Source organism: Canis lupus, chromosome 22 (assembly GCF_003254725.2).
Source record: "Canis lupus dingo isolate Sandy chromosome 22, ASM325472v2, whole genome shotgun sequence".
Classification (NCBI taxonomy): Eukaryota; Metazoa; Chordata; class Mammalia; order Carnivora; family Canidae; genus Canis; species Canis lupus.
The window spans coordinates 787,379-848,326 of record NC_064264.1 but is presented as its reverse complement, the minus strand read 5'-3'; the positions used below and the strand labels follow the sequence as shown (position 1 = coordinate 848,326).

At 56.1% G+C, this 60,948-nt stretch overlaps 1 protein-coding gene and 1 long non-coding RNA gene across 2 annotated transcripts; both read right to left on the bottom strand.

The window, feature by feature from the left end:
• Positions 1-16,076: 16,076 nt before the first annotated feature.
• Positions 16,077-20,350, bottom strand: LOC112678937 (uncharacterized). The gene is made up of 2 exons (XR_003148011.3): positions 19,750-20,350; positions 16,077-16,349 (listed from the first exon to the last, which is right to left on the bottom strand). It is a non-coding gene; the product is annotated as an uncharacterized LOC112678937 (long non-coding RNA).
• Positions 20,351-23,313: 2,963 nt separating this feature from the next.
• On the bottom strand, positions 23,314-25,224 carry LOC125753305 (cuticle collagen rol-6-like). The gene is made up of 3 exons (XM_049099203.1): positions 24,857-25,224; positions 23,729-23,880; positions 23,314-23,624 (listed from the first exon to the last, which is right to left on the bottom strand). Exons 2-3 carry the CDS (start codon positions 23,853-23,855, stop codon positions 23,314-23,316), a joined length of 438 nt encoding a protein of 145 aa, XP_048955160.1. The 5' UTR covers positions 23,856-23,880; positions 24,857-25,224.
• Positions 25,225-60,948: the final 35,724 nt, after the last annotated feature.

Here is a 60,948-nt window from a genome sequence, read left to right as displayed (position 1 = left end):
GGCTCCCTGCATGGAGCCTGCTTCTCCTTCTGCCTCTGTCTCTGCCTCTCTCTCTCTCTCTGTCTCTCATGAATAAATAAAAATTTTTTTAAAAGAATATAAAAAATCTAGTATGTGTATTATTACTTTTTTTTAAGTGAAGACATAAGACATGGGGGAAAATGGGAAGTAGATGCTGGAAACTCATTTAGTGGGGATTCTGATGCACGGTGAGTATGTGTAGGGGGCAGCGGAGGGGTTTGTGCAAAAGTGCCCCGGGATCAGAGCTAGCTGGCTCACTTGACACACAAGAGGAATGGGGTTGAAGCCACTCAGTGGTCCTCCTGCATTCCGACAGGACCCCACACCTCTTCTTGCGGAAACAACTTTGTTTCTGACTCTCTAATTCCAGCAGGTAGGTGGAACGTGGTTCTGGAAAGTACTCTGTAACTTCTTACACATCTTTCACACGCGCAGAAGTTTCCATTGACCGTGAAGGACTTTCAGTATGCCGGAGCTCTGTAGCTTAATATTCCTGTGCTCCTCTTCGGGGACCTAACGCTAGAGAGTCAGCTGTGGAATTCAGGGGTACGCCAGGAGGGAGCCTCCGTGTGTTGGGAAGCACCTGTTTGGAATCCGGGCCATCGGGGTAAGAACCCAGAGCCTGACACCTAGGGCTTCACACAGTTGTGGAGTTAGAACCTGGCCTTTTCTGTCCCCTCCTTGCATCATCCCAAGCACTGTCCTCGGAGGCCAGGGTGTATTTTGATCCAAAGCAACTACCAACGACACTGGAGTTTTACTGCCAAGTGTGCAAATCGGTTGGCCTCTTAGGACCTCATTTCCGGGCTGGAGAGCCAGCTAACAGGCGGGCTGTCCCTTGCTCTTCTCCCCCAGGACGATGCTCTGGGGAGACCCGTGTGTGGGCGCCCTGCTCCCACGGGTACGAGGCTGCCCCAGCTCCAGAACGGCTTGCCGAGCAGTCGTGTGTCTTCCATCGGCACTTGCCAACTGTGTCCTTGATCCCCTACCTCCTTCTCTCCTCTTCTCTCTCTCTCCCCCTACCACCTTCACACACACACACACACACACACGTGTGTGCGCTCACTTACTGCCTCAAATATAACCCACTCCTTGGTGACCAAAGTCCCTGAACACTGGTGACACCTCAGTTGTCACTAGAAGCCCCACTCTCTTATCTGCACCCCAACCTCGTACTCCATTGGCCTCAACTTTGAAGAACTACTAACACTTTAAATTCAGGACACCTGAAATTATAAAAATCTATTACTTATTAAATCTGTACACAGTGATTCATGATCTACTCTCCAAAAACAGTTGAAAAGACAACAGGAGGCCAAAAGGACGTACCCGCACCTTTGCACAAGCGGCTCTGGGTACGGGTTTCCCAGGCCCTGAACCGGCTCCTGTCGGAGTTGTCTGGTCTCCAGCACCCCGCAGCTGGCAGCCCCACACTCACTTTCCCTACAGTCTATACCGTGTTGTTGGATTGCTGTGTATAGTGTCGGGTATCATGTCATCCTGTCTGACAAATGCTTCTCAGGAAAACACACAGATCAGTGGCCATCCGGTCCCAGCGCGCAGGCCTCAGGCCCTGTCCCACCTGCCTGGTGGCCGCCCTAAACCATCCATCAAGGCACCGGTAAAACGAGATACTCCTTCCTTGCCAGATCGTCCAGGACTTTGAGAGAACAGTCCTGCTGCCAGCCGGAGAGGCTGTGGGAAGCGAGCCTGGTGGGGAGGAAAGAAAAGACGACTTCTGGAGGCCAAGTTGGAAAACGAGGTGCAAAGTCTTGAAATATCGTATTCCCTTGGCTGCAGCGACAGCCACTGGCAGGAACCGGGGAAGCAGTCGGGAAGGTGCAGAGCTTCCCTGCAGCGTGTGACCCCCAGCTTGCAGGAAGGCCAGAAGGGGAGCCGAGGGAGGTCGCCCCGCCTTGCCTGTGCCTCGGGCCTGTGGGGTCGGTTGTGGCCCCAGCGGCCAGCACTGCACCTGCGCAGCTCGGGGGAGCCCTGGTGCAAGGAGGCGCTCCAACCCCGGAGGGGCCTTGAGGACGCCTCCCAGCTTCCGTGTGCCCCACGAGCTGCAGCCCTTGACACGTACTAAGTGGTTTAGTGCCTATTTTTCAAATGAAAGTGAAAACAACTTCAGTTAGATTCTCAAAAGAACTAAGATTTTTTTAAAAGATTTTATTTATTTATTTATTTATTCATTAGACACAGAGAGAGAGAGAGGCAGAGACACAGGCAGAGGGAGAAGCAGGCTCCATGCAGGGAGCCCGAGGCGGGACTCGATCCCGGGTCTCCAGGGTCACGCCCTGGCCCCGAGGCAGGTGCTCCACCGCGGAGACCCCCGGGGCGCCTGGAAACGCTATAATGTCTTAATTACCTCCCCGTGACCTCAGTAAAGAACATGCATTCTTCCCAAAAAAGCAGAATAAAAAGTGACCCAGGAGCTGTAACAGGATTCTACCTCCGCCGACCTGCCGCGAGGGGGCCTGGGGAGCAGCCGTGGGCCCCCACCCCGGGGCGGGGAGGGCCCACCTCGCAGGGGCCAGGCTTCCACTCAGGCCTCTTTATTCTTCTTTTTCGAGGCCTTCTTAGTGCAGCCGTGGGCCGGCGCCCCACGAGGGAAAGCGAAGCCCCAGCGGTCGCAGGGCTCACAGCCCTAAACTGGGCGCCGTCCCTGGGGCTGCGATGGGCCTCAGTGCGGGGCGAGGTCTCCGCCAGAGCTTGCCCCCCGCCCCCCCCCAGTCTACACCCGCCCCCGGGGCGCCGCGCCCAAGGCTACCCGCTCCTCCTGGCCTAGAGGCGGAGGCTGCCTGCTGTTCATCTTCTGGGGACGAGCGCGCCCATGTCGCTGTCCGGGGGAGCCCAGGGCACCCAGGTGCCGCCTTTAACCCCCGCTGGGAGGCCTGCAGCCCGCGGCGGGGCATCAGGTGAGCCGGCAGGGCGCGGGGCTCCCTGAACTTCGGGGCTCCGGGGGGGGGGCGGCGAGCGGAGGGGCTTCCCTGGAAGCGGATGCAAGCGCGGGTTCCCGCCCCAAGAGACCAGCCGCCAGCACGGAGCTCGGGACCGCGGGGTGGAGCCGCAGGTGCGCCCGGCTGGGACCCTCGGGATCTGCGCAGGCGCGGCCCGGGCCAGGCTCCGAGCTCCGCGGACGCAGGAGGACGCCTCCCAGGCCTCGGGGTCCGGAGGGTCCCTTTGGGTTATGGTCTCGCTGTTCTGGGCCGACGGGGGGGGCCACGGGGGGGCCACGGGGGGCCACGGGACCGACAGGTGCAGCTCCGCGGGGAGTCATGGTGAGAACGTGCCCTCCAAGGAGGCACCGCAGGGCCCGGCAGGACAGCAAGAGCGCTGGGCGGGGGCGGGGCGGGCAGGTCCAGGCAGGGCCCCAGGAGCCCCCCGCCCCGGGTGCCCCGGAGAGACCCCGCCCCCGGGTGCCCCAGGAGAGACACCGCCCCCGGGTGCCCCAGGAGAGACCCCGCCCCCCTGGTGTCCCAAGAGAGACCCCGCCCCCCGGGTGCCCCAGGAGAGACACCGCCCCCGGGTGTCCCAGGAGAGACCCCGCCCCCCTGGTGTCCCAGGAGAGACCCCGCCCCCCTGCTGTCCCAGGAGAGACCCCGCCCCCCTGGTGTCCCACGAGAGACCCCGCCCCCCTGGTGTCCCAGGAGAGACCCCGCCCCCAGGGTGCCCCAGGAGAGACCCCGCCCCCCTGCTGTCCCAGGAGAGACCCGCCCCCGGGTGCCCCAGGAGAGACCCCGCCCCCCTGCTGTCCCAGGAGAGACCCGCCCCCGGGTGCCCCAGGAGAGACCCCGCCCCCCTGGTGTCCCAGGAGAGACCCCGCCCCCGGGTGCCCCAGGAGAGACCGCCCCCCTGGTGTCCCAGGAGAGACCCCGCCCCCAGGGTGCCCCAGGAGAGACCCCGCCCCCCGGGTGTCCCAGGAGAGACCCGCCCCCGGGTGCCCCAGGAGAGACCCCGCCCCCCGGGTGTCCCAGGAGAGACCCGCCCCCGGGTGCCCCAGGAGAGACCCCGCCCCCCGGGTGTCCCAGGAGAGACCCCACCCCCCTGGTGTCCCAGGAGAGACCGCCCCCCTGGTGTCCCAGGAGAGACCCCGCCCCCGGGTGCCCCAGGAGAGACCCCGCCCCCCGGGTGTCCCAGGAGAGACCCCGACCCCCGGGTGTCCCAGGAGAGACCCCGCCCCCCGGGTGTCCCAGGAGAGACCCCGACCCCCGGGTGTCCCAGGAGAGACCCCACCCCCCTGGTGTCCCAGGAGAGACCCGCCCCCCTGTTGTCCCAGGAGAGACCCCGCCCCCGGGTGCCCCAGAGAGAGACCCCACCCCCCGGGTGTCCCAGGAGAGAGACCCCCGACCCCGGGTGCCACAGAGAGAGACCCCGCCCCCGGGTGTCCCAGGAGAGAGACCCCGCCCCCGGGTGCCCCAGGAGAGACCCCGACCCCCGGGTGTCCCAGGAGAGACCCCGACCCCCGGGTGTCCCAGGAGAGACCCCGACCCCCGGGTGTCCCAGGAGAGACCGCCCCCCTGGTGTCCCAGGAGAGACCCCGCCCCCGGGTGCCCCAGGAGAGACCCCGCCCCCCGGGTGTCCCAGGAGAGACCCCGCCCCCCGGGTGTCCCAGGAGAGACCCCGACCCCCGGGTGTCCCAGGAGAGACCCCGCCCCCCGGGTGTCCCAGGAGAGACCCCGACCCCCGGGTGTCCCAGGAGAGACCCCACCCCCCTGGTGTCCCAGGAGAGACCCGCCCCCCTGTTGTCCCAGGAGAGACCCCGCCCCCGGGTGCCCCAGAGAGAGACCCCACCCCCCGGGTGTCCCAGGAGAGAGACCCCCGACCCCGGGTGCCACAGAGAGAGACCCCGCCCCCGGGTGTCCCAGGAGAGAGACCCCGCCCCCCTGGTGTCCCAGGAGAGACCCCGACCCCCGGGTGTCCCAGGAGAGACCCCGACCCCCGGGTGTCCCAGGGGAGAGACCCCGACCCCGGGTGCCCCAGGAGAGAGACCCCGCCCCCGGGTGCGAGAGGGAGCCAGCTTTCAGAGCCCCTGGAGTCAGCTCTCTGTTGTCAAGGGGCCCAGAGGCCGTCACCACTAAATGGGCAGGAATCATTTTACTGCTCACCTATCTTCCCAGTGAATGCTTTTCAACGCCAAGTGTTTACCTTTCCAAAGAATAAAGACTCCTAAAAAGGGTGGTGGAGTTTATGGCTGCAGGAAACTGGCTCCCAGGTGGCTCTGCTGACAGGTTTATAAGGCCAAGGGAGTTCGTAAGGTAAAAAGAATTTCTGAGCAAATATATTTTTAGGAAATGGATGTTTCGCTTTTTTTCCCTTTTAACCAATATGCGGGTCATTTGCGTTGATCTCATTAATGGACTATGAAAACTGGTTGAAATGAGGTGTTGTTTTTTAAGTGTGAACAAAAGTACCAATGTGTATTTTGTTTTGTTTTGTCTTGTTTTAAAAGATGAGCTCAGTAAAAGACACCTTTGGGTCTTCGAATATATGTATTTTGTCTGTTTTTAAAATGGCTGATCTGCCAAAGTTATTTTATTCATGTTTTAGCAAATGAATACTGTGTTGTTTATAGTGTCCAGAGCACTCGCCCGAACAGGCACCTTGACACGGCCAGGATTTGGTCGTTGGAGGATTAATAGCAGAGTAGATGCCGTTGTCTCGGTTGCATTCATGATTATATGGATATGATGTTTATTAAAACGTCTGGTTTTTAAACAATTGCCATGGAAGTCGGAAGGAAGGCAGGGGAGCAGCAGAAGGGCTTGGGGACTGGAAATGGTACCACAGCCCACGCACTTCTGGCAGGACGGGCCTGCACAGCCAGGAGAATTGTGTGGAGAACACGGGCTCCGAGAGCAAGTCTTCACCCTCTTGCAAGTATCCTCAAGCCTCAGTGGCACCACCAGTGATTAATATGTTGGCGTCAGACCCTGGGTTGTCCCACTGTCTTAAGGCTTTAGAAATCCTTTCTCTTCCCTGGAGCAATGAGGTCTGGATAGATGCTCTGCCCCGATGATAAGCTAAGAAAAAATCCTGAATACTTTAAACCCATCTTGAGGCTTCAAAATACCTACACGCTCTGGAAAGTGAATCCCGAATTGTTTTTTCTTTAAAGGGTCTTCACAATGAGCTGCTTCAATCCTTGAGAGCAATCACATTGAATTTGAAATATGAATGTCCATGTACTTTCCCGGGTAAGTGTAAAGCTGGGGGGTCTGTCTCTCCCCGTGTCTTCCTGGAAGTTGTGGAAGGTAAAAGTAAAGTCAGAAATGAACATAAGAGGGTTACCTGGGGGCTCAGGGTTGTGCATCTGCCTCGAGCTCAGGGCGTGACCCTGGGGCTTCTCCCTCTGCCTGTGTCTCTGCCTCTCTTTCTCTCTCTCTCTCTCTCTCTCTCTCATAAATAAATAAAACCTTAAAAAAAATAAAATAAAAAATAAAAACCAAAGTCATTTAAAGACACTGATGCAAAAATACAAAGCAAAATCCTACCAGACTCAAGTGACTCATTAAAAGAACAGTATAGTAACAAAGCGGGATTTATTCCAGGCAAAGATGGTTCAATTTTAGGATGTCTACTTCTATGAATTCACCAAATAAATGATCAAAGAGAAAACCGTGTGTTTTTCCCTGTAGATGCTTTGAAGATGTGTAATAAAATTCAGCCTCCATTACTGACCTAAAAAAAATTCAGTGACAAGGAATAGATGTGTACTTGCTAACATAAACCAAGTTGAGGGTCAGCGTTATGTGTATGGGGCACCTGGGGGGTTCAGTGGGTTAAGCACCTGCCTTTGGCTCAGGTCATGATCCTGAGGTCCTGGGATCGAGTCCTACATGGGCTCCCTACTTATAGGGCGTCTGCTTCTCCCTCTGCCTCTGCTTTCTGTCCTCAACCCCCCCCCACTCATGTTCTCTCTCTCTCTCTCTCTCACTCGTTTTCTCTCTCAAATAAATAAAATCTTTTTTAAAAAGTCAACATTATATTTAAAGGAGACTAAAGTCAAGAATAAGCTGAAAATGTTATACGCGGTAAAAGAGAAATTTGGCACGTAAGAAGTGAAAAGAAAAATCATCATTATCTGCAAATGACTTATTTGTGTGCTTGGATGACCCAAGAAGATCGATCATCTGAAAAAAGTCTATGAAAATAAGAATTTAGTAAGGTGGCTTCATACAAAATCAATTTTGTATGAAAATCAATAGAATTTTCAAAAGCTTTCATACATTTAAAAAACTGCTTAGGAGATATAACGAAAGACCTTTTTACACTCAGAATAACAACAACAAAAAAGCTAAAATAACCAAGAATGATGTTTTAGATCTTTATGAAATAAAGACTTTGATCCTAAAAGACACAAAAGCAGCTTTAAACAAATGCAGGCATACCATGTGCTCAGATAAAAGGAACGACTATCCTAAAGACGGCAAGTCTCCCTAAATTAAATCTCCCTGTGTGTAATTCCAATTAGTATTACTGCCAGATTATTTTACAACTCAACAAGTTGACTCTAAAGCTCATATGAGAAAATAAATTAGAATATTCAGAAGAAGTCTTTGAAACAAGACTAACAAGGTGTACACTAGCCATCTCACATATTATAGTTTTATGTTACAAAAATTAAGAGTGTGATATTACATGAATAGACAAAGAATCAAAATAAAAATACTGCAAATAGACCTAAAAGTGTACTAAGACTTCATATATGATAGAAGTAACAAATCAGTAGCAAAAATACAGGCCTATTTAATATGTAGTTTTAGGGCAAGTAGCAATTTAGAAAAAAATTAAGTTAGGTCCATGCATGGGGATGAATTCTAAATGGATCAAAGATTAAATTAAAGATAAAAGAAATGGAAGAAATAAGGGAGACTTAAACATAAAATTCTTAAAAAAAAATTCTTCCTGGCAAAAATCAATATGAACAAAGTTGAAAGACAGGATAACTGGGAAAAACTATCTGTACCTCATATCACAAAGTACCAATTTTCTACAAACTGAGCTATAAAAGGACAAACCACTGGAAAAATGGGCAAGGAATTGGCACTTTAAATGACTGGAAATGCACCAAATTGCAAATGTATCAGTCCTTTGACGCACTGATTCCAGTTCTGGGGATTTATAAACCTGCACCTGTGCGAAACAATGTATAGGTGAGATCATTCGTGTCATCGCTGATTGACACAAGATTGGAAACACCCGAACGTTGGTCTCCAAGGGGCTAATTAACTGAATGATGTGCATCTGCATGATGTGTTCAGGTTGTCAGTGGCTATGTAGCAAACGACCTCAAACTACAGTGATTAGGACAAAAATGTGTTATCATCTCTCCGTGTTCCGTGGGCTGAGTGGACTCAGCTGGGCGTTGGGTGGGGTTGCGGTCAGGTGTCCCGTCTGGGCGCCACGGCCCGGTGAGCCAGCTGGGCCCGGCCCACACCTCTGCGCCGTCTCCCCAGAAGCCTAGCTCGGTGTCCACACAGTGTGGTGGCCTCAGGGCAGCCAGATGCGCCCGAAGCCTCTTCCCCCACCCCCGGGGGACGGTCCCAAATGCGGAAGGTGGAGGCAGCAAGCCTCTTGCACCTAAGCTGCGTCCACAGCATCACTTGCGCTGTATTCCATTAACGGCGCTGTTATCGAATGAATCGTTAAGTCTGGCACGTGTTCAAGGCCAGGGAAGGAGAATCGACCCCTCAACGGGAAGACGAACAGAAGATGGGGCTTTAATGTGCCACATATTGAAAACATGCAGTTGTAAAAAAAAAAAAAACGAGGATGTTCTCTGTATGCGGACGTGAAAAACGTCAGGTTCTATTGTTAAGTGAAAAACCTTAGAACAACGTAAGTAGCTCCGTTTACACCAAGTAGGCAGGCGTGGGGAATAAAAACACCCAGGTTTGTTTGCTTCTATTTTCATAAAGAAAATAAGAAATCAGTTAGAAATGCTTATCTCTGATGAGAACAGTGGGTGTGGTTAGGTTCAGAGGTAGAAGAAAGACTTCTTGGCTTTTATGTTATTTTGACTTTTGAAATGAACTGAAAAAAAAAAAAAACACTTGGAATTCTTAAATGTAGAGATGCTCAACCTTGCTCGTTTCCTTAGGGACCTGGTGCTATTGGGGGACCCAGGCCATGGGCTCTATTTTGACAATCCCATTGGTCTCCAAGAAATCTTCATTTCACCCTCACAGTGATACAAATCTACCCAGAAAAATAGCCCATTTGGTCCCCCGTTTGGTTATAGCCAATGGCCCCCACGAGCAGTGGTGCCTACGAACCGCCACATGTGCACCGGCCTGGGGATGTGGAAGAGGGACCTTGTTCTTCACCCTCAAACCCAAAGCGCCGTTTCGAACGCAACGTTCAATATGGTGAACCTGTCAGAAGAGAAGAGCAGCCCGCGGAGCGCTGGTCACCGGAGCCAACTGCTGAACATTCGGGAGCTTTCGGAGCCATCGTTCAGCCCCCGGAGCTTGAAATCCACCCTGTGGCTGCTTCCGGGGCGTCATAAATAAGCTAGCATCAGCGTGCAAATGGGTGTGGGAATGAAAAACAGGGAATTGTGGAAGGGAAGGGAGGAGTGTGCACGTGTCCCAGGGCCCGGCCGGCGGCAGGTGGACGTTATGCTTCCTTCATCAGGGAGCCTGGGGGTCTCCACTTCTGTTTCTGTAAGAAGCTGTATAGACGTGGACCATGGAAGGATTTTTATTAGTTAACATTCTTTTAAAGATTGATTTATTCATGATTATTCATGATAGACACAGAGGCAGAGACACAGGCCGAGGGAGAAGCAGGCTCCCTGCAGGGAACTCGACGCGGGACTCGATCCCGGGACCCGGAGTCACTGTCCTGGGCCGAAGGCGGATGCTCACCGCTGAGCCCCCAGGGCGCCCTTAAATAGTTGACATTTCCTGCACAGTCACATGTGCTCCGCATATCTCACTAGTCACCCTAACGACGTCTTGACGCGAGCGCTCTGATGGTTTCCGTCCACAGAGCTGACACGCGGAGCACAAAAGGGGAAAATGAGCGGCATCAGCCCGGGAGCCACGAGCCAGCTTCCAAATCCGGTGGCTTGGCCCCAGTGCCCACTCGTTTCAGCATCACGCCGTCAATCCTTCCCGGTACTACTCGGAAAACTTGGGAACTCGTGGTGAAGAAAACTAAAGTCACCCGTAATTCTAGCTCCCAAAGATGATCGCTGTTAACCTAAGTCAGTGGCTTTCAACCGGTCCCTCAGCTCAGTCCCTCTGAGGACTACGGTAACTGTAAGCGGGGCTCCCCCGAAAAGATCTTCTCCAGGGTGTGAAGGGTGCAATCTGAAAAATCGCACATTTGGCTTTTTTATATGGTCCCCTCGCTGTCTCGTTTTATTTCTTCTTCTCAGAAATGGCAGGTTTTCAACGTGCACATTGTCCACGATCAGGTGTAAAGAAATGGGATGCGATTTTACTAGAGGGGTTGACGGGGCTTTCCTGCGCTCACGGTCGGGTCCCCACTATACCCTCCTCGGACAGCGTCGGCTCTACTTTTCTCAAGATGCCGAGTATCGCGGTGATGTGCGCACGTGGTCACATACAGAGCCACGACATATATGTCACCCGAGAGCCAGGTTCATATTCCAACAGGCAGGTGCACGTGTGCACACGCACGCACACACACAGTTTTGGAAGAGTTGCGGCAAAATCAAAGTGGATTTTGAATTTCAGATTCGACATTGAAAAAGTCGCAGAAATCAAAAACAAAAAGTCGCAATCACAAGATGATCATGATATTTTCAAATAAATGTGCCAAAGAGAAGAAAAAAAAGCAAAACAAACCTCCTCTTCAATCAGAGGTGGTTTTTTAAAAAACTTCCAAATGGGTGGCAAATGGTTGCATCTGAACATTTTTAGAGATTTCTCTGTGACCTGATTTATTTTTTTTCCAACTGTTTGGTTAAAAAAGAATACTTTTTGATATGTAAAGAACTTATAATGAAGACGTTGAGCCCAGTTCTTTGCGAACGACACATGCTAATAGCGGATCGTGGATACCAACCGGTTGAATGACATTAGCTATGACCTATATTTCGAGGCTAGTTGACCTCTGTTTTAGCTCTTTTTTTGATTTTCAGTACTTTTAATTCCTGATTTTTAATTGGTCTTCCCATTTTCTTTCCTCTCTGTGGTCCTTAGTGCTTGTGACACAGGGCGGCGTTGCTGGGCCCCGGGGGATGCGGCTCCTGCTGCTTGGCTGCGCTCCTAAAGCAACCCGTTCTTAAGTGATTTGCAACTTCAGTGTCTTATGCTTGTCACTAGTGTTTTCTTTTCTTTTTTGTTTTTAAAGATTCCATTTGTCTATTCATGAGAGACACAGAGAGAGAGAGAGAGGCAGAGACACAGGCAGAGGGAGAAGCAGGCTCCATGCAGGGAGCCCGACGCGGGACTCGATCCTGGGACTCCAGGATCACGCCCTGGGCCAAAGGCAGCGCTAACCGCTGAGCCACCCAGGCTGCCCTCACTAGTGTTTTCAACCCTTTTTTACTGAGGTCTTTACGTAAGAGAATAATGATTATTTTTCATTTCTGCAGTGCAAGCTCATTATTCTAATATTTTCAAACCCATGTATCCAATAGACGTGGAAAAAGTAAAGCTAATGTTTCCAGACGCAGAACTTTCTTTCTAAATATGGGACCACAGCCGTTAGTCGAACCTCCTCCGTGTTTCCACCCTCGGAGAAGGTCAAACAAGTCAGAGGGTGCAGCGTGTGTCACTCTCATGTTTATTAGTCATCAGCAAATTAGTGAATGTTCTGCGTCCTGAAACCTCTGGTTTTGTTCCATTAATGTCTTCTCCCTGCAGTGGGGCCTCGCGGACTTCCACGGTGGCAGGTGGCGAGGGGGGCAAGTGGTAGCAGGTCCTGTGGAGAGCTGCTTTATGTATTCTGGGACATGCCTAGTTTACAATATGTTTTCAGAAAAATAACATGCCTTCTTGCCTTTTCTCTCCATTTTACCTGTCATCAGCTTTCGTGTTCGTCCAAGGCAGCCACGTAGTGGAGAAATTCAGGGACTTCTCACGTGCAGAGCCTGCTCTCCGGTGTTTCTTCCCCGACAGAAGAAAGCAACAACCAGGATCCGAGGGGGGCTTCACTTCTTGCTGATATTAGTGAATTTTAACACAACTTCAGACACACGGAGGGATGAATGACTGTATGTTTCAGGCTCTGATTTAACCATTTGCATAAACTGCTGGATATCTCATGGAAAAAATTGAGTGTTTTTTTTTAATTAAGATTTTATTTATTTATTCATGAGACACCCAGAGAGAGAGGCAGAGACACAGGCAGAGGGAGAAGCAGGCTCCATGCAGGGAGCCCGATGCGGGACTCGATCCCAGGACCCCAGGGTCACGCCCACTGAGCCACCCAGACATCCCGGGAAAAATTAAGGTTTAACTTTTATTCAGGTCTCTCCCATTCAGTTCACTGCAACCACGTGTCTGACATTAGTAGCTGTGTTGGGGGCGCAGGAGCGAGCACCCACCTTCCCCCCTACTCTCTGCTGGAACATTAGCGAGGCTGCGGCCTGGCGACCAGAGCCACGGCCAGAGTTGGGGGTGCAGGTGGGGGCCCTACAGCTGAATCCCAGTTCTTTTTTTTTTTTTTTAATTTTTATTTATTTATGATAGTCACACAGAGAGAGAGAGAGAGAGAGGCAGAGACACAGGCAGAGGGAGAAGCAGGCTCCATGCACCGGGAGCCCGACGTGGGATTCGATCCCGAGTCTCCAGGATCGCGCCCTGGGCCAAAGGCAGGTGCCGAACTGCTGCGCCACCCAGGGATCCCTGAATCCCAGTTCTTACACTTGGCTCTGCGTCCCTTTCCCCATGCCTAACATCAGATGACAGCAGTACCCACCTCGTGCCCCAGGACGAGAGCCCTTGGCTGGGGCTTGGCACATAACCGTGGGCGACCAGCCGTAGCCGCGACAGCATTGCCCCCAGGCTTTCCGGCACGAGCACCGATGTATCTAACAGGGAAGGTGGGCTGGAAGCTGTTCCACCACGGAGGCGTCAGGAGCGACCAGCTCCAACAGGAGCGCCGGGGGAGAGGGATGCAGAGCATGCGACGACCGGAGCTGTGCGTGCGGCAGGTGAACGCAGGTGCATGGAGCAGAGCCTGCCTTCGTCGTGCTGCCTCCGCGAGGATGAGCCCAGCCGCTCGCCGACACCCCAGATCTATGAACTCTCATCACACAGTTAATTATTCCTAGATTTCTCTGCACCCTTGAAACCTATTCTATTTATTTAACTGTCCCCCGGGAGCGCAGTCGCCTTTGTCTCCGTGGCACAGCCAGTCATGTAAAACTACTGCATCTGTCGGACTTCTCCGTGTGGCGCATAATTGCTTGATTTCCATTTGAAAGTGCGGCCCTGACATGACGACTACACAGACCCACCAGTGACAACAATGATGGCCCGACACCCCCAAGGGGCCGGGGTGCATAATGCTGCGCTAAATATGTGCACCAAATGCACACTTGCCTTCAGACACACCAGCTCTGGGTTTACAGCTGCAGATGAAGGATTCCTCGGGAACAAAAAATTTAAACAAAAAATTTAAAAAAAAAAAGAATAAAGAAAAAGAAACCAACAGATTAGCATCAGCATGAGTCTGGTGGAGCCAGATGGCTCTCTGTGGCAATCGAGCTCTCCCGCTTTCTTCCAGTGACCCCGAGCAGCAGGCCGAGCCCGCTACGAGGGGACAGCAATGATCTCATTCCCCAGCCAGGCACATGACTTGCCTTCTTTCTCCCACACGCACGCCAGCTGAAGGGAAGTTGGGAAAAAAGGGTGAAAAAGAGGGGACGGCGAGTCTGGTCATGGAAAAGAATCAGCAGTGGTACCTAGAGGAGGGGTGAGGCCCCAGCGGCTGCCAGGCCCCAGCACAGGCTCGGATGGCCCTGGAGGAAGCCGTGGGACGAGGAAGGGGAAGGGGGGGGACCCCGGCCACGGTCAGGCCCTCCACCCGTGTCCGCGTCCCTGACTCCTGCTGTATGCGCTGGGGGCCGCGGAGGGCGGGCAGAGCTGGCGGGGAAGCCACACGACCAAGCGGGGCTCCGCTGGGGTAAGGACGGTGCGGCTGTTTTCCAGCTCTTGCTGAGGAGCGTGGCCCCAGTGACTGTCACAGTCCTTGGCAGCCAGTGTGGTGCTGGAGCCGGGCCCTCATCTGCTTGCACGCGAGCTGGCTGTGCTGGGGCTGGGGTCTGGGGTGCAGGGGCTGAGGGGCCCGGCCTCCTGGGGTTCCCAGGGGAACAAACCTAAAGATTGTGGGTGTGGGACATCCCCGCCCTCGCAGGTGCTCCCAGGTCCTCAGGCCTGGAGGGCGCTGGGCCTGGACTCGCGGTGCCTCCCCCGCTGGGGAAAGCGCGAGCAGTTCACAACCCAAAGTGCACTCCTGGAGGGACAGGCAGGTGTCCGGCGATGGCCGTGCGGCCCTGGCGGGGCTGTAGGGGGTGCGGGCATCCCTGGCACTGGGGCTCGGAGGCTGCAGCACGGACGTGTGTCCCCGGAAGGATGCTGTCAAGGGCACCAGGGCCCACCCAGCACATCGGCAGCCTGGCTCCGTGTCCCCAGGCCCCGGAAGGGGGTCTCCCCCAGCGTGTCCCCGGAGTGGATGGAAGGCTCCAGATGCAGGGCACACATTCATTTGCAGCCAGAAATCATTATTTCAGTCATAACAAACCCGGGACAAACTCCCCTGCACTTCCACCCGGGGCCGGGCACCTGCTTCACAACTTCGGGCAGTCGGGGCACCAAGGGACCCCAGGGCCGCATCCTGTTGGGCGGGGAGCAAAGCAAGCTGCCGGCCGGTGCCCAGGCACCAGGTCCCGCTGTCCTCCTTCCAAGACGACAGCAGGCCGCCCGGCCACACCGGTTTGCTCCATGGTCCCCACAATCCTACACCCCACGCATGCTGGGGGCCCTGGGCTGCGCTCCTCCCCCCGAGCTAAAGGACTGTGGAAGACAGCCAGAGGGCAAGCCGCGAGAACTGGAAGCTGGATGGCGGCCCCGGGGCCCACGTGTGCAGGAAAACCCCTTAATAGGAGTATTAAGAAAAAGAAAAGAGATTCCTAGCATTTGAAGAGGGTTTGCACCGCGTGGGTGACGCACGTAGATGCTTCGTGTGTCTGTCACTACATTCCCCGGAGGCGGGCCCTGAATTAGCCCGATTTATGGGAGGGGCACAGAGGCAAGAGATGTCCAGCGGCTTCCCCAAGCTCACCCCCGCTCCAGGCTACCCTGTGGCACCCCACGCTGCCACCCAGAGCGGGACGTGTCCTGGGGGTGCCAGGGGCCCAGGGATGTGCCCCTGGGGGTGCGGGGGGGTCCTGGACAGGTCCCTGGGGGTGAGGGACGGGCCTGGGTCAGTCCCCGGGATGCGGGGGACCTGGATGGGTCCCTGGGGGTGAGGGGCAGGCCTGGGTCGGTCCCCGGGATGTGGGGCGGGCCTCGAGGTGCCCACCCACCCTGAGGGCGTCACCGGGGAAAGTGCATGTAGTCCATGTAGCCCGCAGGAGGCCGTGCCGGCTGTGCCCGGGGGGTCGTTGTCCGGGGTGCCGGGGCACAGCCTTGCAGACACCCTGAGAGCAAGCAGGCCTCGGTCAGGAGCCCCCGTGCCCCACCCCTGCCCCCGCGGTGTCACCTGGCCTCGTGGCTGGACCTGGGGCCACAGGATCCCCAGGGCTGGGAATGACAATGATTTCCTTGCACAGCCCCTGGTTACGTGGTGATTCATAACCGCGGGGTGTGGGGCGCTCCCCCGCCTCCCCCCACCTAGCCGACCCCTAACGTGACCCACAGCGTGGGGTGGGGTGCAAGTGGGCCCCGGAGCCTCGCCCACCCGGGAACCACAGCATGGGAGCTTGAACACCCTTTACCCCTGTCGGGGGGAAACAGAGGCCCCACGGCCCACTGACCACTCTTGGGAACAAACCGATCTCGGCCTCGAGGCGGGGAGGGGGGCTGGCGTTGAACCGAGAAGTAAAAGCACATTTTCCAGACTTGTCAGGATTGTGTTTGTTTCTAGACCTTTATTCTCAAAGGGACAACAGGGAAGAGACCCAGCCTAGGAAGTCTGCAGCTGAGACAGGACCTTGTGCCCGGAACACCGAGTTCGGGGACAGCGAAGCCCAGGGCTGGTGCCCCCGTGTCACAGGACTGCACAGAAACCCGACAGCCTGGCCCCCGGCCCATCAGGTGTCACCGTGCGCTGGTCGCCTGCCTCCGCAGAGTCCCCGCCCGCCACCGCCACCGAGCTGCCGTCAGGGCTGCGCTCACCAGAAGCTGGAAGGAGACAAGGAGGCGGGCAGGTGAGCCAAGCTTCACCGCGGCCTCTGTGGTCAGGCCTCGTCACCCGAGCCCGGCCCCAGGACCGAAGGCTCAGCACGGGCGCTCTGGGCCTCCTGTCCCACCTCCCGGCAGGAGCATGTTCCTCGCCGAGGCTGAACTGCCCGCCCAGACCTCGGCCTCATCACTCTTGTATTTCCTGTCCCCCCTGGTGTCACCCTTTGGGTCACCTGCCAGGTCAGGTCTCTACCTGGACGTGACCCACAGCACAGCTCGAGTCTCCCGACTGTGCTGGCCCTGGGACTATCTACGGGTCGGCACATGGGTACCACGCAGGCCCAGGGTCAACCTAGGACGGCCACAGCTCACCGTCGGCCCCTCGGGGCCTCGTCTGTCCTCATCTGGCAAGTGAGGAGACGATGACTACACCTGCCTCCCCGGCTTGTTGTAACCAGTCAACGAGATGGTTTACATAAAGGGATTAATACAACGGTAACACTCGAGATGCCGGTTCTTAGTCTAAGTATGGAAGGGAGCCCAGAGACCAGGCGGGGGGGTGGGGGGATGCAGCCACCCCGGACCCGGAGCCAACGGAAACCAGAAGGCTGACGGAAGGCCCTGTCTCCACCTCATCCTGCGCTCCCTGCGGTTTCACTAGGAAAGGTTTGCATCTAAGGTTCTCAACTCCTGTATCATCCCGGTTCCTTTTCCTTTGTCTTTACGCTAATCATTGTTCCAGACACATTTGAGCTCAGAGAGGTTCACATACTAGGTTTGTGGGTCTAAGCTTCTAGAAATCAGGAAACGCAGGACGGCTTCTACCTTCAGCCTTCTGTTCCTGCTTCAGCCTCCTTCCCGAACCGGGATCAGTGACTAACCCTGTTCTCGGATCCTGAGACCATCTGCTAATGTGCTGGTGGGTAAGGAATAAGTGGGGATACACGTGTGCAAAAACTGGGGCTACGGGGCCTGCCCCAGGCTCTCCTTGTCTCTGGCCCAGGATGAGGTGAGGATTTGGGAAGAGACCCTGGAGCACACAAGGGAGGAGATGGTGGGGCCACTGGTAGCTCCGGGTGACGACTCACGCGGAGCATTCAGTTCACGTGTAAGCTGGGGCTACTCTGGCAAGGAATCAGGCTCGGAAGACCCTCAAACGTGGCATTTTGTAGGGTATCCCCATTTTGTAGGGAGCGACAGAGGTGCAGATGTGAGCTACACGGTCATCCCGGCTCGAGGGTACCTCCTCCCCCCTCCCACGCTGCCTTGCAAAACACGGAATCATGCTCAGCACTCTTTTATGCTTTTTAGAAATAATTATTCGGATACGGCTGTTGTGGGTTGTGTGTTTTGCTAACTCTCTACAAGTTTCGTCATTCCAAATACCCTCTAACCCTTCGCTTTGGATCACAGAGGCTACTGCGGTATAGCTTCTCCTTGAAATATAAGCACTAGAACCACTCTTACAGGAACTGAACTTTTCCAAAACAGAAAAATCTGCAAGATCAGTGATAAGGACATGTTTGAAAAGTCTGAGATCAGTTTTGTTGTGAGATCACGGCACACGGAAGGGAGAGGAGCTGATTACAGACAGAAACGCAGTGATCTCTGTTGAGAAGACAGGACTCCCCCCGCACCCCGGAGGTGCCTGTCACTGCCCATCAACACCATCAGCACTAAAGGGGCAACTGACCTCTCCTCATCCAATGTCCCATGGTGCCTCAGTTTCTCCAGATGTAAGAGGCTTGCTACACGATACATCTACCTCCCCCTCAGCCCACAGGGATGTTCTGAGACCCGGTAAGAGAAAACCTCCGCAAGACAGAGCCGTGCACGCCAAGGTGTGTTTCGTGTCTTTGGAGGGGTACCAACAGTGGGGCCGGCCTGACAGAACATAAGCTGAACAAGAGGGGACTCCAACAAAGGAAGCCCTTTACGTTAGCTGTCCACAGGCAGGCTCCAGGGTGAGGTGCCCCCGCTTCCAGAAAGCACCAGAATTTCTTTGCAGCAAAGACAACTCCTCTATTTTCTGGCTTTACCTCTCACAGAGAGTTTTGGGAGTAAATTCAACACCAGGAAAGAGTATCTCTCAGACCCTTTAGCCTCACCGTTATTCAACACCTTCTCGTGTTTTTCTTCCTTCTAACTTCTCTTCTCAAGAATTTTTCCATTTACTTTCCTCGCCCACCCACCCCCCGCCCCGCTTTGTGTCTCTGGCTCCCACAGTAGGTTTTTCTCTCTTCTAACTAGGATCTTTTTTTTTTTTTTTTTTTTTTACTTTTCTGGATTATGTCTTCTTAACTGTGGTCCTCTTTCTCCTCCATTTCTACCCACATTTTTCTTGCACTTTTATTAAACTCTTCTTTCTCCTTCCCTTTTCTGTCCTTGAGGAAAAAGTCCCTGATGGACAAGGAGAAAATATTGGCCAGCGAGCACCACGTTGGGAGAACTGAGACAGCTACGACTGGAGCTAATGGGCCAAACACGGGCCCCGTCAGTTTGAGACAGTGCTGCCCGATGATCCAAACAGGACTTGATCGGCCTGGAACTGAGACTCTCCTGGAATTTCTGCACATCTATGTTTGACATCTTACTCCAATCCAACTCCACGCTCCAGATGGAGGAATAATTTCCTTGTTTGCTTGAGATGAATTTGCACTCTTCTTTTGCTTCTAGAAGGCCATTGCTCCCAGCCCCCAAGGGCTGCCTGTTAGTACCATCACTTTGCAGCAATGAGTGCTCATTACTGTGCCGAGTTGGAAAATGCAGCATCTTGGTTGGTTAGGTTTTCTGACTGAGGATTCCAATGCACGTCTTCCAGGGATTAGTGATATCTAGACACCTGAGGGCATCACACACCAAAACTGAGGTTCAACTTGGCTAGTCTTGGGAAACTCAGAGGCATCTGTAGGGCTCCCAGAACATCAGGGACATCACAGACGTATTACAGGTTTGCAAAAGCGCGAAATAATTGCAGTTTCTGGGACGCCTGGGTGGCTCAGCGGTTGAGCGTCTGCCTTCGGCTCAGGTCATGACCCCGGGATCCCGGATGGAGTCCCACATTGGGTTCCCTTCATGGAGCCTGCTTCTCCCTCTGTCTCTGCCTCTCTCTCATGAATAAATAAATTAAATCTTTTAAAAAATTGCCATTTGTAAAAGGTGACTTCTGGTGCACGACACACAAGTCATGGGGGATACAAGTTACCAGGTCAGGCATGTTGTGTCTTTTTAAAAATTTTAAATTTTAAAAATTTTAAAAATTTTCCTCTCCTGTTTTGAAATGCATTTAAACATTCCAAGGAAAGAAATCGACCAGGTTATAAAACAGTGTATGCATGAGAATCCCAATTTTGTAAAGAGAAACACACATGTGTACACATGCACACAGACCCTCACGTACCTAAGTTTGGCAGATAAGCACCCAAAACTTGGTAGTGGTCTCTCTGATGGAATCACGGGGTTTTTGCTTTCTTCTTTAGACTTATCTGCACTTTATGGTTTTAAAATGATGATAATAATTCAATAGTCCTCCTGTAACATAAACGAACAGACAGTCCAGGGAAGAATCAAAAGCAGCACAGAAACCCACTTCCGAATCTGTTAAGAGTGAATTAAGCGGCTGTAAAAGACATCTTCCCGTTTGGAAAACTGCTGCTGGTAGAGCTCGGTCAACTGTAAAATTGGGGGACGCTGTAGCGCAGCAGTGAGAGCAAAGAGGCGTTCGGGGAAATGCTGCTGCCTCGGGAAACACACGCGGACTCTGGGTCACTGGCGGTCACGACAGACGGGGGGGCCGGAGGGGTCACGAAGGGCACGACGTGGGGTCGCGGGAGGGGTTCCTCCCTGCACCTCAGCTCCCGGGAGAGGAAGATGTGCGAACGCGCGTCTCGGCTTCCCAACTGGTTTCCCCGGACGGGGCAGGGCCTTCGAGTCTTCTCGGTGGTCCTCAGGGCCTCACGGGGTGGGTGCGTCCCGCGGGGCCTGCCGCCGGGTCCCCTCCCCCGCACCCGCACCCGCACCGGCCCGCCCTTCGCTCTGGTCCCCACCGGCCCCGGCGAGCTCTGCCGCGCGGAGAACCGCCCCCCGCTCTCGGGCCGCCCCGCCCCGCCCCGCCCCGCCCCGCCCCGCGAACAGAGAAGGGAGCCTGGACTTCTTCTCCAGGGCATCTTTTTGGGCAAGGTTCCACCCGCGAGAGATTTTTACGCTGGCCTTAAAAATGACCCAGTGGGGTCTCCAGGTTTCCTAGGGGGGGCTGCCGTCCTAGAATCGCCCCCTCCCTCGTCTCCTAGTTCTGTCAGCGGGCAGAGGCCATGGCCTGGGAGAACCAGATCTGCAGCCGCGGAGGCCCGGGCACAGGCGGAGCCCCGACGCCCCGCCCCGACGCCCCGCCCCGCCCCGACGCCCCCTCCCGGCGGGCCCGGCCCAGCGCGGGGGACGCGAGCGCGAGCGGCGACCCACCTACGGCTTCCAGACGACACGCGGCGTCTCCGGCGCTCCTCTGAGCCTCGCGGTGGGCGGGCGCGTGGCCTGCGGCTGAGGCGGCGCCGAGGAGGACTCGCCCGAAGCACGCAGCTGGCGACGGGCGCCAGGCCGCGGCCGGGAACTCGGGTCTCGGGGCGGCCCGGCGGGTCCTCGGCGCGTCCTTCGCAGACGGCCCGGGGACACGCCGCGAGGACCGCCCTGGGCCCGGGGCCGCGCCTGCCCCGCTGCCGCCCCGCTGCCGCCCCGCGCCGCCAGCCCCGGGCCGCCGGGGGCCCTCGGCGCCCAGCCCCGCAGCGGGCTCTCCCCGGGGAAGCCCCGCCGCCCGGGGCTCGCGCGGCCCAGCGCCCGCCTCCCCAGGACGCCGCCGGCTGACGGGCGGCCCCACCTCCACCGAGCCCGAGGCGGGCTGCGCGCCGGGGCGGGCGTCGCCGCGACTTCGGGGAGAGCGGTGCGTTCGCGCCACGGCCGCTCCCCGACAGCAGCGAAGCGACCGACCCTGCCGGCCGCGGCCCCAGCGGCGAGCCCGGACCCTCGACGCCCCGCTCCCGCCCCCGAGGCGCCAGGAGGGCGGCGGGCGGGGCTCCGGCTCCGGCGCCGGCTCCGGGGAAGCACCTGGGCCGGCGGGGCTCCGCTCCAGGGGACGCTCGGCCGCCGCCCTGACCCCCCGCGGCCCCACCACCCAGCCTCCCGCTCCGCCCACCCGCAGCCCCCGAGTCCCGCCGGCCTCCCCGGCGCGCGTCGGCCTTCCCCGGGGCGGCCCTCCGCGGCGGCGCCCCACGACGCCCTCGGACGCCCTCGCCCGCCCCCCGCCCCCCGCCCCGCGACCGCCCGGGACCAGCCCCTGCGCCCGGCTCCGCTCCGCGCACAGGCCGAGTGAGGCCACGCGCCGCGCCTTCAGCCAGCGCCGCCGGGGCCCGACCTGGGGCCCGGCCTCCCCTGTCCCCCCGGAGCCGCAGCAGCTTCGCGGACGCGCCGTCGGACGAACCCAGGGCCGCCACGGCCCGCACGTGACCGGGCCGCCCCCCCACACACGTGACCGGGCCGTCCTGCCCCCACGTGCCGGTGCCGGGAGCGTCGCGGGCCGCGCCCCTGGGCAGTGACGGCGGGTCCGCGGGGACCCTCATGGGGCACCCTGAGCAGAGCGGGCAGTGCTGCAGCCTGCGCCCTCTCAGGATCGCACAGAGGCACCGGCCGCCGCCGCTCCACTCAGACTCGGGGTTGAGCTGGACGGGAGGCCCCGGGCGGGGGCGGGTCCCGCAGACCCCCACGGCGACGCCCCAAGGCCTGTTCCCCCCGACGGCCGGCACCTGGGGTCCGCGGGAGCCGGGGAGGGCGCGGCGGGCTGCGGGCTGGGCCGTCGGCCTCGGGGGCTGGGCCGCCGCCCCTCCGTCCTCCGCGTGTTCCAGGAGCCCTCGGGGCTAGCGGCCTCCGCTGCGACTGGTCCTCAGGCCGAGCGCTCGCCCCGCGGGAAAGAGGAGGCCGCCCGAGGAGCCTCCCGACCGCCTCCCCGACCCGCCCCCCGAGGAGCAGCCGCCCGAGGAGCCTCCCGACCTCCTCCCCGACCCCCCCCCCAGGAGCAGCCGCCCGAGGAGCCTCCCGACCTCCTCCCCGACCCCCCCCCCAGGAGCAGCCGCCCGAGGAGCCTCCCGACCTCCTCCCCGACCCCCCCCCCAGGAGCAGCCGCCCGAGGAGCCTCCCGACCTCCTCCCCGACCCCCCCCCCAGGAGCAGCCGCCCGAGGAGCCTCCCGACCGCCTCCCCGACCCCCCCCCCCAGGAGCAGCCGCCCGAGGAGCCTCCCGACCTCCTCCCCGACCCCCCCCCCAGGAGCAGCCGCCCGAGGAGCCTCCCGACCGCCTCCCCGACCCCCCCCCAGGAGCAGCCGCCCGAGGAGCCTCCCGACCTCCTCCCCGACCCCCCCCCCAGGAGCAGCCGCCCGAGGAGCCTCCCGACCTCCTCCCCGACCCCCCCCCCAGGAGCAGCCGCCCGAGGAGCCTCCCGACCTCCTCCCCGACCCCCCCCCCAGGAGCAGCCGCCCGAGGAGCCTCCCGACCTCCTCCCCGACCCCCCCCCCAGGAGCAGCCGCCCGAGGAGCCTCCCGACCGCCTCCCCGACCCCCCCCCCCAGGAGCAGCCGCCCGAGGAGCCTCCCGACCTCCTCCCCGACCCCCCCCCCCCAGGAGCAGCCGCCCGAGGAGCCTCCCGACCGCCTCCCCGACCCCCCCCCAGGAGCAGCCGCCCGAGGAGCCTCCCGACCTCCTCCCCGACCCCCCCCCCCAGGAGCAGCCGCCCGAGGAGCCTCCCGACCGCCTCCCCTCCCCCCCCTCCCCCCCCCAGGAGCAGCCGCCCGAGGAGCCTCCCGACCTCCCGACCTTACTCCGCCAGGGCCCGCGGGGGAGGAGAGGCCCCGCCCCAGGTCTCCCAGCCGGGCTGGTGGCAGTCGGGGGCGGCTCCCCCGCAGGCACCCCGAGGGCGCGCTGTCCGCTCAGGCCGGGCACTGGAGCGCGCCCTGCTTCCCTGAGCCTCCCCCTTCCCGGGCCACACCGAGCCTGGCGCCGCGGCGGGGGGAGCCTTGGGAACAGCCCTCGCAGCGCGCCGAGCGCCCCCTGCCCGCAGCTCCGCCCGTGCCCCCCGCCTGGGCCGCAGCCCGAGCACGTCGGCGCGGGGGCCGAGCGTTCGGCTCCTCACCGTCTGCCCGGAGGCCCGCGGGCGGCGGCGGCTCGCTGTCCTCGTAGCGCATGACGGCCACGGCCCTGCCGTCCGGCCTTCCCCGAGCGCCGGCGTCTGCGGACGAGCCTGTGGGGCGGAGAGGTGAGCGCGAGGTGCGCCCTGCCCGGTGCCGCCCGCCGCGTCCCAGGCCGTCTCGGGCCGTCGGGGGCACCAGCGCCGCCCTTGCTCACCGCTGCCGCCGCGCGGGCCCCGAGGGCGGCCGAGGATCTCGTCGTCCGAAGCGCGCAGGTTCCGCAGCAGGAAGTAGGTGGTCATGCGCCCCTTGCCCTTCACCTCGATCTCGCCCCTCTCGACCATGTCGAAGCCGCGGTTCTGCAGAGCCCTGCGCGGCGGGCAAGGCGGCGGCTGGCGGAGCGCGCGGGGGTACGGGGGCGGGTCTCCCGGCTTTGCAGCCCGCCCCGTGCGCCCGGCGCGGGAGGCTCCGCGGGGCTGAGCGCCGCCCTTCGTCCTCCCGAAGCCCCGTCGCCCGGGCGTGGGGGCGACCGTCCAGGCCCCGTCCCCGGTACAGGCGACACCCGCGGCGTGTGCCCCGCTGGCCCGGCTCGGAGCTGGGGCGCCGCCTGCCTGCCCCGCCTGCTCGGGTCCCCTCCCGCCCGGGTCCTGGACGGCCGTCCGCGGAGTCCTGCACCCCGGAGCCCCGTGTGTCCCCACCGCCGGCCGCGGCGCTCCCGGCAGGACAAGGGCTCGTCCTCGCGGCCCCCGCGCCGCCCTTGCGGCCGTCCTCCCTCAGCACTCCCAGCGGGGCGCCGCGCTCCTCAGCCCCGGCCTCGGGCACCCCAGGCCGCCGCCGCCCCGCCCCGCCCGCCCGCCCGCCGGCCGCGCAGGGCAGCCCCACCCGGGACTTGCAGCCCGTCCCAGCCTGAGCTCATCTCGCGGCCCACGCAGGCCCCGCCCCGCCCCGTCCCCCAGCGGGGGCGGCCAGGAACCCCCGAGACCCTGCCCGCCTCTCGTGCTGCGTCCCTAGCAGGTGCCCGGTGCAGCCGGTTTCGCCTCCGCCTCCGTTCCCCCGCGCCCGGCCCCCAGGCCCTCTCCCTCCCGCTCCCTGAGCCCCCGCCCCCGGGGCTCCCGGGGCCTGCAGTGGGCACCCTGGCGCTTCACGCACGCCGAGCTGTCAGGTCCCCGGTCCGACTCTCCCTCTGCGCTGGGATTGCTCGGTTTTCACTCCGTTTTCACTCCCCAAACCCTCAGCTTTGGCTAAATCCTACCCTGAGCTCGGTGTCGGAGATTCCGCCCAGGAATCGCTCCCCCACGAAGGGTTTCTCGACCCGCTGCGCGCCCAGTCTCCAGGACCCACTCACCTTCCCGAGCAGCACCCGGAGCCCGAGCCCCGGGCTGTATCCGGGCTCCTCTCCCCCCTGAAACCCACGTGGGACCTAGGTTTTCAGGGAGCTGTTGCAAGAGCACATGACGAACAGAAGTCGGAGAACTTAGAGTTTGGTTGGCATCTGAGAAGTTCTCGAAAACTATTTTATGCTTATCTTTGTCGTCGTACTTATCGTGCTCTCAAAATAATTACTCGTTGAGCAGCGTTTCTCTTTTTCTGCTAGACCAAGGGTCAGCTCCCTTTTCTGGTACGAGGCCAGATAGTACATCTCCTCGGCTTTGCAGGCCGTGCAGCCTCCACCACCGCTACTCAGCGCTGCGGTTGCCCGTGCAGGAACCACAGATAATGAGGAAACACAAAAACAGGGCTCTGTTCCAAGAAAACTATTTACAAAAAACAGGCAGGAGGCTGGGTGAGGCCTGTGACTGTACTTTGCCAGTCCCTGCGTCACCTCCTACGCTCCTCGGGAGCAAAGCTGTCCCAGAGTATAGTGGCTCGGTAATGTCTATCGCCCGGCGTCATGCCTCCTGTCAGCCAGGGAGGCATGGGAGAAGCGCCACGGGGTCCCTTCGCGCCCCTCCCCCCCCTCTGTTGGGCATCCGCACATCCTGGAAGTAGGGGAGGGCAAAGAAAGGCATGAAGACACGGACGGTTACCTGTAGGCCGTGGGGCTGAGGTGCACTTTGTTGGGAAGCCCGTGACTTTCCATCCTGGAAGCTGTGTTCACCGTGTCCCCAAACAAGCAGTACCGTGGCATCTTGTCCCCCACCACACCTGCCAGGACCGGTCCCGTATGGATCCCCACTCTGATCTGCGCAGAGAGAACCTCGCTGAAAAGGGATCCTCGAATACCACCGCTTTTATTTTGAAGTTTGAGGCATAATTTACATAAAAGGAAAAGATCTGAAGTATTCAGCTCCGTGAGCTTGGACAAGAGCACGTACCCCTGTAGCCACACCCCTACGGTTGTTACCTCGAAATTCTCCTGTGCCCTTTTCCCATGAAGTTTCGTCCCTCCTGCAGGGGGATCCACTTCCTTATCTCTTTCGCCAAAGACTAATTTGCCTGTTCCCACGGGAAGGGGAGCCAGGCTGCCTGGCGGTTGTGGGACCTCCGTGTATACCGCAGGCTGAGTGAAATGATGGAAGATCTCGGAGCACTGATTTAGAAACTGCTGAGACGGTGGCGTGAGTGTCATAAGAGAGAAGTGTTTCGCATCTTTGTCCCCGCTCCCTTAAATAAGCTGCACAGTTTGTTGTTTCTGGGGGACAGTGACTGATGCTCCTAACTACGGCCCTATTCTTAAACTTGATAACCTCTCTTCCTGTTTTCTTCTTCGTAAAACCCACCGTGAGAGTTCTCAGGAATTCACGGTTTGATTTCATTCTTGGCATAGCGTTACTGTCGTCTCCGTAGCGAGGCTGCTCACACGCACCCGGATACACACGCTCTCTTTACACAACGGTACATTTTCAATTTTTTTTTCTTCTCTGACTTTTTAACCAAAACACGTTATCTCTTCTCTGACGCTCTCATCTCCTTCCCTCTTTCCCTCCCATCCTGATTTTTTTTTTTACTGGGGGTTTTAGTCAACAGATGGGTCTGTGTGCTTGCAACGGCCGAGTATTGTGGCTTAAACTTTAAAACTTAAACCATAGAAATGTCAGGACGGAGAGGATCTGCTTAGCACACAGAAGAGGACGCCGACTTGTCCTCTCCCTCTCTCAGAGCAAACAGATCTCCGTGCTTGGAAGAGTAGGTTCCTGTGTGGGAGGCGAGCAGACGTCTCCCTAAGGCCACGTGGTGGGAGGGAGGCTATTCTAAGTATCTCACAACTCCCGGTGTCTGGCCTACTGCTGGGGGCAGTTTCCCGCCACAGGTTGAGAACTCTTGAACCTGCGAGAAGGCACGTTGAATACACAGTTTTCCTTGGGATGGGAAGGGGTTGGCTATTTGGCAAACCTGAACAACTTGTTGAACTAAATGCCCAAATTAAAAAACCAGAATTATAAAAAAAAAAAAAAAAGCCAGCTTTTAAGATGGATTGAACCCCGGTGAGTGAATGGGGAGACCTGCTCAGCCCTGTAGACAAGCTTGCAGTGAATGTCACGGAAATACCAGGCTCCAGAGCCTTCTCTGAAGGTTACGGAAGGTTGGGATGATATCCTAATAACTCAATTACGTAGAACATGTGCGGGAGAAGACAAGAGTTGGGAGAAAGCACCCATTTTGAGTACTGTGACGTGCCCAGGAGCCACTTGAACAGAAGCAGAAGCTACTCTTCTGTGTGTGAGACAGTTGGTAGGAAGCCGAGGACCCGGTGTCTTCCTACCTGGATGGGTTCTCCGGTAACCGGATTCATCACTTCTGCTGCAGCAATTCTCATCCCCAAGGCAAAGTTAGCCACTCTCTGGGCGTGGCTTCCAACGGGCACCGGGACGCCCCCCACCACCATGTAAGCATCTCCTATGGTCTCCACCTGTGAGGAGGGAGGGGGCCTTCAGAGGGTTGCCTTAAGGCATTAATCCTGTCCCTAAGTATTTCTGTCATTTTCTGGGTGTTGACAAAAGGACCATATGGAAGCTACGGGTGATTTGCCAGGAGTATGAAGCGTATCAGGCAAGCGGTGGGGAGAAAACTGAGCCCGCAGACCCCCGGAGAGCGCCCGTGGGCCTCTGTGCTGCCGGCAGGAACAGGTCCCCGAGAGGACGGAGCCCCTGGCTTAGCGCACGATGCCCTGTACTGGGCGTACGTTATTACGTTAGACTTCTGCTGAGTTCCAGGGATAGAATTATTCTCAGAGAAGAGTGTGCCCCTCGGAGGCGTTTAAGCAGCGTGTATTACAAAAGGATCTCTACAAACAAACTAAAATTCCTAAAATAGCTCCAACTGCCTTCTAGTCTTACGGGCTCGCCCTGCTGCTCTGCACCAAGCCCTGAGCACAGAGGGGGCGGGAGGGAGGCGCAGAGCTGAGCTCCTGCCCGCCCGGGCGCCCACCCCGCAGGCCGTGGACACCCACCTTGTAGACCTCGTGGACGCTGGTTAGCCTGTCAAACTTGGAGTACATGGAATTCAGCATCGTCACGATTTGGATGGGCTGGCAGGCCGCACAGATGTTGGTGAACGTCACCACGTCACTGAAAAGAATCGTGCAAGTTTTAAATTCTCCTGCAACAGAAACCGGGTGTCGTGTTGGCCCAGGATATGGAATAATCATTCTGCAGACTCCAGCGTCCAGTGTCCTGGGGGACCGGGTGCAGCGTGTCCTCCTCAGGCACTGGGCGTCCAGGCCCGCTACTTTCCACCGAGCGGCCAGGTGGCCTGTCTGGGTCGGTGTGTCCACTCGTCTGCCCCAAGTGCATGGCTCCATCACGCCGAGCCTGGAGCAGAAGGTCCTCACCGTGGCCGGGAAGGGGCCCCCTCTGTCCCGGCACGTCCCCGACCTCCCGTCTCCACGGCTCTGGCCTACTCTACCCCACCCACCCCAGCCTCCGTGGGGTTCCCAGTGCCTCCTGCGTAGGGCCTTTGCACCTGCTGTGTCCTCTCCCAACTCCTCTTTTCTCAAACATTGAAGAGGCTCCGTCTCACGTCTCCAGTGTGAGCACCTCAGTGAGACCCCCAATACCCCTCTGTCAGTGCAGCAGTCCCCAGACCCTACCCTTTTATCCTTGTTGCGGCCCCAACCCACAAGCCATATGTGCATATGTGGCGTGGGGTGTGTACCTTACTGGCTGTTTTCCCCACTGGACCGTAAGCTCCGGGGGAGGAGAGGCGGACTGGGCCGCTGCTGCATCCCCAGCACCCGGAGCAGGGCCTGGCTCACAGCAGGCGCCCAGGGAGTGGCTGTTGGAGGAGCGAGGGTGCGACGACTCGAATGCAGCACGGTGCCCTCCGTGTCACGGTGCCTCTAAGAGCCTCTCGTTCGTGTGCCCATCTCTTCCCTTCGGCGTCCAGCCTTCCCTTCTCTCTTCCTACCCTCCCTACCCTTCTGGTCTTGTTTTATGTATTGCACTGGTTTTTCTTCCTCCTGAAGTAATAGGTGTCCCCTGGGCTTCCGGGCCGAGCCCCCTTCCCCTCCCACCTCCCAGCCCCTCAACCTTACTTGTCATCCGTGGGCTCTGTGATTAGCCGCCATGCCCGCTGCACTACTTCCTAGACCCCTGGTGCACCCGAGACGTTGCCACTGAGCTCTGCCCACAGTCCCTGCTACCTGTGGTTCTGCTCCACGGGGTGTCCCACAGGCATTTCACTCAGAGGCTCTAGAACTGACCTCCCGTCCTTCCCCCAACCTGCCCTTCTCTCTGGCTCGGCATAGAATAAAGGACCACGTGTTTCTGCGCTAGAAACTCTGCACTCAGCATGGACTCCCCTCTCTTCCCTGCTCCATCCTCTCGGTAATGAGGGTCCTGCCGATTGCTCCTGGTGGGGTCTCAGTCCAGGCCCTTGCCATGCTCACCGCATGCCACGCATTGCTCACGGCCTTCTCTGCCTCCCTCTCGTGCACTCACTGCACTGCAGGCAGGTTCATATTCATCATACTTATCGTGAAACCTTCCTTATAAGCAACAGAAACCTCAGGGAGTCCTCACCTGAGCCCCACCCTAGGTGCCCAGCCTCACCGGGCACGTTCTAGGGGTAGCACCGTGCAGGGCTTATGTTCACGTTGCCTCACTTTCACTCCTGCAATCCTGTTCTCCTGAAATGCCCTTCCCTTCTTTTTTTGCTAAGGTGAGGTCTCGAGGCTTAACTCCAGTGCCGTGCACCTTATACAAAACCTCACAGCCCCTGCCCTCCTATCTTTCTCTCCGACTACCCTTTTATTTTCACTTCCCTGGCAGCTGTGTCTCCACACCTTTGTGATGGAAAACTTATGAATTTTGGAGTTAGTTGGGACTTCTAATTGGTTTTTCAGATTGTTTTACTCATAAACGGGAGTGATTGTAAATTTACATAGCTCTGTTGGATAAGAACCCCTCCTTCGTAGAAATGTGCAGAAAATTAAATGGCATGTGTAAAAATGTCTCGTACAGGTCCTGGCACAACCATCGCCCCTCAAGGGACGTGAGTGTCCCTTCCTTTGGCCTCCCCAACCCCCGTGCACATATCCTGCACCTGTCAGACCCACAAGACCGTGAGCCCCTCTGGGTCCTTGAGGCTTGCCAGCCCCCTGGCATCGAGCAGCTTCCCCGCCTACGTCTGGAGGTGAACACACACCCGCGGCAGATGGAAAATGAGCTCAGATCACACACAGCCTTCTTCCCCCATAATCGGCTTGCTCTCCCAGAGTGGCCCCGAGAGGAGCCCCGTGATTGGGGTCATGAGTGGCCGTGTTGTTTCCAGTTAGGAGGAGGAGCTCTGTTTGTGACAGGCCGCAGCTTTCGGGTATTAGGGGAGGTAGCATAGCTGGGCGTCGTTGGCAGGCATTTTTCTCTGCTCCGTATTTCGATTGTGTATTCTGTTTATTATCATTATTGTTGGGAGAAGACAACCAAGGACACGCGGCTCAAGGAGCCGGCCCCGGAGCCAGCATTCAAAACTCGATCCGCCTGCCTTCTGAGCCTGTGCCCACTGAGGACACGGCCCCTTGCTCAGGGGGCCCCGTGACGGGAAGGGAATGCTCTACCTGCAGCGACTTTTTTGCCGTCCTTCAGCTGGTTGGCCACGTGTTCCGGCAGCATGGCGTACAGCAGGGTCTCGGTTTTCTTCTTTTCAATGGCCAGGTGCCTGGACAGGACCCGCAGCTCCTCCTTCTTCCTCTCCAGCTGGTTGGACAGCTCGATCTCAGCCAGGCGCTGCTGGTTCAGGAGGATGAGATCCCTGGTGGTGTCGTGCGGCGCGATGTCCGACAGGTGCATTCTGCGCTGCTCCAGCTCTTGCAGGCTGCGGAGCTTCGGGGAGCACACGTAGGCCATGCACCGCACGGACTCCATCCAGATCATCTGGCCTTTCCGTCACGGAGAGAAACGCCACAGTACCGCGCGTCACTGGCCGGTGACACGGCTCGCCACCCCGTCACCCCACCGCACGTTCTCCTCCCTCCCTTTCAGCCACTTTTGGTGAAGGCTGGTCTCTAGGTCCCTCCTCGCTCAGCTCCGTCCCAGGCACCTTCCTCTTATGGAGGTGCCCGTCCGAGGCTTCCGAACCACCCTCTCCAGCATAGCCTGTCTCCCCCTTCCTGAGCCCTCCTGCTGTTGGAGGGTCTTATGCAGACCCTCCCCCGCCCCCCCCGCCACAGACCTCACTTCCAGGGACTTCCCTGACCCTGCCTTCTCTCTGAGATCCCCCTGACTTCCTTCAATGTTTCTTTTAGGTTTTTTTTGCTCATGACTTCCATGCTGGCGTTCCCCAGGGTCCTGTCTGGGTGTTGTCATGGGAATACACCACGGCGTCCCACATCATGCTGACAGTGAATCTGAATTTCCAGAGAAACGCTACCTCCTGGAGGTGCCTATTTCCTTAAAATTTGTTTATTTTATTATAAAAGCAGTGTGCATGCGTTGCAGAAAATGAAGAAAGATGAAGAACAATCACCTATAATCACACCGCTCAGATAATTACTAAAATTTCTGTTGTCTTCTTTTTGTAATCTGTATTTTTCATTTAAAATTTATAATAGATATATCCTTTGATAGCAAAATTATAGATGTGCATCATACTTTTTGCTGGGTACATTGATTATACCATATTTTATTTAAGCAACTCGCTAGCTTTGATGATATTATGTCCCTTTCTATCAGCCTATAAACAACATGGCAGCGACCAAGCTTAAGGTCATTGTGCACATTTTGTTAAAGATATAATCTTAGAGGGCTGCCCGGGGTGGCTCAGGGGTTGAGCGTCTGCCTTGGGCTCAGGGCGTGACCCCCGGGGTCCTGGGATCAAGTCCCCCATTGGGCTCCCTGCAGGGAGCCTGCTTCTCCCTCTGCCTGTGTCTCTGCCTCTCTCCCTCTGTCTCTCATGAATAAATAAATGAAATCTTTAAAAGAAAATTACCATCCCAGATCGAATATTAATGTTTCCCAAAACTCAAAATTTAAATGTATGTAATCATAGAAAAAAAGGTATAATCTTAGGAATGGAGTTATTGAGACAAAAGAATATGCTCATTTTTAATGTTTTTGATGCATATTGCTAAAATGTCCTCAAAAATGATTGTGACAATTTACCTTCTCCTCAGCAGTGATTTTTTTTAATTACTCATCAATATTTGCACGTGGTTGTCTGCAGGTGCTTATTTCCTCGCATGTGTACCCAGTCCCTGCTTTGGGCCCGGCACAGTATCCTAGGCACTGAGGAGACAGCAGTGACTCACTGGCCCAGCCGCTGCCCCCAAGGACCTCCCGTCTCGTCCTTCCTCAGCTATAACCACACCTTCAGCACCCAGTTACCCAATCATTGTCCTCAGCATTCTCTGTCTTCTGCAGCCCCTACATCCAACCCCCAACTTCCGCTGTGCTTATCTCCTGAACCTGTTCCTCCGTGACCCCCACCCCCCCAGCGCCACCACCACCACTAAAACCTCTCGCCAAGTCTCTGGTGGCAGCCTGCCATGTTCCATCCACCTTTTTTGAGAAAACTGGACAACTCTGTTGGGTCCCTTTCTGAGCAGTCTCCCCAAGGCCAGAGAGCCGTGGGGGAGGGAGGGTGAGCTCCTTACCTCGGAGTTTGAGGGCAGGCTGACTTTTCCATGCCTCAGGCATCTTTTCTCTTCGTGCCTTCAGGACGAATTGACTATTGATGAATTTGCAGATGCTGAAAATGTTGAAGGCCACTTGAGGGTGAACGATGGAGAAATACTCATCTAATGGAATCTTCTGGGTTTGGAGTCCGGGGACATACTTCTGAATGTTCACTCCAGCTTGCTTGACCCTCAGCTATCCACAGAGGACAGATGTGAGCCCGCGGAACAGAAAGCAACCTACACCAGACATGGGCCCTTGACAGTATCATCATCCCACGTACTTTGTGACTCACGGGGGGAAAGGGCCACTAATGGAGTAGACCTCGAAGAAGGAATAGATACTATTTTATAAAGTGGATCTGCAGCTAGCCTCTCAGAGGAAAGGATCGTATGGGGTGCTCAGAAGCAGAGCTCCCACCAACAGGAAGCAGGGTTTAAAACTCTCGGTTGGGCTGACAGTTCTTCCCTAACTCTGTGGGATTTCTCTGTCCCTTCCTGTCTCTCTCTCTCGGACTCTCCCCTGTTTCCTCTCTTTAGAATGCACTAATAAAGAAACTAGCAAATTCTGTAGCTTAGATCTGACGCCCAGGCTCGGATGGAGGTGAGGAGCCCTCCACTGCTGTGTCCAGGGAACACACAGAGGGAAGAGGCCAGACGAGAATCCTGGACACAAGCTGTCCACTGCCTGCAGAAGCTGACCCAGAACACTTCACGTCACTAACCGTGGGCTGGCTGTCAGGCTACAGACATCGACCCCACATTATAAACTATCAGGAGACTTTCTCTTATTCTATGCCCAAAATGTAAAAAGAAAAAGTTTTAAGATGCACCAGAATCTAAGACATTAATAGTAGTTATACTAGCATCCTCATGGCCCTGGGGAAATGCCTGGGACACCGCTTCATCCTTCCCCAGTCATTTCTTACAGGAGTGTTTGCCTCAGCTAGATCAATTCTCTGCGAGCAGACGTGACCCTCCAATGAGTAAATTTCATAGAATCTGTATCCATAGCGGTCAACTAACTAGCAGGCGATAAATCAAACTGTCTCTGCTTTCAAATAAGCATCACAGAACATTGCAATTACCTGAAGCCATTTTTTTTTCTGAAGCCATCTTTTTAAATGATATTTTTTACCAAATTCATTTTGCCTAATTGCCCTTTAAATGAATTCATAATTGAGCACCTGGGTGGCTCAGCGGTTGAGCGTCTGCCCTTGGCTCAGGTCATGACCCTGGGGTCCCAGGATTGAGTCCTGTGTTGGGCTCCCTGCTCTATGGGGACCCTGCCTCTCTCTCTCCCTCTGCCCACCATTCCCCCTGCTCGTGCGCTCTCCCTCATTCTTTCTCTCCCAAATAAATGAAATCCTTTAAAAAATGAGCTCAGGGGATCCCTGGGTGGCTCAGCGGTTTGGTGCCTGCCTTTGGCCCAGGGCGCAATCCTGGAGTCCCGGGATCAAGTCCCACATTAGGCTCCCGGGATGGAGCCTGCTTCTCCCTCCTCCTGTGTCTCTGCCTCTCTCTCTCTCTCTCTCATGAATAAATAAATCTTTTTAAAAAAATGAGCTCATAATCGATTCCGGTGACAGATATGTCATCCAAGGAAATGATAACCAAACATTTTCTATTAATGCTCATCCTCATATGTCCCACAAAACCATGACAGGAGTTGGCACAGACCTCTCCCCTGCCTTCACGATGCAGGAAGAGAAGCCTGGCGAGACTGGGACATCCACAGCAGCCACGAGGACGGCAAGGAGTCACATCTAAGATTTCACCGTCATCACTGTTCTTTCATCTCAGTGTTGCAAACTTCAGTGTCACTTCAAACCTGCCCCTGGGCTCACGAGTCCAGACCCCCTGGCCCTGCTCCCCACCCACATGTACGGAGAAGATCACACATTCTGGTTTCTGGAGGATGCCACACTGAGAAAGAAGTCAACGGTCCCGCCGGGCTACAGCCTCGCCTCCCTGGGGGCCCCACAGGGACTTGAAGGTCACCACCAGTCAGGGAAAGACCGTACAACATAGTCCCTCCCCAGCTTATCCCTAAGCCGAGTACAGAGGGGAAGGGCCTCTTACTGATTCGTCAAACACAATGTGGAAAGGAAAAGCCTTGCAGAATGTCTTCGGTTCAATCCAGAGCCGCTCGGGATAAACTGGCACAACGGTGTTGGTGGGCTGCCCTGGACGTGGAAGAGGAGAGGAGGCCTGTCACGGCGGCCGCGGCCGGCACACAGCGGCCCGAGGGGGCGGCCCAGGGCCAGGCCGCAGGCTCCAGGTGGCCGCGGCCGCTCTTCCAAATGCACAGAACACTTGCTGCTGGGCTGAGCAGCCCCCCGCCCCTGCCAAGTGTCTGCCCGCCGCCGAAGCTTCTGGGCCAATTGAGTATGTCTCGCCAGGAAAACAGAGCCCGCATTGAGGCGGTGACAGCCAGACAATGGGCCAGCCGAGCAGAGCGTGTGCGCCCGGCCCAGCGTCAGGGACGTTTGCCATGGGGCTCTCTAGACTGACAGTTTGGGTGGCACATGAAAATTTAACCACGGCCCTATTTGGCAGGGGGTAGAGATTCGAAATGGAGCCTTTTTGATATGAAAATCTCGCAGACAAAGGGCGTCAATTGTGTGTTTGACTTGCTTGCCACCACTTGAGGGACTCAAAATGCAGCCTTTGAGCTCTGCACACCTCCTCCCAGATGCGGTCCCGACCACGATCACGGGGCTGATGGGAGCGCGGGCCCTCATTCTGGCTGCATCGGGGATGCTCATCACGGGACAGGCTTGGCGTCAACAAGGGCACCTTGAGAGCCTGACGCCTTCATTTGTCACATGGGAGAGGAGGTCCTGGCTCTGGGCCATACAGCCCCTTGGAGACAGGGCCAGAAATCTGCTTTCCTGGCTCCTGGTCCAGTGTCCTTTGCGCTACTGGACACCGTGGTTATTAACTGCAGACTTCCAGGCCAGAAGTGCATCCCAGTCCAGAAGGCCTTGTGCTTGAGAGTATATCAGTCCTCGTCCTCCTTCCTGTCAGCACAGCAGCCAACTGGGACCAGTTCCCATCCTGTCTCCAGTGGCCTTCCCTGACAAGCGAGCGGGGAGCCTGTGTCTCTGCCCCAGCTCTGCAAGGGGCACGGCACAAATAAAAGGGCCACAGGAAGGCGACTTAGGCCCTGATGTTCTACAGTTAAAAACCACGCCTGCCCGATCGGAGCTCTGCAGAAACTGGGGACATCACAATCCTGGAGGCCTTTGCCTGTCTGCGCACCAAGCACTTACTCTGCTCTGAGAGTCGAGGTCGGGAGAAGGGCACACTCACCTTTTCCAAACATGACTATGCTCCTCACAACCTCCCAGGGGGATTTCTTCACAGGACAGACAGAGACACTCACATACTTCTCTTTCATCCTAAGGAAAGCTGCCTCCAGAGCCTGCAGATGGTAGAGAGACAAGCACGGGGGTCTGGTCATGTGACTGGCCCTGTACCCGGACATGCACAAGCCCAATTTGCTGTAACTGGGACCAGAGGAATGGCAAGGCCTTGCAAGGTCAATTTTAGCAAGACTTCGTTATGCCCAAGATTTTTATTGAATTAATTCTGATGTCTCTCTGCCAAAGGCAGCAAGGATTTTTACATATCTCAAGATGGGGCTGGCAGAAAAATTACACGTGAACATCTTCTCTTCCTGGGGTTGAAGATTCTGTAGCAAACAGACTCTGAGGTGGGCTTTGAATGCTCTAAGATGTAAACACCGTGTGCTCCAGGAATCAGAATTATCTGGATGTCTTTGTAAGCTGTGCGGACCCAGAGAGCTGTGTACCTAATACACGTAGTACCTAAATAGATGATGCTCACTCTGCAAGTTGCCATTGAGGCAGCCGATCACAGGACCGTGAACTAATTCCAGACTCCTATCTGGCCCCAGCTGTAGAAGTGGGCACTTAGGACTTCAGGGGTCAATTTATTTTAGAAGGGTTGCAAAATAAGCCACCAAATCCAAATTTTTGGCCTTCGTATTCATGTTTTCAGAGGTGGAAATGTTCCCGGCTAACATTCATCCTTAGAAAACTTCCTGATGTTTATCCAAGTTTTCTCAACCAGGGATGATTTTGTCCCTCCCCCTTCCCTGGAGACACCTGGTGATCCCTGGAGACATTTCTGATCACCACAACTAAGGAGCTGAGGAGCAGGGTGCTACTTGCGCCTGGTGGGTAGACTAGGAATGCTGCTAAATATGCACAAGACACCCATAATGACAAACGTCTGGCCCAAAATATCAATAGTGTTGAGATGGAGAAACTCTGCCTTAAATCCACTATCCGAGGGTCCATTTGGTTCTGTTCCTTGCATAGGTGATTCTGAGACTTGGAGCTCCCCTGGGAGCATCTGTGCTCTCTGAAGACATAGCAAACCCAGTACCTCTTGGTCTCTCCGGAAGTCCTGGCTGTCTTGTAACCTGTTTGGTTTTGCCGTTCTCATGTGTCTGTGAGACTTCTGCACAACAAGGAACACAACATGCTCCTTCTTGCCTGTCCTCTCCTCTTCCCTATTCATGTGGACGATATCCATGGTCACCTCAATGTCAAAGAAGTCTTTGGCCACAGCCTCGATGATACCTACAGCAGAGGGACACCTCATGGTGAGGGATGGCAAGAGGCGGTTTTGTCAGCAAAAGTCATAAAATAATCAAGTTATACGACTGCAGGTGAATATTCCAGATATTACAAAGCCCAGGCCCTGTGTCAAGATAGGGAGCACAGGATAGATGAATAAAATTAAAAATAAAATACCTCAGGTAGAGGTTTAAGCTATACACGTCTGGATACCATATATGTCCCTGCCACTCTAATTTCTAGTTCAGCATCTATTATCAAATTAATCCTGATGTGTCTCTGCCAAAGGCAGCAAGGATTTTTACACATCTCAAGATGGGGCTGGCCGAAAAATTACACGTGAACATCTTCTTTATTTCAGGAAGGTATTTAACTCACGAAACAAACTCTAGAAATAATGTAAACAGAATCCAGTTGTAAAAGCATGAAGGATCATGTTTTAAAAAGAAGTGCACTGGAAATCTACCCCAGGGTTATAACATAAGCATGGGAAAAGCATGCGTAAAGATGTTCACCACAGCACTGCTTACTACAGCAAAGAGTGGTATCAGCTAAAGATCCAACAACGGGACTAGCTAATTACAATGCGGAATGTCACTCAGCCGTTGAAAATGGGTTTCAAAGACCATATGAAAACATGGCAGGATGCTTTCTCCATAAAGCTGAATACACAAAGAAAGCCTGGTATGAAATAATAAATATCACAAGTATGTAATTGCTCGCATAGTTTAAAATGCGAAAATAAAAAATGGAAAGTATTCCTTCTTTTGGAAGTTTGGGAACTTATTTTAATGGCCCAAAGACTTTGCGAGTAATGGTTAAGATGGCAATAGAGTCAGATGATAGAAGAGCTGAGCTGGCTATTAGCCATCCTGCGGGATTTATGGAGAGACCATCCTTACCGCAGAGACCTCATAACCGTGGTACTGGTTAAGCTGTTCTCCTACCCGGTACAATGTGGCACAGACCACTCCTATCCGAGTAGTAATGGAGAAGCATTCTCCCGTCTGCTCCTCTCTCCACACGGAATGATGGTGCGTTCATCTCCTAATCAAAAGACAGGACATGTTTCTCCCAGTGAACACAGTGGTGTATATGCTTTTGAGGCTTTCTGAAACCACAGTACGTATCCATTACAGCACACACAACTACAGCTCCAACCTCTCTCCAATCACATGAAATCCACCATAATTTTGGCCGCTATATGTCAAGAATTTGATACTATCCCTAATTCCTTAACCTACTCTATATGGTAAGTGTTCTTCCCTTTTAAAGAGGAAGAAACAGGCTCAGTGGAGTCAAGACAAGAGTAAGAGTGGAATAATATTTGGACCCCGGTGAGCCTTCCAGCCACGCAGGCTGCTTCTACCCACACTCCAAGGTGGGGCCAGCTGCTGTGCCCGGCCTGTGAGTGACCAGGGGTGTCTTCACCCTCAGAAAGATCAGAAGCTCAGAGAAATTTGGAGGAGAGTTCATCTCTCATTCTGGAAGTACATGTTGTCCGCAGCGTAAAGTTGCACATTAGGAAAATCAAGATACATCAGAAGAGATCGTCTTTCTCTGGGAACAAATGCTGGCATTCAAGTATGCACCATCTCATGGTAGATGTGCTCAGAAAATAAGGATGAAGACTTTGCCTGGGGGAGCCCCCGGGGCAAGTAACCTCTCCCCACCACTTGGTTAGTAGGCCTCTCAGCACCCGGGCCTACAGCTTGTCGTCTGGGTGACAGAAGAGATTAAGAAGGTGGGTTCCTTCCAAAGATCTTGGTAGATCTTTGCTTTCTTCTATGGTGGGAGGATTTCTAGTTAAAATGAGTTTCTTTTTTTAAAAAAATATTTATCTTTGCAAAACATATACACAGGGAAAGCATATGTTTGTATATATGCATGTTTACATCTTGGTTAAATCTTTTTTTTTTTTTTATATCTTGGTTAAATCTTAAGAGGATTTGAGGCAGCACATGTAAAAAGCATATAATAAAACAGGAAATGAAAAGTTATTTAAAAAAATTATATCCAAACCCTACATGGTGAAAAAAAAAAAAAAACAGAACCCAGAGGGCTAAAATGAAAAGTCACCTGCTCTTGCTACGACCTCCACCCTCACTCCTCACCCCCAGCCTAAGCCACCTGCCAGAGACACTTCTCAAGGTTTGTGCTTTTAATTCCTCTGGTCAGTCTATCCAGCTCTCTATATAGTAAGATTTACTTTTATTTCTTGATTAAAATAGGGTTTTATGAATCAGGGCAAAGGGGAATTAATGGGAAGCAGACCAGAGCATGGTCTTTGGGAAAGAGGCACAGGTGGGGTAGTGTCCCCTGGCTCAGCCACCACAAACCTGGCAACTCGGGGCAATTATTTGACCTTCCTGGACCTGATTTCTCATCTATATCATAAGAAGAAAAAAAATTAGAGTACCTAATCTTAGGGGCGTTAAGGAGGATAATTTAATGTTTGTATGTTACTTAGTCTAACACCTGCCTCATAATTAGCACCCAATGAAAATTAGCTTAAAAAATAAGATTAAAGGCACAGCTATAATCAGAAACATATACCTTAAGGCATTGATACATTACTAGAGGAAGACCTAAAGAAAAGTCAGCATTATCTTATTTTACTTTCGCCTAGAGAGACAACCTATGATGTTTAGCCCTGTGTGGCTATCAGGTATCACCACGTGTATTTTATTACAGCGTGAATACCATAACAGGTACATATTTTATTCATCTCATCGTGCACAAAAAACTCTCACACCCTAAGAAGTTCTATTCTTTTTCTTAAGATTTTATTTATTTATTTTTGAGGGAGAGGGCGAGGCAGAGGGAGAGAGACTCTCAAGCAGACTCCCCACTGAGCGCAGAGCCTGATGCAGGGCTCAGTCTACGACCCGGAGATCATGACCTGAGCTGAAGCCAAGAGTTGGACGCTTAAACAGTCTGACCACCCAGGCTCTCCTGGTAAGTTCTACTCATTACCATTAGTTTTGGCACGTGAAGGAATGACGCGTGACTACCCCAGAGGAGAGGTAGTAGGAATGGTGTACAGACCGTGGGCTGGAACGTCAGACCCTCAACACCATTCACCCTTTTTCCTTAGAGTGGCAGTTATATGGTGAGTACAGTATCTGGAGCATAAAAGATATTCCATAATATTTTTTGGTTTAATGAATGAACGGGAGAACATTAACATTCTTCACAACCGTGACTTGAAGTATTGGCCAAATTTTCAGATGAAAGAGGTTATATTAAAAAACCTCATGGGAGATGATTGAAGGAGCCAAGTGTATTCCTTTGTATCCTAATTGTGGTGCTTTAGCTAAGAAATTTTAAAGGGAGTTGCCATATGAATTATTGTAATTTTTAAACTGGCCATATTGAACAGAGAGAAAAGGGAAAAGAAGGAAATTATTATTATTTATGAAACACCTTTTCTAGCCTGCTCATGGTTCTGGGAGCTTGCACATGTGATCTCTTTTAATTCACTAAATAATGGGAGATAGGATTTTTTTCCTCCCCTTTATCCCTTTGCATCTCTGTTTGCCCAATGCCTAAAAATAAAAGGGCTTAGCATAGAGTAGACACTCAAAACCTGCTTAGTAAACGAATAAGTGAAAACCTCGAGGTCCAGAGAGGGCATCGCACAGCTAGTAAGCTGCTCAGACAGCGTGGTCGGCCCATCTAACCCCATAGCCAGGGCTCTTGCTAGGCCTCTGTCCTCGAGCAGTTCACAGGGTAACAGTAGGACAGACCCACGTACTCATCCTACTTGAAGTCTGTTGAGGTTTGCAAGTTTCTTACAAACTTTCTTACAAACTTCTTATGTGAGAAACAGAAAGTAACCATTTTCCCAGCAAGCATGTGTAAGGGTGCCTCATGGTTGAGGAGGCACTTTAGCACATGCATTCCCATTTTATGCTCATGGCAACAACCCCTCAAGGGAGGCTACGAGCATTAAATATAAAATAGTGAAGAAAGGCAACCTCGACGGCTCAGCGGTTTAGCGTCTACCTTGGGCTCAGGCCGTGACCCAGTGTCCCAGGATCAAGTCCCGCACTGGGCTCCCCGCACGGAGCCTGCTTCTCCCTCTGCCTGTGTCTCTGCCTCTCTCTCTGTGTCTCCCATGAATAAATAAATAAAATCTTTAAAAAAATTAAGAATAGTGGAGAAAGAGCTTGGTAAACTATACAGGGTCCTAAAAATAAATATAAATAATCTTACATAAAATAAACTATTATCAAAAAATGGGTAAATGCCATTTTGCCTCTTTAATAAAGCATTTTCTTTTCCAAAAAAAGGAAAGGCAGCCCAGGTGTTTGGATTGCCAACGATGTCTACAAGCAAGAAAACCGCGGCATGAACTCCAGGAGGATACACGCCCACAGGGGAATTCCTCCCCCCTCCGGCGGTCGCCCAGGGGCTGATGGCTTCCGACTCTGGCTCTTGGCCCTGCCAGGTGCTTCGCGTGATGCAGGAGGGAGTGTGGCTGCGGGAGCTGTTTCTCAGCTCCACCCAGGCCAGGACACCCGAGGGGGGGTTTCGCACACCCCTGACCTGCTTGCCTCTCAGCCTTTGCTCCCGCCGGGAGAGGCCCGCCATCCGGGTTTCATGCCAGAGCCACACCGCGCCTCCCTGTCCCCTGCGCCACAAAGCGACCTCTTCAGCTTGCCCCCCTGACGGTCGCCAGCCGGGTTCTGGAAGCGGCCAACGTGCATCCGTCACCCGGTCCTTCCCTCAAAGAACTCCGGACCCCACGATTCTGAGCCCCTGCGCCCGCTCCCTCCTGGGGAGGTGGGAGTGGCCACCCCGCCACGGGCACTGGGGGCACTGGCCGCCCCCGAGAGCTGCCGAGACCCGACTCCGGAGGCCTTACCTGGTACGAGAGCGCGAGGTAGCTGTGGAGGGCGTCCAGGTTCTCGATGAACTCGGGGAGGTCTCCTCCCAGGGTCCGCAACATCCGATCGTAGCCGGACATCTTACAGAACTTGAAGAAGTGTTCCCCGAAGAGTTTCAGGATGGCTTCCGTGGAGACCCCTGCCGAACCCAAAGCAAACCCCCAAATAAAGGCCCCTGCCGGGTGTTGGCTCCCGGGTGGCCGTCTTCGATTTCCAAAGGGTTCAAGTCCCTCCCGTGTGATGCGCGACGGGGCGGCTCCCACAGCTTGCGCTTCCTCGACGTAAAATGGCAACGCTGGCACCTGTGTCATCGGGAGGACCCAGGGCAGCCTGGGCACCTGGAAGGTGCTCACTGGACGCGAGTGTCCCCGAACCCCACCTGTCTCCTGCAGTCGCCACCGTGTGAGTCCCTGGAGGGCCCCGAGGGGATGGGAGGCCGGGTGTCCCTGTGCCGGCCGCGGGTGCCGGCCCCCCTACCGCCTTAGACGCCTGGAGGTAGGCGGCCGCGAAGTGACATAAGCTACGTCGGAGAAAGAACTAGTACGGCAGCAACAACACCGACACACTTGTCCTGATGGACCGGGAGAGGAGGCCAGAGCTGGCAGGGACACCCCCTTCCTGCCTCATCCTCTCTACACCCCGGTTTCCCTTCGGGGCGCACCTTTCGCCTCGCACCCTCCGCAGAGGCCCCTCTGGATACCCCACGTCGCACCGAGTACTCTTCCTAAGGGCTGCCTTTTATTCTCTTCCCAACTGTGTAAATACTTCTGGGGGGGCAGTGACCTCATCGCACACATTTCCTATGTGAGACACCAAGTAGGCGCTTGCTGAATACCCGGGGCGGGGGGGGGGGGGAGAGGCGTGGCCTTAGCGGGGGCTGCGCCGTTGCAGCGGCCGGGAGGCGACTGTTCGCTCTATGGAGGTGGCGTCTCTCCCGCTCCTGCAGTACCCGGTAACCCTCAGACGTCCCCCAGTCAAGGTCATCAGTTCTTTTGCTCCGCGCTTGCCAGAACCGTGTGAGCGGCGAGTCTTCCGTCACACCTCCTGGTCTGCAGGGGACGCGTGCTCTCACCGAGGCCGAGAGTCATCGTCGGTTGACCCAAGCCAGGGGCAGAGGCTCTGACTAGATTCGGGCATTTCCGTACCACATCCCGCGGGGGCCGCAGCAGCGAAGAAGCCGCCTGGCCCAGCCGGGGCGAGGGCTGCCGAGGGCGGTCACTGGCTCAGGAGGCAGGGCCCTCCTCCAGGGGTGGCCCGCTCGCCGCTGGGCGGACATTCCCTTCGCTACCGTGCGGCGCTGACGGTCACAGGTCTTGGGGGCCGAGACCAGGTCTGGAACGCGCAGGCTCGCCAGGACCTGCGGAATTCACCGTCCCCATCCTTGGCTGGGGAACGTGAGGGGCCCTGCGATGCGCTGGCCGGGTCCGGGGCGCCGGCGAGGGGCCTTGGGGGTCCGCGGAGCCACCTGGGAGGTCGGGGGAGGTCGGAGCGCTCCCAGCCTGCCTGCTCCCCACGCTCCTGAGCGGCGGGTGCCGGTGGCTCAGTGTCCGCGCCCAGACCCTCAGGCAGACCGCTGTCTGGCAACCTGACCGGTTGGAGTAAGGCCTTATCAGGGGTGAGTCGTATGCGCGTCCCAAAGACACATTAGCCAGGTCTTTTGAAGGTAGACAAAGCTTGGGACGGCAGGGCGGGGTGGAAATGGCCTGTGCTGCTTGCTTCTGTTGGGGTCCCTGCCTACGGGGCCATCCCGAACCTGATGCATGCAGGCTTGTCTGTAGGAGCCATCAAGAGCCACCTGCCAGGCCCCACGGACCTGACATAAATTCCACTCAAGTCCTCTCCCTTGCTCTTGAGTCCCTGGGAGGAGAGCTCCTGAAACCCCCGTGGACAGGTGTGCAATCATCGCTTCCTCTTCCCCCCCCAACCTCCTTTTCTGCTAAATCCAGCTCATTCAGGCTGAGAAAAAACAGCTGTGCCGTGCGTCCCACGGACGGGAGTTCTGAGCAGGTGCATCCTGTTACTGGCCAGAGAAGCCTAGATCCCGGAGGCCCCCTCCTCCTGGGGACACGCACCAGAGGGCTGGGCTGCCTGCGAGCCAAGCAAGGTGTGGCAGGGTGACCGTGGCCGTTTATGCCGAGAGACTGTCTGCTGAGCCTTCCTCTTAAATCTGAAAACCTACAAAAATTCATGAAGATGCTTGTTCCAGACCCTCAGTGTTTGGTTCCTGGGCCCCGGCTCCATTAGTAGGAAAGGACGGCTGGCTCAGAGAGTACCGGCTGCTTGAACTCAGATCTCGGGCTTGGGTGCGGCGTCCTCCAACCGTGCTGGGTTTGGGGCTGCTCCTCGGATTCTGGGTTGAAAATGCTCGTCCAGCAGAGGACAAAGGTCACTTTTAAACACCAGTGCCTGTGTTGTGTTGTTACAGTTTCATCTCAGTGAATTTAGGATTCCCTGAGTTCTCTGAGTCACGGGGAGGTGGGAATATATAGGAAATGGCAAGAAAGTGTGAAAATGGAAAGAGCACAGGTGCCTTACCATCCCTTTGGGTAGTGCAAAGGGGAATCTGTAATAACTTTGCATTTTATCTTTTGTGCAACAAATCAGGGGGAATAAGGAAATAGGCATTTATCTGCTTATTTGTGCAAAATTAAACACCAGAAGGATAAACCAGGGACGCTTGAGATTGCTCACCTACAGGGCATTAGTGGGAACGAGGTAGAAAGGTCAGAAATATTGTGAAGGGAGGAGGAGTGACACTGCTCTGAGCATAACTTTTTGGACAGGTCTGGTTTGGGGAATCGTGTTAATGACTCACATACTGAAAATAAAATAAATACAGTCAACAAGGACAGGGAAAGCCCTGAGATAGAATAGAAACAGAAACAGATTAAGAAAACTATTTGAACAGAACAGTTCCGAATAATCTAATTACCCAGGGGAAAAAATAACCCAGCAACATCTGAGCATAGTCTTTACACTGCTCTGTCTTCAGACTAAACCCAGAAACAAGCAAATGAAAACCTCAAACAAATATTTGACGGTGGTTAGTAGGCTTCCTTCCCCCAGTGGGGCTGGTAAGCAGTTCTGAAGTCACATTCTGAACATCTGAGGATTAAGCATATGAGTAGATCTATTGTGAATACTGGGGAACAGGTTCTTGCTGTGTGAGAAGGAGGTTGGAGTGATGGAAAGAACAGATCGAAGTCTGTGGGGTGGAGTAGAAACCTACCATCGTGAGACCACAAGGCCCATCGAGGTGTTGGATGGATGGATGGATGGATGGATGGATGGACGGATGGACGGATGGATGGATGTGTGCACGTGTGGGTGTGCATGTAGGCTCCTTGGAGAAATGGCAGATGTCAGGGCTGGGGCAGGGAAAGGATAAGACGAGCCTATAACATCTAGTTGTGCCAGAAAGTAAAGAAGAAATCAAAGCATAATGATGTGTCTAAAGGGCGCAGGGGCCGGCCCAAGGGGACCCCCACTGGCTACATCTTGGAGAATTCGAGCATCAAACGATATAATGGAAGCAGAGGGTCACCACCTATTTTAAAAAGTAAGAATCAAGAGTTCACATTGACATAAATAAGTGAGAAAGGGGAAATTCCTCCTTAGCGTAGAAATCCAACTCATAAACCTAAGAGGAGCAGTGTACTCTCTGGCCACCACCCTAATTATGGCTTCAGGGCAAAAGTCACCGCGGAGTCCTAGAACCGGGCAGGGAGGAGTTTGGGACTCAACAAGATACTTGTATGGTCGTAAAGCTTCTTCTCAGGGAGAGACAGGAACCACGGAGTAGAGGGACCTGGAGCTCCCCCTCCACCAGGCTTCACGTCCATAGGGGGACGAAGGGACAAAGGCCCGTCTTCCGCCCACCGCTGCAACGAGCTGGGAAGGACTAAACCCCACTTCTCTGGTCTTCCTGCCAAGGGAGCACAACCTGAATGGGGTCAAGAGGAAATATGAGACATCCCGAGTGACGGGGCTTTCTCCAAAGTAGCTGAGCAGACCTTGCCGGGGACACCAGCGTTCTCAGACACAAAGACAGACAGACGGCGGAACTGTCCCGGAAGTCAGAGGATGGGAGACCTGCGACAGCTGCCAAGATGCAAGGTTTTCTTTTGTCCTAGAGGATGTCACGGGGACAATGGGAAAGATCCCAGTAACGTCCGTCGATTACGTAACAGCCCTGCTGTCGTCACGGAAGAGCACTCGGAGCACTAAGGAGCCATCCTACCTGCAGCATACGACGGTTCAGGGGCGAGGACAGAGCCAGTCGAGTAAGATGTTGACATTCGGGGAACGGGGAGGAAAAGTATATGGGAATTCTTTGCACTACTCTTGCAAACGTCCTGTGAGTTTGAGATCATGTCAGAGTAGAAGTTTTTGCTGATTGTCCCGAAAAGACCTTAGCAAATCTAGTATAAAACGACCACAAAGACCACATTGACCCGTGGCCAGCCGAGATACAGCTGGATTCCGGCCTCTGTAATATCATGAATTTTGTTAGGTATAATCAAGGCATTATGATTATGTTTTAAAATGTCTTTATCTTGTTAGGGACTCATACTGAAATATTTATGGCTAAAATTATGGGAAACCTGAGATTTGCTTTAAGACATTCCAGCAAAAACAAAACCAGAGAAAGGGTGGAGGGACCAGAGAGACGGAGCAAGATTGGTAAACTATTAATCATCACTGAGGCTGGGTGAGGGGCACAAGGGCGTGAGCACACAACCCTTTCCACTCGTGTTTCTGTGAGAGACGTTCTGATAAGACGGTTGTTTGTTTGAACAGAAGGCTGCTTTGTTGGCAGGAGGTTACCTGTCAGGAAGTGTCCGTTTTCCAGACGCTTGGCTTCCCAGAAGACATACGGAGCCATTTAAGTTGCTTTTCCAAGTGGAATGAAGTCTAAACTCAACTCTTCTGACTTAACAAGCCTGGCCCTTTGGCATCGGCAGGGAAGGCTTACTTCTTCCTGGGTGACGGCTCAGGGGACCGCAAGGAGCCGCGGAGGGCTGTCTGGCGTTGGGGTGGGGGTGGGGGGCAGGATGCCTGCTGAGCCCTGAGTGAGGGCCGACAGGAGCCACGCAGCCATGCTGGGCCTTCGGGGCACCGGGCGCACGTCCCAAGACCCCCTCCCGCCGCCCACCGCCCGATACCTGGGCACAGGAAACAAGAGGGACTCCTCATAGCGACGCACCTGAGAGGCCCAGAGGAGCGTGCCTCCTTCCACGGGGCAGGGGAGTGCATGCTGGACATTTTAGAAAGTTTTCCATCGAAAATGGGTCATTTTTTTTCCCCAAGGCTTATGCATCCAAAGGAGTAAGCTTCAGATATCTGGAAAGAGCCATTCATCTAGAATATTCTCCTCCTCAAATATGTCACCTGAGCCAGGCCTGAGCAGTAGGTAGGAGAGAACTTCTGTGAGTAGGAGGTAGGAGCTTGAGAGACGCAGGAGGGGCGCCTGGGGGCTCCGTCAGTGAGGCCTTCTGCCTCCGGCTCAGGGCACATCCCAGGGTCCCGGGGTCCCCGGATCGAGGCCCCACGTGGGCTCCCTGCTCGCGGAGAGCCTGCTTCTCCCTCTGCCTCTGCCCTTCCCCACTCATGCTTGCGTGCTCCCTCACTCTCGCTCTCTCTCGCAAATAAGCAAAATCTTTAAAAAAGAAAAGTAGGACCCAGCTGCGCGTGTGAGTATCCTAGGTGGCAGGGAGGAACCAGACCTTAAACAGGGGGCTGGGGGGGCTGCGGGCGCAAGGGTAGCTGCTGGACTCTGCACTGGGAGGCCCGGGGCCCAGGCGGCAGGAGGGTCACGGGGTAGCTCGCAGCCACCACCTGACTCCCAGCACACGTGGGGCTGGGGGACCGGCCGAGGGCGCCGCCCGGGCTGTGTCCCCACCGGGAGTTTGCCCTGGGTCGCCCTAGCCCCCTGCAGGGGATGCTGCAGCTGGGGCTTCAGCAAGTCCGCGTGACCCTGGAGTCCCCCGGAGACCTGGTGCCCAGCAGTTGGCGGCCCCTGGCACGGGTGGAGCCGCGAGTCCGCGCCACAGTTCAAGGCCGCAGCCTCAGGTCGCCTCCCCGGGCTGCTCAGCCGCCGCGGGGGTCACGGCCTGATTCGGGGACTTGTAATGTCTGTGTGGCTGAGGGTCACCACAGGGGGGGTAGGTGCCGAGGGCATTCTGGCACGGGGCGAGGGCTCGCCGCCGCAACCCGCTGAGCACACGAGCAAGCGGGGCCAGATGGCTGCTGCGGCTGGCTGCGCGGTTCGTCACGTCGATCACTAACGACCCTAACGACGTAGGCCCTAAGCAGGCGCTTGTCCACACCCAGAATGACCCTCGCGCGGGCTCACTGGCCGTCTGGTCCCAGCCTGAATCCTGCTGATGGAGAGCACAGAGCTAAGCAGCGGCAGAGCGGCCTGGGGACGTCCCAACTGTCGCCTAAGGTGGGGGGCGGCCCTCAGGAGTCAGCCGGAGGCTCAGCCTTGACCCGCGATGACTGGACGTGCTGTTTCCTTTGTCTGAGGGCAGAGCTTGTCTCAACGGACCAGGGGGCTTGTTGAATGGTGGACGTCCTTCCTATGGACCAGCCTGCGGCGGGGCCGGGCTCCCTCGGACTTGTGGAGTGAGTGCGTGTGCATGTGCATGTGAGTGTTGATGTGCATGTGTGTTCATGCACTTGCATGTGTTCACAAGCATGTGTGTTTATGTGCATGTATATTCATGTGTGTGTTCATGTGTGTGTTTACATGAATATGTGCGTGTGTTCATGTGCGTATGTGTGTTCATGTGTGTGTTGATGTACATGTGTGTCCATGCACTTGCATGTGTTCACATGCATGTGTTTATGTGCATGTATATTCATGTGCATGTGTGTTCATGTGCATGTGTGTTTACACGAGCGTGTGTATTCATGTGTGTTTATGTGCATGTGTTTACGTGCATGTGTTTATGTGCATGCGCTGTGTTGATGTGGATGTGTGTGTGTATGAGTGTGTTGTACATGTGTGTTCATTCACTTGCACATGTTCACATGCATATGTGTTTATGTGCATGTGTTTGTGTATGTTCGTGTGCGTGTGTTTACACGAGTATTTATGTGTGTGTGTTTATATGAATGTGTGTATTCGTGTGTGTTCGTGTGTTCATGCACGTGTGCTTATGTGTGTGTGCATGTGTTTTGTGCGTGTGTGATCGTGTGTCCATGTGTGTGCATTCATATATGTGTTTACGTGCATGCATGTATTCATGTGCATGTGTTTATGTGCCTGTGTGTATTCATGCATGTTCGTGTGCATGTGTGTATTCATGTGTGTATGTTCATGTGTGTCCTTATGTCCATGTGTGTATTTATGTGTCTGTGTGTGTATTCATGTGCATGTATGTGTTCATGTGTGTGCATTTACGTACTGTGTATTTATGTGCATGTGCATGCTTGTGTGTGTTCATGTGCATGTGTGTTCATGTGCGTGCGTGTGTCCATGTGTGTGTATGCACGGAGAGAGAGACACCATGCACCCCGTTTCCCAGCGCCGCCCTGATCCCAGGCCGCACGCGTCGTTCGCCCGATCTTGCCCCCCAACCTTTATTGGACACGCTCGCCGCCCGCTGTGCCCGCAGCCACCCGTCAGGGGAGCCTCCTGGGATCAGCAGCACAAAGTTAGAGAGAAACCACAGCGACGGCCTCCGCTCTGGGTGGAAAGCCCCCCACACTATAAAATCTACCAAAGTCTATAAAATCGCCTGCGGCTTCTGAATGTGTGGTTGGCTTGGTGCCCCCCTCGGGCTGCTGTGACCACCTCTGTGACCTGGTGGCCTCGCAACTGGAATTTACTTATTCGGAACCTGGAAGCCAGGGCACGAGACTGCGGTGCCAGTGGTCGGGCTCCCGCAGAGCTCTCTTCCCGGCTTCTCCTGCGTCCTCACACGCCGTGGGGCTGGGCATGGCAGAGAGAGCTGAGACCCCTTCCCAGAGGGGCCCTCATCCCTTCCCAGGTTCCACCTTCGTGACCTCGTGCGAACCAGCCGTCTCCCAAAGGCCCCATCTCCAAATACCACCGCGTGGGGGCCAGACCTTCGTCCTGGGGGTCAGGTGGGGGCCGCGTATGATTTGGTCCCTAACGGTTCTCAAGTAAAAAACGGATTTTTTTTAAAAAGTCTCGAAGAAGATGCATTTTCCAGAGTACCAGTAGTTGACGAGCTGGTTTCATAGAGGAGAAGTAGCGGGTGTGCCCAGGTTTCCAGGCCACGTGCGATGCCCCTGCGGGAGGGCACAGGAGCAGCCCGAGACACCACGTAAGGGAACGGCCACGGCTGGGGTCCAACACGACTCTACTCACACAGACGGGCAGGGAGCCGGATCCGCGCACGGGCCGCTCAGAGCCGGGACCGGTGCCACAGCCGTGTGAGGCCACCAGCAAAGCGCAGCCCTACCGGAAGGGACGGTGGCCAGACACACACACAGAAACGCCCCTGCCCCTCCCGGATCCAGTGTGCGTTTGCTGAGCGCCCACCCGGGCCCCGCACTGCCCGGGGTCACACGGCTCGCACGACACAGCAGAGCCCAACCCCTGGCGCTCCTTCTGGAGGGCGGACAGGACGCCCTCGGCGGGGGCTCGGGCCCTGGGGAGCCGGCGTGGTGCTGCCAGCACGGCCTCAGCACGGCCCCTGTCTCTGGGACCCCCAAAGGGAGATTGTGAGAAGATGGAGGGAGAACATCGCCCCAGCGCCCCGTTGGAGCGCTGCTGCCCTTTGAAGGCTCTGTCAACCTCCGCTTCTCGGGCCAAGTCTGGAGTCACCCCCTGCCCCTACTCGGCTGGGGAAGGGTGGTCGCCGGAGACGCGGGCCCCTGCCTGGGCCCTTCCCCGGGGTCAGGGCCTGCCCCATGGTGAGCGGCCAGGGGCGGCGGAGGGGGGGTCTGACCACGTGGTCCTAGAAACATGCACGGTACCATCGTCACATATTTTAAAATACTGATAAGCGATGTTTGAGAAGATAAGGCACGCGGGGAGCCCGGCAGGTGCGCTCCTCCAGGAGGCCGGGAGCTGCACGCCGGCCGCTGGGGCTGGACAGCGGATCCCCAGGCTCGCGGGCCACCCCGTCCGCCCGGGGCCAGGCTCCTCCTGAAATCCCGACTCCATCGGCGTCTCCCAGGCCGCACGGGGCTCCCTGGCATCCGCCCTCGCCCTCCTTCCCTAGAAACTCTCTGTGGAGCGTCTTCGACGGCGGTGGGGGTGCTCAGCTGAGACAGCGCCCCAGACGCCGCGGGCCGCCAGCCTCCCCTGCTGGCCCAGAGCGCCCAGGACTGTGCTGCCCCGAGGCCGAGCTCCAAGGGCCCGGGAGCCCGGGATGCCCCGGTTCCGCTGGGACGCGAGGCTGGTGAGTGACCTGGAGCTCAGCGCCCTGAGCCGCAGGGGCTCCCCCCCCAGCTCGGTGGACACCGGGGCTCCTCCCCGACGGGAACCCCCAAACAGGCTCTGCCTCAGGAGCCGCCCAGGCACATGGGGAGACACAGCTGTCAAATTGCCGCCCGAAGACCAGGGGCTACCGTGTGCCTGCAGCCAAGGCTGGCACAGTTTCTTTTTTTTTTAACCAGAGAACTTGTCCAATATTTCGAGGAAAGAGAAGTAAACCCGGTGCCTCGGCCGCTTCCAGCCCCGTGCACTCGGGCTCTCGGAGAGGCTGCCTGTCGCTGCGGGTCGGCGCTGGTGCCCGGCCCCATGTACCCTCAGGGCTGCTCGCCCGCCGCCCTGGGGGAGGCCCTGGCCACCGAAGCCCGCTCACTGGGCCCCCAGGGACCCCCTGAAACACAGCCGGGAGCACGGCCCCTGCGGCCTGGACTCTGCACTTCCTGCACAAGCACCTGGGGGTCGGGACCCAGGGGCTCCTTCCTCTCCATCCCTGTCCAGTCCCCAGCTCACTGAGCGCTCTGTGCCCTGGGAAGGAAGGGGACAGGACAGTGTACTGGCTGGGAGGATCCCCGAAGTGCACTCCACTTGGAAACTCCAGGTGTGACCTCATTAACATAGAGACCTAGAGAGGAGGGGGGAGGGAAGAGGGGGAGGGGGGAGAGGGAAGGAGGGGGGATGGAAGGGGTTGGGAGGGGAAGGGGGAGGACGGATGGAGGGATGGAGTGGGAGAGGGAGGGATGGGGGAGGAGGGATGGAGGCAGAGGGAGGGGGAAGAGGGAGGGGGATGGGGAGAGAGGAAGGCAGGAGGGGGAGGGATGGAGTGGGGGGAGGGAGGGACAGAGGGGAGGGTAAGGAGGGAGAGAGGGAAGGAGGGAGGGGGAGGGATGGAGGGATAGGGAGGGTAAGGGGGGAGGGAGGGAGGAGGGCAAGGGGGAAGGGAGGAAGGGAGGGATGGAGCAGGGGGGAGGGAGGGAGGAAAGGAGGGGGAAGGAGGGGGGTTGGGAGGGGAATGGGGGTGGGAGGGATGGAGGGACGGAGTGGGGGGCCGAGGAGGACCTGCCGAGGGTGGCTGCCCAGGGCACTGAGCTGGGAGGAGGCCGGATGGTGCCGGTGCCATCCGGGCCGGAGAGTCGGCCGTCGGAGCTGATGTGCCGCGTGCATCCTCGCTGTTTGCCGAGGCCGCAGCCCGGACTGCGTCGCTGGGGAGGAGGGCGCAGGGCGGCCCAAGGCGGACGCCCACCCGCTCCTGGCCGAGGCCCAGCGGGCAGTGCTCCACGGTCCTGCAGGTTGTGTCCCTGTCGCCACCCACTGAGCGCTGTGCCCTTTGTGGGTGAGGGGGCCGCTGACAACAGGGCCCACGCTGTGAGGGTCGCCAGCACGCGCCTGCCGCGTCGCCGTCACTCAGGCCTGAGTCGCGGGGCCACTGGCCGTGTGCCCAGCGTTAGTGACACCGTGTGTGACAGGAGGGGTCCTTGAACAGAAAGAGCACAAGGCTCTACCCAGATCAGCTGACGAAACCGTTGGGACCGCGGCTCTCGGGGCCTGTGCGCACCTCCCAGAGCCGTGGCTCGGTGTTGCAACGCGGCGTCCGCAGGGACGTGAGGACAGAAGCACTGCAGGGACCGGGGACGGGGCCTGGCCGGGCCTGGTGGCAGCGGCGCTAAGCCGCCGGGACAGGCGCCCCTCATGCTTACCCAGAAGTCTGCAGGCCTCCTGGACGAGCCTGGTGGTGACGACGTCATCGTAGACGGTGTAGGTCATGAAGGCGTCTTGCACGTCCGCAGAAGCTCTGGAAGGTGAACCGGGCAGTGAGGAGCCGGCGGCCCTCCGGCGAGCTTGGGCCTCCACCGCGTGCCCGGCTGAGCGCCGGCTGCCCCCCTGAGCTCCCGCCCCCAGGCCGCCTGGACCGTAGGCCCCGAAGGGCAGCGGGTATGGCTCGGTTTCCTGTCCTCAGTCCCTGCCATTGCACCCACAGCGTCAGCCTGGCTTAGGAAGGGGGAGGGACCTAACCTAAAGATTTAAGATTTATTCATTCATGAGGCCAGACAGGGAGGCAGAGACCAGGCCGAGGGACACGCAGGGCCCCTGCGGGGAGCCGGACGTGCGACTCGATCCCGGGCCCCCGGGGTCACGCCCTGAGCCCAAGGCAGACGCTCCACCACGGAGCCCCCCGGGCGCCCCAAGACCTAACCCAAGACCCTATCCACCGCACGTGAGTCGGCGGACCTGGGGATGAGCCCCGGCCCTACCACGGTCAAGCTGGACGACTTGAAACAAATCTCGCTGCGCCCCGTTCGCTCACGTTTGCACTGATGGGATTGGGTTGGGTCGACGTTTGCGCACAGCATGTGACCTAGGGCCCTCCGCTTCCCCACTCGCCCTGCTCCCCGGCCGAAGGCCCTTGTGGTCCCCTGAGAATGACTCCGGCACCTAAACCAGCAGTGCTCAAGGTGTGTTCCGTGGAACCCCTGGGCGGTGGGGACCGGGGCGACCCTGGGAACCTTTTAAGGGCCAACACTACTTTTGGCATAAAATCAAGACATTATTCGCCGTTTTTCCGGGTTAAGATGTGCTCTAATGGTTCAAAGACATTGGTGGGTAAACCTGTTGTTGCCTCGGCGGGAATCGGGGCAGGGACACGGGGCCACGCTGAGCACCGTATTCCTCGCCGCCGCACACTCGCGCGAGGAAGAGCAAAGCCGGTTCCACTTCAAGCCTCAGGCTGTCCTATGGGGGTGACGCGACTCATCAGGTGCGTCCAGTGTTTTGGACACGGCGTGGCAGAGCGGGAGGAGGAGGGCGGGCGGCCCCGCGGGAGCACCTTTCCGACCGCCTCTGGGAGTCGAGTCAGCCGCTTTAGTCCCGGACTCCGCTTCCACCTGAGGGAACCACCGACAGCCGGACAGCAGTTGTCCAGGAGGGACATGCGGCAGGCATTTTGTTCAGCAAGAAAAGAACAAAGTTGACTCGTCACTTCAAGGAAAACAACCACCGGACCTTGCTGCCAATGGTCAGCGCCCAGCTCTCAAGCGAGCACTGGAATTTTGGAAAACTTGCATCACGGCGCCCCGGCACTAGAGGCCCGACGAGCGCGGGGCCGTGGCCACTGCGGCCTGGGGAGCCACCGGCTGCACGCCTGAGCGGGGCAAGACGCCCCGAAGCACAAGCCGGGCCAAAGGACGCGCCCGCAACCTTGTGAGGCACGTGTGAGAGGCGGCGCTGGCAGAGCTGTCGTGAGCTTGAGACGAGCCACCACAACGACCTGAAAAGAGCCCGGATCGGCCTCCTCCTTCCATACTGCCCCCAGGAATTTCAGTGAAAACCGCAGATCACCCGGTAGCGGGCAGGAAAGAGAATCCAGCTACCTCCTCCGAAGTCAGACGTTGAAGCAATTTGCAAAAAAAACCCCAAAACCAACTATATATATATATATATATATATATAAAGCAAAGTCTCTCTTCTCAGCGTTGTTTCATTTGGCTAATAGTTATTTTTCATAAACATTGGCTCACATATCATAGATTTATAATTTCTATTTTAGGCCAATCAATAAATAACCGTCTATTAAAATCTCTCAGGTTTGATTTCCAGTACAGCACACGTCCATACATAAAAGCTCTCTGGATCTGCAGTCGTTTTTAAGATGAAAAAGGCTTCCTAAGGCCAAACTGACAACTTCTCATTGAAACCCAGAGTGAGGGGCGCCTGGGTGGCTCAGTCGGTTGAGCGTCGGCCTTCGGCTCAGGACATGATCTCAGGGTCCTGGGATCGAGTCCTGCATCGGGCTCCCTGCCTCTCCCTCTCCCCCCCAGCCCAGGAGGGCGGTGAAGGGCCACCTGTATGCCCCAGTGATGGTCCTGGGTGCCCCTGGGAGGGACTGCAGGCCCCCCAGTCCCCAGAGCTCCCCCTGGTAGACTCAAAAGCATCAAGATCTTAATGTGACCCCCCAAATAGACAGAGAGCTCCCTGACTGGGGACCCCTTGTTGCAGGGAGCTGCCCTAAAAAAGCAGCAGAAAGGTAGGGGCAGAGGGGCGAGCCACGTAGAGGTGGATTAGGGTCTGGCATTCTCCTAGAACTCGCCACCAGGGAAGAAGCACACCTTCCTAGTAAGAGACTGCCTAGAAAGTCATAGATGTACAGCAACAAACCTATCTCAGCTATCAACAAAAATAAAACACAATAAAAGCAATTTTCAGCCAACCATGTTAGAGGAATATTCATTCCATTCTCTTGATAGAAAATGATCTCATTAAATCATGGTCATATGAACAGGCGAGCCAAAAGTGGCCAAAGATGCCAGGGAAAAATGTAAAAGTGGGTCAATAATTAACGATAATCATAATAAATATATGTTACCTTTTGGGCCTCTGATGTTAATGTTTTCTGTCAGCTTTTCATTTTTCTTTTCCTCATTCTAAATAAGTACTTGCTTTTGGAGCTAAAGTTTTATTTGTCATTTTCTATTATGTTTTTTAAGGATGCTCTCCAAATTATGGAAGTTTCGGGCCTTACACTATCTCTATTCCTGCGAAATTTACCTTCCATGTATTCCCACTAAACAAAAAATATTTCTCAAGCCTTACTTTCAATGGTGTTTGTCAGAAAAATAACTTTCCGTTTTATATGCATACAAATGTCATGATATTAAGTAGTTTTTTTAATGTTGTCAGCCTTTGAATATTCGATATGGTCGGGTGGGGGCACCTGACTGCAGTCAGCCCATCAGATCCTCGGGCTCAAGTGTCTGGAGTTGAGACTCTAAGACACTGAGTCAGTCTTTCGGGTGATCGTGACCTCGTAAGCTGAAAGGGCATATAGAAAAATTGGGGAGGAACGGAAGTTAAGAGACTTGCAGAGAGAGCCGGGAAAATGGAGTGAACGTGAAAAGAGGCACAGAGACGGCGAGGGGCGCCCCAGCCTTCCGTGTCCTCCTGAGTGGTCGCTCCCTGCTCCCTGCAGTTGAACTAACCCCCCTCGGACCCCTCCTAACTCCCCCAGAGTCCTAACTCCCGTGAACTTCAGCTCAGGGAGTGAACTCATTGTTGATCCTACAGGAAGTTCCAGGCTCTCCACCCAGGTCAAGCCTCACACGTAGGTGAGGTGAGACCATCATTACCTCCATGTAGAAGTGACCCTCATGGACTTCGGGTCCCCGCTGCAATCAATAAAATCCCCACCCCCTTCCTTCTTTTCTTTTTAATTTTTTAAAATGCTTAATTTTTTCATTTTTACATTTTTTTTTTACACCCCCTTCCTTCTTCATCCACTGGTATCTTCTGATCCTTAACCCTGTCTCCCCTTCCAGCTCCTTCCAGACTCTTGGTCATGATCTTCCACTCACACTGGGTTTTCTTTTGGGTCTTGAATTGACCAAACGGACTCCCCCCGCCACCCGCCCACCCCGAACCTCTGGGCTGGCTGTCCTCTCTGCCTGGGACACCCGTGCTTCCCGACTCAAAGTGGCTCCTTGCTGCCTTTTAGCTCAGGGATCACCTTTGTGGACGTGGCCTTCCTGACCGCGTCGGAGACCCCGTGATCCTCCACCCTGGTCACCATCAGCTACGGCACGTAGCCCGACCCGTGCTTAGGGCCTGTCCCCTGCCCCTGGCTGGCGCACGCGTCCCGAGGGCACAGAGCCCGCGTCTGCTCCCTTCACCGCTGCTCCCGGGGCCAGCAGTTCTGCTTGGCACATACTAGGAGCTCAATAAATACTTGTTGAGTACGTAGGCTTGCTCCCCTCAAACAGCCAGTAAACGATATGGCAAAATGCAAAGGCTGATCCGACTCCAGAGGCTCCGCTCTCCCCAACCTATTAGCTGCTTCTCATTGTTAAGCCTTGATAAGGATTTTAGCCAGAAGGTCGTAAAAGAGCGGTTCATAATTAGAAAGCTATAAATCCAGGTTTTATGAGAGAGGAATAAACAACGCCGGCAAAGGAGGAGAAACATCTGTTGCTGATTATATCATATAAAATAAGATTTATGACATAAAGTCTGGACACATACTTCATTTTACCTAATCATTCCTCCTTAAAATTTGTGTAGGAATTAATGGGTTTTTCTTTTTCAGCTAAAATTCTGTTTTAAAAGCATCAGGGAACTTGTGATTTAAATGCAGCCTGAAGCAAATCGTTTTGCACAGCAAATGATGTTGCCTTAATTTACATTTTATAAGCTGAATTTTCTGCACTACAGTTCAGGTTTTTTTTTTTTTTTTTTTTTTTAATGAGTTCTACAATGATGCAATTTCCATCGCTGGTTGAGCCGGTGAGCGAGGCTCTGCTTGTGGTTTACAGACTCGCTTCCAACGTGGTCACATAGGTGTCTCGTGCTGGATACACAAGCGTATCCTTTGAGACTCAATTAAGCTCAGGGCTGGTGCTTCACGATATAAAGATGTAAAGTCTTGCCACACAGACTCCAGATGTGGCCTCGCCGGGGTCTCCGTTCCGGGACATATTTCCCTGATTCTCTTGCACCTTCTGCACCCTTCCTTCCACTGTCCCGTCGTCTTGGAGTTTGAGGGCTCACCGAGGAGCCGAAAAGGAAGAAACGACTTCCTTTTTTTTTTAAAGATTTTATTTACTTATTCCTGAGAGACACGGAGAGAGGCAGAGACACAGGCAGAGGGAGAAGCAGGCTCCCTGCGGGCAGCCTGACACGGGACTCGATCCCGGGACTCGATCCTGGGACTCCGGGGTCACGGCCTGGGTGGAAGGCAGATGCTCAACCACTGAGCCACCTGGGCGGCCCCAAGGAAGAAACCACTTTCACCCACTTACACATGGAAAGCTATTTTTTCCCCTGGACTCACAAAGAAACAGCAACTGTGCTAAGGCACCAGGGTTCCAGCCCCGGCCTGCAGTGTGCAGATGCTAGGACAGTGCACCCTTGGACCCCCTGGACCCCCTGGGCCTCCTGGACCCCCTTGGAACCCCTGGGCCTCCTGGACCCCCTGGACCCCCTCCCCGGGCCTCCTGGACCCCCTGGACCCCCCCCCCCAGGCCTCCTGGACCCCCTTGGACCCCCCTGGGCCTCCTGGACCCCCTTGGACCCCCTGGGCCTCCTGGAGCCCCTTGGACCCCCTGGGCCTCCTGGAACCCCTGGGCCTCCTGGACCCCCTTGGACCCCCTGGGCCTCCTGGACCCACTGGACCCCCTGGGCCTCCTGGGCCTCCTGGAAAGCCACAGCTGGGAGGTGTGGCCCAGGTTCAGGCGGCACATCATTGTGGGTAAAGCACCAATTAATAAGCTGCACCGGCCATTCTGGCTAATGAGCCGACGCTAGCATTCAGGGGTCCTCACTCGGGACCCACCCTGGGAACAACAAGGAGCAGAGGCGGGCCATGCAGACAGTGCGGCTGACGCCAGGAAGCCAGGTGTCCTCCGTGGGCGGGGAGACCCTCTGGGAGGGACAGGGCCTCCTGAGGTTGGAGGGGACAGCCGTGAGGCCGCGGCCAGGACTGCCCAGTGCATGGGAGTCAGTGTGGCCCCAGGTCACGGTGGCAGATCGAGGGGCAGCAACACTTCCTGGGTACCTGCAGCCCTGGGCCCGGCGTCACTGGGTTGGAGGATGCACCTGCTCCGGACGAAGCCGGACCCCAGAGCGGTCCCGGGGCCTCCGCCACTCGCCTGTCCCGGCCGCTGATCCCTCTCGGTGAGAACATGCGGGCCGCCACCCCGACGGCTCGGCCGCAGCCTCCTGCCCCGCGCCTCACCCCTGCGCCGTCAGCCACCACCCTGGGCCTCACTGACGCTGGGCCCGGGTCACAGGGTCAGCACCCCCCACCCCAGGTCCCGGGGGCAGAGGGCCTCAGCGCCCCTGGGCAGCACCTGTGCCACCCAGGGCCTTGCAGCCACCCCCGCCACCTCCCAGGGCCCCTCTCCTGCTCCTCCGTGGTTTCCAGCCCTGCCTGCGCATCCCTGCCACCTCCTGACCCTGCTGGCCACTCCTCCCCCTCCTCCCCCCTCCTGCGCCTCCCCCCTTCCACTCCTCCCCCACTCAGGCCTCTCTTACCTGCTCCTCTCCCCTCCCCACTCTTCCCCCTCCTCCCCCTCTCCTCCCCCTCCTGCCCCCTCCCTGCTCCCCCCTCCCCCCTCCCCGCTCCCCCTTCCCTGCTCCCCTCCTCTTCCCGAGGCTGCCCACCCTGCCCCACCACCGGCTCTCCGGCAGGTGCACCTGCCGCTCTCTGGTTGGGGCCCAGCTCGGATCCCAGGCGCCCACCTGGCGGCGCTTGCCGCCTCATCCCGTGTCCCAGTGTCCCAGGTATATCCGTAGGGTGGCGGTAGGTGATTCGGTCACCGGGGAAGCGGCTCCCGGGTATTGAAGCCCCCAGTGTCTCCTGCAGAGACCCTAACCTGCTCACCATGTTCTCGGGCGTTACTGAGTCCCTGGGGCAGGGCCCCCCAGAGCAGTGCCTGAGATTCGCCGATTCTCGCTGCCCCGCTGGCTGACTTAAGCCTTTCCCACAGGACGGCAGTCTGCAGAGACAGTCTCAGCTTCAAATGCTCCTCCCCGCAGGGCAGCTGAGGCGGCAAAAGGCAGCATATTCCAAGATGCTGACATCTGGGGCCTCGGGGGCTCAGGGTTGGAGCGCCTGCCCTCGGGTGTGACCCCAGGTCCCGGGATCGAGTCCCGCCTCGGGCTCCCCACAGGGAGCCTGCTTCTCCCTCGGCCTGGGTCTCTGCCTCCCTCTGGGTCTCTCATTAATAAATAACATCTTAAAAAAAAAAAAAAGCCTTTAAGATACTGACACCTCACCTGGGCCTGTTGTTACTTGCACTTTTTAGCAAATCACTAACCTTTCTGGGTTGCAGTTTTCCCATCTGTAAAATGAGGAGATCGGGGCCAGAGGATCCCTCAAGCAGCCACTAGCCCATAATAATCATAATTATTCAGCATTCCTCCGCGAAATATTTAGAAATGAGTATTCTTTGCCTCCATGAGGCCAGAGCTACTTGTTCCCACACAAAGCTGTGGTGCCTTTAAGAAAATTACGGTAGCGATGCTGCGGAAATGGCCCGGGGCTGCCTTTCCATTAGGAGTGAGCAAGGCCTGGAGCGGGGCCTGGGGCCGGGGCCTGCCCCCTGCTCCTCAGCCCCCTGCTTGCAAGTTCCCTGCTCTCTCGGGGCTAATTATTTGCAAAATGGGAATAGGAAGGAGCGAGGGCACGTTTGCACTAAGCATTATAAGCTGTTTTGACATCCCAAAAGCCATGAAAAAAATATAGAAAATGTGGGAAATAGATATTAGGGGGAAAAAGTCACCTGGCACTTGATCCTTATAGTTCAATTACGAGTCATTACAAGTTTGGTCTTTCTCTTCTCTTCATTTGCGCGACTTAGCCAATAACTACGTCAGTCTGTATCGTTTTTCGTTGTTGTTGTTGTTTTGTTTGTTGTCCTTTTGACTGAATTTGCCATAAACTTTTGCAGGCTGCCTCATGCTCTTGGTAAGCATCCCATGTACTGATGC

Excerpts from the sequence above, each read along its gene's own strand:
- LOC125753305 (XM_049099203.1), bottom strand. The coding sequence starts at position 23,855 with ATGGTCGAGAGGGGCGAGATCGAGGTGAAGGGCAAGGGGCGCATGACC. Across the intron at positions 23,625-23,728 it reads GGGCCCGCGCGGCGGCAGCG|GCTCGTCCGCAGACGCCGGC; the intron begins GTGAGCAAGGGC and ends TCCGCCCCACAG.